Source organism: Zootoca vivipara, chromosome 1, assembly GCF_965207765.1.
Source record: "Zootoca vivipara chromosome 1, rZooViv2.hap1.1, whole genome shotgun sequence".
NCBI lineage: Eukaryota > Metazoa > Chordata > Lepidosauria > Squamata > Lacertidae > Zootoca > Zootoca vivipara.
Window position 1 is genome coordinate 117483827 of NC_142582.1, and position 72089 is coordinate 117555915.

The 72089-nt window shown below is 44.1% G+C and overlaps 1 long non-coding RNA gene across 2 annotated transcripts; it reads right to left on the reverse strand.

Annotated features, from left to right (window-relative positions):
- Positions 1-3616: 3616 nt before the first annotated feature.
- On the reverse strand, positions 3617-50790 carry LOC148687728 (uncharacterized). Of its 2 annotated transcripts, XR_015950787.1 has the most exons (4): positions 50726-50790; positions 50512-50618; positions 19871-20089; positions 3617-6202 (listed from the first exon to the last, which is right to left on the reverse strand). It is a non-coding gene; the product is annotated as an uncharacterized LOC148687728 (long non-coding RNA). The 2 variants fall into 2 exon arrangements; XR_015950784.1 differs by lacking the exons at positions 3617-6202; positions 19871-20089 and adding an exon at positions 11772-11949.
- Between the last annotated feature and the right edge of the window lie 21299 nt (positions 50791-72089).

Sequence of the window (72089 nt, forward strand, 5' to 3'; positions counted from 1 at the left end):
GTAGAATCCCACCTGGAATGGCAACAGTCTGGAAGTGCCTGCACATTTTGCATTGGAAAGAGGAAGAGCTCCACAGAGGGATGCTGTGTTTGGCACCATTCCCCTGTCGCTCAGAGAGTTCCACCTGGAGAGTCTCAGGTACATGATATTATTAAGCTGTCACTGTACATTTCGAGGACGAATGGTGTGAGCCGCGAGAGCAGCCGAAGAAAGCACACTGACTTAAAGAGAGTCTTTCCCCCCATTCCTCTCCTTTCCTTCTTTCTTTTTTTTTAAGCAAGAAAACATGGAGCTAATAGCAAAATGTTCTTCTCTCTGTCAGCACGGAGAAGTGGCCAGGTGGCTTTTATGCATAATGTATGAATTGTGGCAGGGCCAGGGTATTTGGTAACCACATGTATGATGGCTTGTCTGCGATCAGGTCACTCGCAAGCGCATGCCACATGAGTCTATGATCCTTTCTATATATCACTTGCCTTGTGAGTCCTGCCCACACAATGTTGCACACAGAGGATCAAAGCCAGCACAGAGTCAACCTCGACCTCTCCCATCTGTGTATGAATCTGATGGCAAAAGTATATAACCCCCTTTGTTATTTCTTTGCGTGTGCCTTCAGAGGCTGGGCCTGGAACAAATTGCTGTGAATACAGAAGGCTGCACACTTTCAGACTGCTGGCTACACTAGCGCAAAATTGCTTTAGCATATTACTCCTCATTCTGGGCCTTATGGTGGTTTGCCAATTAAATCTCACATCAGATATTAAATGGCAATGTTGACCTATAAAACAATACATCATCATATGAGACTTGTCTGTATTAGAGGCCTTCCAGTTAATTACCTCCCTAGTTGCACCCTGAGGTCCTTTTCTGTCAGATCCCCTGTTAACCCATTTTTGAACTGAAAGACTTTGCAGACCGTGCATTATGCTGCAATTCACCAGAATTGTTTGACTCTGACTGAACCGCTTATGCACTGAGAGGCTTAGGGATGAATCTCTAGGATGGGAGGAAAGAATTTCCCCATATAATTCAGCGAACTGCACGCGTGAGGTGAATGAGGGATAGAGAAAAGGGTTAGCCAAATCAGGGCAGTTCATTCTTGTAATTTACTCGTTTCTGCAATAATATGCCAGGCTCGACGTGGGCTGTTATTTGCATCTGTTTCATCACTGACTAAAGCCTTCATTTTATTGGCTTTCAACAACCTGGGTGTACTACAAAGATTAAAAACAACAGCCTGTTGGTAGGCCCTGCCCGTAGCATTAGAATTCAGGATGTCCTAAGGCCAATTCAGATGCAGAAACCTCCTCCGCCTCCCACAAGGCCAACCTTCCAGTTAGTTGCCTCCCCCATCTTTGGCAACAGGCTTGGAGGCCAAAGATGTACGTTGGTTGTTGAGCAGTGGCATGCACACACGAAGAAGATCTTTGAAAACATGCCAGTAAATTTATTTCTGTGCACCTGGAGGCAAACACACAGACTTTTTCCATTGCCACCCCATCCATACGTTAAAATGCTGCCAAGGATTTAAGAAGAAAGTCTGGACCAAGGCCCAATTGTCACATTTATTTTCCACACTGCAAGGTGACTTTTACCCACTCCTTTTGCCTGCTCAGCATTTCTTCTCAATACACCCCTGTGGAGTGAGATGTGAGATACACCACATCTTGGAGAAAGATCAAAAACTAAGAGCCAGTTCATAGTACGCTTTATGCAAATAGTGAAAGGAGAACTGCAACTGATTCCATTTCTTCTGTCTTTGATTCTACTGTAATGACCTGTGGTAAGATTTCTGAACCCGGCTCTCATGCTGCTATGTCTGTTGTTGTCATGGCAAATTGGAATGCTGATCAAGGGTTGCCTTTGCCTAGTGAACATGGCAGCTCTCTAAACATGTTATAGGAATGCAGAAAGCTGCCTTATCAGACCATTGGTCTGTGGGGCTCAGCGTTGCCTTCTGCACTGACTGGCAGTGACTCTCCAGGGTTTCAGACAGAAGTTTCCCCATGTCCTACCTGGAGATGCCAGGGGTGAAACCTAGGTCCTTGTGTATGCAAATTATATGTTCCATCACTGAGTTAGGACTCTTCCCCCAATATGACTCCCGTGATTCTATCCAATCCTTTATTGATTTTCTTGCCCCAAGAGCCTCTTGTCCAATTCTCCATTATATACTGTGATTCTTCTTCCTCTTCCTCTTCATTATCACCCCGGCCAGCTCCCAACAGGATATTAAAAACACGATAAAACATCAAACATTAAAAACTTCCCTGAACAGGGCTGCCTTAAAATATCTTCTAAAAGTCAGATAGTTCTTTATTTCCTTGACATCTGATGGGAGGGCGTTCCACAGGGCGGGCGCCACTACCAAGAAGGCCCTCTGCCTGGTTTAACATTTATCATACGAAAGAAAAAAAATCTCAAAGCGAGTTGAGAAGGTGGAACACAACAAATAAAAACAACTTCAAACTTTCAAAACTTGAATTTCTTAGCAAAACATTTGTGTTTCACTAAGAAATGGCAAAATTAAATTGTTTTAACTGCCATTTGTTTGGTGGTTTTGTTCCTACAATTTTGATTCAAATTTTCTTTCTTTCTTTCTTTCTTTCTTTCTTTCTTTCTTTCTTTCTTTCTTTCTGTCATTTCAATTCCATTGGTAGCATGGTGGACCTTGCATTCTGCACTTCCAAAAAATAGTAGCTTCATCCAAAAGACATCCGCTTCAGTTGCCGTTCCTCTTAAGCCTTAAACTAAGTAAACCTATGGCCAAGTAACTGCTCACCCAATACAAAAAGTGATATCTCTCTCTCTCTCTCTTTCTCTCTCTCTCTTTCTCTTTCTTCCTCTCTCTTTAAAAAGTTGCAATTCCAGTGGTGGCTTGTGCGGCTCATTATATAGTGTGAGATCACAAATAGAAATTTTCACACTTGCCCATCTGCCACCAGCTGACTCTAAAGAGCTGGTGAATCATATAATCAAAAGAGGGTGGGTTTGTGAATAATTTCCCCCCTTTTGTATTGCCATTGGAATGCTTCTCGAAACTGCATAGGAACACCAGCAGAAGCTGAATAACAGGCTTGTACTGGCTGCACCAGGCAGTATGTATAATGCTTCACATAAGGAGGTCATGAGGTCCGGGTCAGGGACCATGGTCTGCAGACGCAGAGAGCCAATTCCCACCCTCTGGTCCTTCCTGGGGTGTCTGGTGCGTCCTGAATGCGTCCTGAATGCCACTGATGAAAAGGCATTCAGATTCAGCACACAAATATATTGGGAAGATATATTAGCACTTAACAGGCCACGTATTCCTTTCGCCTTTTCTTTCCCTTCCCACCTTTTCTTTTATATGCATGTATATATAATATGCATATATATTTTACATGAGCTATTTGCAATTATGGCATCAGTGACGGTGTCATCTTTTTGTTCTGCTGCATATTAAAATGCTTTGGAAGAAGGATGCAGAAGGTCTTAGGTTTCCAGGAAGGAACATAATGAGGGTAATACATGGCAAGAACACTCTCTGCTGTCTGCAAAACAGGCATAAATAAAGAGCTACAGCATAACGGGGATCTTTGGCAAAGTGTGAGAAATTCACGACGTTCCGCCACTGGTGTTTTGTTTTCGTTTTTTAATTATATTTCAATCTGGATTTCAAAATGGGGTACAGCTGGAAAGAATCGGCGGTGGTGAACTTTTCATCTGTCAGGCTTAATAGATTCAAATTTCAAATCTTTCAGATTTGGTGATACATTTGCAGTTTTGGTCATTAGACAGTCTCTGGAATTTTTATTTTTTTATTTTTTAAAAAATTGGATTATTTCATTTAGGACTGTGCTCTGGTGCCCTCTTGGAATTATCCATCCTATTTGTGGCTGGACCATTTCACCACATTTCTCCAGGGAGTTTCTGTGACTTGGGACTCACCATTAGCAAAGACATAGTTTATTGCTTCCCCCCTAAGATGTGCATTTTTTTCCATTTTGCTTCTTGCTTGTTTATTTATTTGCTGTCACTGTAAGTGAGCAAATTGCCCAGCAGCTGGGCATTAAAGGGAATTCAGGGTGGCAGCTACCACAAGAAATATTCAGAGAAAATTCTGCGGAGCGGCTTCTTTTTTTTCTGGAAAAAGAATTCTGAAATCCTGGCTTGGGGTTGAGGTACGGATGTCAGAGAATTCCGACAAAAGGAGAAACAAGAGTGGAAATAGCTAATGCTTGCTTATTTGTCCCACTTCTGGAATGGAAATCAAGCTAGTGAATACAATCAGCATTTAGTGTTATTGTTGCTTTCTGTCTGCAAACAATCCTTTTTGTCTCCCCGATTCACATTGTGTTTCCTTTACATCGAAATGAATGGAGTGAAATAATGCAATGGCAATGTAATGTATCTAATTAATGTCATGAATTAAGCAAATTACCATCACACAATTTCACCACGCAGATAGCAAGACCAATAAAGCAGTTTTTGATGGAAGTCGAACGCGGTGGAATGGAAACAGTGCTGTGTGCATTTAATACAGTGCATAATGGAAAACCTAGCTTGCAGTGAATCTGCTTTGCCTATTGTATTTTCATTTTTGCTTTTGAATTCATGTATTTGTACTGAAATGGTTTTTATCCTTCCTTTTTGCAAGCCACTTGGATAACTTTATGTTAAGGGGCAGCACACAAATATTGCTAATAAGTAAAGTAAAACAAAATATGTTGGCCCGTTGAGAATGATCTTGGGCATCAACATATTTATTTAGGTTATGGCACTGTCTGCTCTTTCACCTCAGAGTCAGCAAGACATTAAACTACAGTTCACACCACAGAGCACTACAGCTAAGCGGACACTGAGGGGACAAAGAGAAACTATCATGCTAGAAGCCATTGTTGATACGCACTCTAAACAAAAGAGAATGAAGCGGGAGCATCTGACAGCAAAAAGCCATCAAAGTGTTCATCGACACCTCTTTTAAAGCCAGTTTCGGAAATATTTGTATCATTTGTCTTGCGGCTCAATGTGGTGCCTTCCATAGTTCTAGTTAACAGTTGACGACTGTTAACGACTGCCATTGGTCTTACAGGGGAAAGCAAGGGGTGAGATGGCTAAAAATAGCATGTATAATAAGATAAGAATCCAATCTTACAAGAATCTACAGTGATGCTTCTGAATACCAGCTGCTGGAAGCCACAGGAGGGGAGATAACTCTTGTGCCCAGGTATCTGCTTGTGGGTTTCCACAGCTAGATGTAGCATTGGCCTGATGTAGCAGGCTCTTCTTAATTAATCATGCCCAATTTCAGTGGGTCTACTCTGAGTACGACTAACACCAAATACAACCCCCAGAGCCCCAAGAAAATCGTTCTTACAAGACTGCAAGTGTTTGTTGAACAAATGACATCTGCTTATGGAGAGATGCAAGGAAAGGTGTGCAGGCCAAGTTCTACCCAATTATTCAGCAAGAAGTAATACCATTGAATAACTTGAAACTTATTAAATAGCCTTTATTCATGCTGTGGGTGTTCTGAAACGGCAACAGGACTGCACACTGTGTGATGACAACATGCCATGTGGTGCAGAGGCATCATGAAGCAGGGGTCGGAACACAGGTAAAGTAATGTCTAGCCCTACGCCCATTCCTGAATAAATAGTTCCATCAGACAGTATAATCCTATGCATGTTTGCTTGGGTGTGTTTCCCACTGTCTGCAATGGAGCCTACTCTCTGGTAAGTATATTTGGGACTGCAGCCTAAATGCCTCAAACCCAAGTCTCCCTGATCCTCTGTGAAGCCACATCATGCTCTTTTCCACTTCAAAAAGGGCAGAGATGGACTCTTGCCAAAAAAATAAAATAAAAATCACCCATATTTTGAAAAGCAAAGGGACTGACATTCGGTGGATGGGTTCATGTTGCTTTTGAAGATTTCCTCTCACTGACGCCACCCTGCTGGAAACATGTTTTATAAAAATCTTCACACTATGGATTCTTTAAAGCCATACACGTAAGCATGAGAAACTTATAAAAGCCACATTCCAACATTTTTTTTAAAAAAAGCACACGCAAGCTTTTCTGGGGCATGTGCAAGATGAGAAGGAAGGTCTGAAAAGGGCTTGTAAGGAGGCGTCGCTTTCCATTGTATTCATCACACACAGCACTGTCTCCAATCCGCTGCGGTTCATCTTCTGCCAAAAATGACATTCTTCATCGCACTGCCTGTTGGGGTGAAGTTAATGTAAATTATGCAATTTATTTTAAATTTAATTTTTTATTTAACAAAATTTATATGCCACGTGATTATAGTAAAACCTCCCTGTGGTTTACAAGAAAGATTAACATGATTAGCTTAAACAATTCAGCTTCCCTATGATTTGGCAGCCTGCCTTAATATGGTCCTCAGCTATGATATGGCTGGCAACTACCTTCAGCCAAATGGGCTTAAAAGCTCCCTTCCAAACTTTTAATCAAAGTCTAACTTTTCTTCAAAGTCCCAAAGTAGTGAGAACACAAGGCAGCTGCAGAGGCACGGGGGGGGTGGGGGGGTGGGGGTGTCACATCCATGTGCCTCCCCAGGTTATACCCTCACACATTCTTTTAAAGGCTTGATGACTTTTTGGTCCGCATCCTTATGTTTATGCCAGCAATGCTGGCATGAGAAAGGCAGGCTTTCAAATAGAATTTCTTCATGACCTAACCTTATAGGAGCATGTGGGTGCATGCGTGCATGCAATGTGAAATGAATGAAACAGTGGAAATGAAGAAGAGGAGGAGGAGGAGGAGCAGGAGGAGCCTAAGGAGTCTCAAAGCGGCTAACAATCTCCTTTCCCTTCCTCCCCCACAACAAACACTCTGTGAGATGAGTGAGGCTGAGACTTCAGAGAACTGTGACTAGCCCAAGGTCACCCAGCAGCTGCATGTGGAGGAGCGAGGAAGCGAACCCAGTTCACCAGATTATGAGTCTACCGCTCTTAAACACTACACCACCCTGGCTCTCTATAGATGAAGTTTATATCCATAAAGATGTTTAGCTTTAAAAAGGAGAAGCACCAGCCAATGAATATGGAGAGATTGAAAAGTTGGTAGAGATTGCCACCCCTCCCTTTTATTTGCCACATCCTCATATTCCAAAAGAAAAGGAGAGTTTGTTCAATGAGGGGGAGGAATGTGGGTTGCCATGCGGTGCTTGTTCCCCAATAGGGGACAGGAAGAAACCAGGCTATTTAAGTCTTCCCTCTTTTTCATTTAGCACCCTCCCTCCTGCCCTTTGCAGTGTGGGCTTTGCTAGTTGCTCTTTTTTTAGGGGAGTGAGTTGGAATTTGGGAGGGAACCCCTAATTCAGCGTTTCTCAACTGCTGTTCCGCGGCACACTAGTGTGCCGCGAGACGCTGGCTGGTGTGCCGCGACGTGCGGCGGCGAGAAGGGCGATTTGCATTGTCACATGCCTGGTGGCCGCCAATAGACAGCACTGACCTGCCGGAAAGGAAGCCGGCTGGGTCATGACGCGGGGCGAGCGCAGCTCTCAACAGCCACCACCACGGGAGGGTGGTTTTAGACAAACTTAAAGAAGCTGGCTGGATGAGCTCAACCTGAAACTTGCTGAGCAAAGGATTGTGCTGGCAGAGAAATCAGCGGCTTGTGAAGCCTTATTACAGGAGATTGCAACCAACACAGCAATTGGCAAGTGTTTCTTACAGTCATAATTATATAGTCAATATAGGGCGGCACAGAGTTAAATTTTTTAACTTTTTTAATGGTGGTGTGCCTCGTGATTTTTTTCATGGAACAAGTGTGCCTTGGCCCAAAAAAGGTTGAGAAACACTGCCCTAATTGGCTTTTGAGGCTCCTCTTTTTCACCTACTCCACTGATCTTCAACTGGTGATTTGGGACCCACTAGTGGGTCATGGCCTGATCCAAGGTGAGTCACAACAGGAGCACTACTGCCATGCAAATATATGTTAGAAGATTGAGAAATGGGTCCTCAAATGCATGTTCCAGTTAAAAGTGGTTCCTGTGTCTGTAAAGGTTGAAGACTACTGGCCTCTACTCCATACTCTTGGGTGCTCTCTGTGTGCCTGGAGTTTTGTTCTTTACTGTGGCCCAACTGGTATTCAGTCCAGGCAGGTGAGAGGATTTAAGGAATTCATAATTATGGGGTTGAGCTTGGCAGGCTCACTTGGGTGAACGTTGGCCAACTGGGCTACAATGTGCTTGTCAGTTTCAGACGCCCAAGTTTCACACAGCGGGGAGGGAGGATTCTTACCAATCGCTGCTGCTTTGTTACAGTGTGTGGCTGTACATGTGCCCAGCACATGGGTGGTGGGATAGAATCCACTTTCACCTGCCGGGACATATTGGATTTGCTTTGTTATATTTTAATCAGTATAACCTATGAGTCTCAGGTCTTTTTCCAGTGTGTTGGCAAAAGCACAATGTCAACAAAACGCACAGGAAGCTAGATTTGAGTTAGCCTTGATCGTGTCACTGCAAATGACTGGGGGGAAAAGATGCATATGTTCCCCAGTAGAGAAATATGAAGATGAAGCCGTGCAAGTTTAAAAATCACAAAGACATTAGCATATTGCAGTTCCGATGAAACAGAGTAGAACAAATCTGATTGGACGCTGGTCAGTTTATGGCTGATGCCTAATCGAAAGCTTTTTTATTATTATTATTTTTTTGCACTAGTCCCTGGGGCACTGTTTTATCTTCAAAGCTTGAGCCAAGAAAATTCACATCTTAAGTTGTCTTCAGGCTGTTTCCTGCTCTCCCACCCCCTTTAGTTTTCCATCCTAGCTCACTTGAACAATCCTGTTAATCCCCAGTCAAGTGCATACATGCTAAACCCCGATGAAAGGAGGCAAATGTAAAATGAAAGGAGCAGAGCTTCGACACCAACAGTGCTGTTTTCCAACTAGCCTCGTCTGTGTCCTTGGCAGCAATTTGTTCAACCAGAAAGTACAATACTTTGTCAGGGTAGCAAACGACCCAGTGCTGGCCTTGGCGTATGGCTGTAGTAAAAGTTGTCCTCCACATAACTTTGGGGTAGCAAGTTCTTAATGGTTACTAGCTGCTACAGCTCTTAGAGAAGAGTTGCTTGAGCATGTGGGAGGACACAGTCACTATCAAGATGCCTTCCTTAACACTGAAGTTTGCTCTGCCCTTGAAGATGCACAATAACTTGCAGATCATAGAGGTGGTGGTTTGAGAGTGGGAATGCCAGAGGTGCAGGGTCACAGCAGGCCAAAGACCCCTTACTATTTCTATAGTAGATCCCTGTCTCGGGTCTCTTAGAGCTGTCCAATCAGCATGAACAGGGAGCTTTTTAGCCATTGAGATGAAGTCTTCTCAGGCTTTGTGCTGATTAGAGCCAATCAGAGAGGAGATGAGTCACAACCAAAGATTGGCTCCTAGGGTAACTCTGGAAAAGGAGTTGTTTTGTATGCTTCAAGCCTAAGCATTTAGGAATACTGAAAACACAAGGTTTCAAGAGACTGGTGTGCAAGTTCTATTAACATGCATCAGAACTTTGAGGAAAGCACACTCCAAAATAAGATATTTGAGCACTCTAAGTGATTTGCCCATGCACGTGCACATAAAAATAGCTGACAAGAAACACATGGAGATCTGCATTGATCGTTGCAACCCTCCTCCTCCTCCTCCTCCTCCTCCTCCTCCTCCTCCCTTCTTCTTCTTCTTCTTCTTCTTCTTCTTCTTCTTCTTCTTCTTCTTCTTCTTCTTCTTCTTCTTCTTCTTCAAAAAAGGATTATTGTATAATCTTAGAAGGTTGTATAACCTTAGAAGGGAGCATCACTCCAAGGGGACAAGACTGTGAATACAATGGAACCTCTACTCACGACCACATCTGTTCTGGAGGCCTGTCCTTATGGTGAAATGGGTCACTGGGAGAGGCGCCGTTGTGTGCAGGCGCAGGCATCGATTGCCCACTTCTGCACATGTGCGAACGGCGGTTGCTGCTCCTGCGCAGGCGTGAACAGTGGTTACTTCCGGGTTGGCCGCGGTTGCAACTTGGAACGTCCGCGAGTGGAGGTGGTTGTAAGTAGAGGTTCTACTGTATAATGACCCTCAACTTCTGAATTTGCCACTATGCTACTGGAGAAAACTAAAACAATATGCATTCTGTGGTACGGCACACACACATAGAGATAGGATCCGTGCTGGTACTCACCATGAAGTTATTATAGTACATGCCACACTTTTAACCAGTGCTTTTATATTAAAAAAAGGTGCCAGTTTTGTGTACCATTGAGTACCCTCAGGAAAAAAAGCACTGGGATTATGTCATTACTGCATTACCCATGTAGCTTCTGGGTTCAGGACCCCACTGTGAGTGGATGGGGAGGATGGGGCTCATAGCTGCCAAGTTCTCCCTTTTTTTAAGGGAAATTCCCTTCTGCTGAATAGGCTTCCTCGCGAGAAAATGGGAAAACTTGGCAGCTATGATGGGGCTCTGGCAGCAGGAAGGAGAAGGAGCAGAGGAAGCCTGGACTTGTTATCACCAAGCTTTCTAAAGAGAAAAGGACAATCTTCTGTCCCCATAACATTTAATATTCTTTTCTCTAATATACCTGGTTCCTTCAGCCTTTCTTCATATAATTTGACCTTCTAAGCCTCATGATCATGGTACATTTGACACATGGGTTTTGGATTGTATGGGGCTGTTTTTAACCCCACTTATAACACAATCCGATGCATGCCTACTCAGACATAAGTCCCACTGAACACATAGTCCTTGGTAAGTGTGCAGAGTTTCAGTGGAATGCATGTTGGTGTAAAGCACCAGATCTCATCATTTCAGGACTGCACCACCTTGGTTTACCAATAACTTAACTCTCAGGCAGCTGTATCTTAATGGGATCTAGTAGGAGAGGTCAAGGTGATTCAGTTTCCATGCTCATTCATTCTGGATGAATTTAAATAAATGTTGGCAGATGTGCTGATGTTGATTATTACCACCATCCACTTGGGAAGGAATCAATGATCACCTAATGCCTGTGCTAGGTTGCTTTTTTTTTTTAGACCCAGACAACTGAGAAGTCAAAGCTATTAATCAAGGCCTGCTGTGATCTCCACTAGGCAGAGTCCATCATTTCAGTAAGGAATGCATGTCTCCTCTTGTTCAGCCATGTGTGCTTTACATTCATGTTACATCTTGTGTGTATTTGCTTGTCTGCAAGAAGACCCTTCCAAAATGTTGCTTTGTGATAACCACAGTTGCTTGCTTCAAGCTGAACTTTCGGCAAAAGATTTGCTCCTCTTATTTGGCTCACGTGCTTTACATTCTACAAAGATATTGTGCAAACTTCACAGTTGTGGGTAAGAAGGCAGGGTGTCATCCTTTTAAATATCACTTTGTGCTATTTGAACACCTGAGAAGGTACTTCCTCTCCCCTCTGTGCATGGTGACCTTGCAATCAATCTCAAAAAATAGCCTTTGATTGTTTCATCCCCGCACAATGTTTGGATCCCAAGGACCCCAAGGGACATTCTTTGTAGTGCTCTAACAATACTGGGATACCTTTTCCTTGGCAAATCAACAAAGCATAGGCCTAAGCATTTTCAAGAAATGTTAGAAGATGTTGATTCTGGCCTTGCTGTCGCTGAAGCAGGGCTTCAATGGCTGACTCAGGTCTAGAAATCTGGATTAACCACTACAAATATGCATGACCCAGGCATAGCTGCCAAGTCTCCCGTTTTTTTGCGGGAAACCCCCCGGATTTTAATCCGTTTCCCGCTGTTATCCCGAATAGAAAAAAACCCCCAGGGAGGCTCCATTTCGGGTGCCGCTCTGCCCATGCCTGGGCACCGGAAATCGGGCGGTGCCAGAAGTTGCTTCTATGCATGTCCAGACATGCGTGGAAGTGACTTCCGGTGCCGCGCCGCTGCTGATCCCGCATTTTTCAGTGGGAGACTTGGCAGCTATGGACCCAGGCTGGTCGGAAAGCTGCAAGCAGAAGGAAACAATTAAGTCACCTTTACCCACCCAACCCTTCTGGATTCAGCAACAACTGTTTTTCCTAAAATGGGGTTTGCATCCAGACATCTAATTCAGTCATTGTTGTCCAGGGCCTTTATGATTCTGGTGACTTAATGCATATTTTAATCTACTCTAATTTTGGAGTGTTATGATTTAAAACAGGCATCCCCAAACTTGAGCCCTCCAGATGTTTTGGACTACAGTTCCCATCTTCCCCGACCACTGGTCCTGTTAGCTAGGGATCATGGGAGTTGTGGGCCAAAAATCTGGAGGGCCGCAGTTTGGGGATGCTTGATTTAAAAGAATTACCCAGCATCTTAAGCTCAAGTAATTGGGCCATCTAGAAATTAAATAGAGGAACTAAATAAACAGTGTTCATACTGAACAGGTTTTGGCCATTTTGGGGCAGTGGGGGTTAATTGTGCTATAGCAGAGCTTCGGAAACACTTGCTCTGCTCTTTCCCTGTGTTGGAAGGTTTTAGATTTCCAACTGTTTGGAAACATAATTATATTCTGCTTCGGTTACTGCTATGTAATACTTGATGGTGCCAATATAGTGAAGTGGTTAGGATTTTGGACAGGGTGGAGAGATTGTAGTTCAGATTCTGCTTAGCAATGAAGTTCACTTGATGACCTTCGGCAAATCATTATTTCAAGTTGCCGCTAAGTCGACTCATGCAAGAAGACGTCTCAAGGCAACTTACACACACACACTTACACACGTAAAAAGCAACCATCAAGTTTAACAATAAAACAATGCCCTCTCTACCACCTGCCCCAAAAGATAAACAATGCACACACAGAAACAGCAGTAAGCACACCTGAGAAAAGAGTTAAACATTAACCTGGCACAAACAGCTAATGCAGGTATCAGGTGGACCTTTCTGGGGAGAGAGTTCCATAGATGGAGGCCACAGCTGAAAAGACCCTTTCTGTTTTCACTGCATTATTATTTTATATTTATTATTTATTATATTTGCACACTGCCCTTCATCCAAAGATCACAACATAAAAATGCAAAATATATAATAAAGCAAAAACAAAAGCAACCAAATAATACCCTTCCAAAAGACACATTCAAAAGGCCATAAAAAATGTTCAATCAGCCAAATGCCTGTTTGAAGAGAAATGTTTTTGCCTGGCACCTAAATATATGTAATGAATGGGTCAGGTGAGCCTTTTAGGGGAGAGCATTCCACAAACAGGGAGCCACCACAGAAAAGGCCTGTTCCTGCATTGCCACCCTCTGGACCTCTCATGGAGGAGGCACCCGAAGAAGGGCCTGAGATGATGATTGTAAGGACTGTGTAGGTTCATATGTCGTACTGTGGTCATGTGCCATTTGAAGTCAAAACCAGGACTTTGAATTGGGCCCGGAAGCTCATTAGCAGCCAGTGCAGTCAGGCCAGGACCGGTATAATATACTCAGACCGTCTTGCCCCACTGGGTAGCCTGGCTATCAAATTCTGCAGCAGCTGGAATTTCTGAACCATCTTCAGAGGCAGCCCTATGTATAATGTGTTGCAGTAATCTAACCTAGAGGGACCCCCCCTTAAAATAAACACACATTTGACTCAGATTTTAGTTTTGGTTTTTGGCAGAATTTAGGCCACAACTTAATTGATTACAGAAAAGTGAGTGGTTGCATAGGCTCTGGTTCAACTAGCTCCCTGCACCCTTGCAGGTAGCTCTGAACAAGAGCTCTATCATAGGTCAGCCAAGGGTGAACACCTCAGGTAGGTGAAAAGCCCGGGAACAGACTCTGTTCACTCCCCAGATGCTCTTCTGGACTCAGGCACGGGCACAAGTCCCTCTTTGGGGGTTGACCAAACCAAGTGGAGTCCCTGGATTCCTTTAACAGAATACCCTTCACATAAGGATGGCGAGAGTGTTCCCCCATCCCTATCACCTGAACCAGTGCCTATCCGCAACCTTACAAGTTGTGACGATTTGCTACGTGGCAGGCGAAACCCAAATGGCAACAGCCAATCAGCCAAGTGGGGGAAATTGCTACCGTGCCCCTGTCCCAATGACAGATGACACACGGCAGCATAGCAAGGTCAAGCGCAACAAAGCCCTAAAAGTAGGGAGAGGTGGGCGGGTGTTCCGAAAGCACGTGCCGAAAGAGGAAGCTCTGGGACATGTGCATAGGTATTTGTAGGTGCCTCGATCTGTTTAATAATAATAATAATAATAATAAATTTTTATTTATACCCCGCCCTCCCCAGTCAAAAACCGGGCTCAGGGCGGCTGACACCAACAGAACCACAATAAAACATAAAAACAATTAATTAAAATACAGATTAAAATACAGTATTAAAATTTAAAGTGCAGCCTCACTTCAAGTAGGCCATAAATCCAAGCCATGAGGGAGAAAAACACAGGGGTCAGGCTGAGTCTAACCCAAAGGCCAGGCGGAACAGCTCTGTCTTGCAGGCCCTGCGGAAAGATGACAAATCCCGCAGGGCCCTGGTCTCCTGGGAAAGAGCGTTCCACCAGGTTGGGGCCAGTACTGAAAAGGCCCTGGCTCTAGTAGAGGCCAATCTAGCCAACTTATGACTCGGGATCTCCAGAATATTATTATTTGTGGATCTTAGGGTCCTCCGTGAGGCATACCAGGAGAGGCGGTCCCGTAGATACGAGGGTCCCAAGTCGCATAGGGCTTTAAAAGTCAAAACCAGCACCTTAAACCTGATCCTGTACTCCACCGGGAGCCAGTGCAGCTGGTAAAGCACTGGATGAATGTGATCCCGCGGCCGGGACCCTGTAAGGAGCCTCGCCGCGGCATTCTGCACCCGCTGGAGTTTCTGGGTCAGCTTTAAGGGCAACCCTGCGTAGAGCGAGTTACAATAGTCAAGCCTGGAGGTGATCGTCGCATGGATCACTGTGGCCAGATCGGGGCGAGAGAGGTAAGGGACCAACTGCTTGATGCGGCGGAGATGGGAAAATGCCACCTTTGCTGTGGATGCAACCTGCGCCTCCATGGAAAGGGAGGCGTCAAAGGTTACACCCAAACTCTTGACAGAAGGCGCTGGTACCAATTGAGCCCCTGCAAAAGATGGGAGTTGGCCCCCCAACCCCATGTCGCCCCGACCTAGCCAGAGGACCTCTGTCTTCGAAGGATTTAACTTCAGTCGGCTCCCACATAGCCATCCAGCAACAGCTTCCAAGCACCTGGTGAGTGTGTCCGGGGCCGAGGCAGGGCAGCCGTCCATCAACAGATAGATCTGGGTGTCATCAGCATATTGATGACAACCCAGCCCAAAATTCCGGACAATCTGGGCAAGGGGGCGCATAAAGATATTAAAAAGCATTGGGGAAAGGATTGCGCCTTGCGGGACTCCACACACCAAGGGGTGCCGCGGTGACAACTCCCTCCCTAGCGCCACTCTCTGTCCCCGACCTGAGATGAAGGAACGCAGCCATTGTTGGACTGTGCCCTGAATCCCCACGTCGGCAAGGCGGTGGTCTAAGAGTTTATGATCGACCATATCGAAGGCTGCTGACAGGTCTAAAAGAATCAGCAGTCCCGACCCACCTCGATCCAGCTGTCTACGGAGATCATCTGTTAAGGCGACCAGAGCTGTCTCGGTCCCATGACCAGGGCGAAAGCCGGACTGAAATGGATCTAGAGCCGCACCCCATTGGCCAGATTAAACCCAGCAACGAGGGACCTACCAGTTGGGTGTTGTGGCTATCCAATATACCCACCCACAACCAGGAGGTCAGTCTCCAGGTCTCACCACAACACGTGCCCTCTTTTAGGGAGGACACAATCTATCATTGTATCTCCCACCCATGTCTAGAAGATGGGTATCATGTCAATTTTCTTATCACTCCAGCTCTTGATAGGCCAATGACATGAATGTCAAAGGTGAAACTGAACAAGTACAGATTTCAAATCACACTGCAGTGATATTTCCCAAGTAAATTTTCTAGGTGTCATTGCCTTGCAAGCTTATCAATAAACGCCCTCATCCATAAAAAGGAATGTAGGCAGGAGTGGTTCAGTGCTCACAGCTTTGGTTTAGTGGCTTTTGCCAAAGCCTTGAGCCAAAGTCCTCAGGAGGAGTGCCCAGAAATATTTGGCTCCAGGATCAAGATTCAGATCCGAAAGAGCCAAGCCTACAGAAGCCTCTTGGAGTCTGTGAGTCCAACACCCATGGAAAATGAAATTTGCTCTGAATAGAGCCCTTTTAGATCAAACCTTCTAAGTAGACTAAACATCTTTGACAACGAGTATAAGATTTCATGGCAAAGCAATTTTGCTCAGTAATTTGTTCAGTTCTAAATACTGTTGGTTCTTCTAAGTTCATTTCTCACTCAATTATTTTCTCGGGACACTTCGTTTGAACACAGTAAAGTACCCAAGCCTCGGTTCTAACAGACCTTTGCAATACCAGTGAATGTGTTATAATACCTTATTTTCTGTTGGGGAGATTTAATCTAATTCACTAAGATGACTTGACTGTAATAAGAATTTTCAATAATGTATGTTAAAAGGGTCTTTATGTAATAACTTAGAACCGGAGGATAAAAAGGCTGAGCGTGGGTTTCAAAAAGCACTGTTCTATGAAGGATTAACTAACCTAGCAGGAAACTTCCCATAGGTTTTCACTAGCCAAGTACCTAAAAGCCATTATAGTCCTGTTCAGTTTTTCAGATGAATTTTCCAGTTCAGGCTATTGTACATTATGCAGAAATGCTTTATGTCACCCCATTCCCTTAACAGCAACAGAAAACAACTATTGATCACAATTGAGGTTTTCTTTTCAGAAGTTTACAATGCTGTTTTGGATACGTTTTTGGTGCTGGTTGAATATTATACAGTGGAACCTCGGTTTATGAACACCTCGGTTTATGAATTTTCGGTTTACGAACGCTGCGGACCCGTCTGGAACAGATTAATCCACTTTCCATTACTTTCAATGGGAAAGTTCGCTTCAGTTTATGAACGCTTCAGTTTATGAACAGACTTCCGGAACCAATTGTGTTCATAAACCGAGGTACCACTGTACAAGTTTAAACTTAACCAAGATGCTGGACCATAAAGCTGGACCATAAAGAAGGCTGATCGCCGAAGAATTGATGCTTTTGAATTATGGTGCTGGAGGAGACTCTTGAGAGTCCTATGGACTGCAAGAAGATCAAACCTATCCATTCTGAAGGAAATCAGCCCTGGGTGCTCACTGGAAGGACAGATCCTGAAGCTGAGGCTCCAATACTTTGGCCACCTCATGAGGAGAGAAGAATCCCTGGAAAAGACCCTGATGTTGGGAAAGATTGAGGGCACAAGGAGAAGGGGACGACAGAGGATGAGATAGTTGGACAGTGTTCTCGAGGCCACCAACATGAGTCTGTCCAAACTGTGGGAGGCAGTGGAAGACAGGAGTGCCTGGCGTGCTCTGGTCGATGGGGTCACAAAGAGTGAACACGACTAAACGACTAAACAACAACAAAGATGTATAGTGAATTTTTTATTTAGTCGATCTCCCCAGCACCCCACCCAGTTCATTTAAATCATCAGTTGGAGTCTTGTTTGAACTCCCTTCTTTATCTGAGGTTGAGTCTTTTCAGTGGAGGCACCCTTACTCCCCTTTTCCCCAAAGGCTTGTAATCTCTTTTATGACTATTATGTCAATTTATGGATTGCACATGTGTTTTAATAATTGATTTACTTTAGGCAAATGTTAGAAAGGTAGGATATAAATAAACGAACAGGACATAACTCAATTTTAAGAAAAATGGTGTGTGTGTTTTTTAACACACACACACACATATAATGGGTGGTATTCAACAAAATTTCACTCAACGTAGATTCATTGAAACTTAGTCATTTTAATTAATTGTAATGCGTCTACTCTGATTAAATAGAATTAGCTTTATAGCACCCTACTCCAGTAGGCCTTGGAGATTCCGAGTAGCTTTTCAAATGAAAAGGGCAATTGTTGATTTTAGCGAGTGGTTTTGAATACCCAAATAGGGCTATAAAATAATAAGCATCCGATGTGCTAAAGGTACAGTCCTTCAAAAAGAGTATTTTGAATCAAAAGTTCACATTTTTTTTAATCCATTGCCTTTGCTTTAAGCATGTTGCCAAAACCTTCCTCCCCCACCCACCTCTGCATCTCCTCCCATATTAATGTACACAACACTCTTGATCCTGCCTTTTGTCTCTTCATCTGTCTAAAATATTAAAGTCAGACTAGGTAATGAGTCACTTTTTCTCTCTCCAAAGGGAAGCAATGCAAGATGACACTCTTTTTCAAAGATCTAACTAAGAAACACAGAGGATAGGTGAAGGGTTTGGATTTCACTCAAAACCACCTGGTGCATCGTATTTTCCTCTATCTTACAAAGCTAAGTAGATGCAGACAAAAGTCGCACCACAACATAATTAGAATATTGTACAATTGGATTAGACAATGTGGTTCCCTTGCACGCGTGTACACACACACACACACACCTGGATATTGTTGGATGCATGTTCTGTTTGAATTTTGGACACGTGTTCTGTTTACACTGTTATCCCTGTGACTCCCCCCACCCTGTCCTGACCCATGAGCTATCCCATCCCCTCCTCCCCCCACCCCCGGCTCATCCCTGTGGTTGTCCTCACCCTGTCCCGACCCATGACCTATCCTGCCCCTCCTCCCCCACCCCCCACCCAGGCAAGCCCCCACCTCCACTCGGCCCAGTCTGGAAAGCCGAGCCGAGATGCTGTGGAGAGGGAAGCTTTCCTAGCTGCAGTACCAGTGTAGCCATCGCTAGAGGGCGCTGTTTTGCAACATCTCCTGTGCTCCCAGCATGCACTTGAGGGTGATTTGTGAGTTCTGGAACACGGGGTTTGGGTTTTTTTACATGTGATATCTGTCTACGCAACCTGTATATGGTCACTCTCATATTCGCTTTGGACGTTGTGTCAAAATGTGAACGTAATCGGTCAAGCGGTTTCGGAGAAAAGTGGACACCCACCCACATGCCCAGTTTACAGAGAGAGAGAGAGAGAGAGAGAGAGAGAGAGAGAGAGAGAGAGAGAGAGAGAGAGAGAGACTTGGGCAAAGCTGGGTTTAAACAAAGAGAACTGCCATATGTAACTTGAGTCCAAACTCTGTTTTAGCAAAAATAAATGACGAATACATACTATGAAGGTATGCAGTTTTTTTGGATTCATGAAGTGGTCTCCTAGGTGTTTGTGTGTGTGTGTGTAGGAAGAGGGAGAGAATAGACAAGAGAGGTAATACCAGGTGTCTCTCATTCCTATATGGAGCTCAAGTGAATGCAAAATCCAACCAGAGTGGGTGTGAGTGGCTCCTAGTGACAGAATTAGCATAGCGATATAGATAGCATCAACACCTAAAATGAGCCAATTACTTTCCGTAGTAAGCTTGCCACTCTTGGTCTCTGCCAAGTCCAAGTTCCATAGTATGAAATTAACACATAATTAAGAATGGGTCACACCCACTCTGACGGAATGTATTATTTTGCCTTGCTTAACCTTTTGACCACTATTACTTTACTTTGCACCCATGTGAATTGCACCCTAGATACCTATCTAGGATACTTTCCATGTAATCTAAAAAATTACACAACAAACCCAAATAGGTTTGTTGGCAAGGCTGACCCAAGACATTTTGCTGCCAGAGTTTCTTCCCACCTCCACCAACACAGAGACATACTCCCAGAGTCAAGGTACATAAGACTCAAGGCTGGCCTTTTGACACCTGAGGCAGAAAATATCATATGTGCCCTAGAAGGAAAGACAAAAACCAATAATAAATTCAATAACTGCATTCTCATAATCCCCAATATTAAACTTTTGCCTCACCTGCCTAATAATTGGGCTTAATTATTTAAGATTCCAATGGGAGTTTGTCCTTTTACTTACAGAGTAGACTGATATATTGTTTCGGACTGCAGAGTTCCTATAGGTTCCTCACACACACAGGATCGTGAGCTGTTTGAGGGGCCCTAGATTATGATTATGAAGGCAGGCAGTGGAAGACAGGAGTGCCTGGTGTGCTCTGGTCCATGGGGTCATGAAGAGTCGGACACGACTAAACAACAACAAGATTATGATACCCTTCCACCATGCCACCTTGAGACCCTGTCAGGGGGGAAAGGTGGGGTATAAATAAATAAATATATAATAGTGCTTTTAAAAAGCTGCATTTGCACCATTCCAACATCACTGCAACGTGTGGAAACATTGTATAAGAACCCCTTTAGGCAACTCTGCACCAAAGCTATTACGTAATATCTGCAAGCATGATGCCATCATGCAATAGGAAAGAATGTTCCCCAGAATCTAGTCGTGGCTACACTCTGCCTCCACAGTTGAAGACGCCAATGCTTCTCTGAATACCAGGTGCTCTCTCTTATGCCCATCTCCTGCTTCTGGGTTTCCTACAGGCATCAGGTTGGCAACTGTGAAAACAGGGTGCTGGACTAGGTGGGCCATTGGCCTGATCCAGCAGGCTCTTCTTAAGTTCTTATCCACCTGGTGTGGCTCACAGAAGGTTGACCACTTTTTGATCCAGCCAGATGGACAAAAGTAGCTCCCTACCCTCGTTCTACAATAGATGCCACAGTAGTCTGTTTGATGCTGGAGCTCTTTTCCATCACTGGGCCTTGGGGGGGGGGGATGGAAGCATACACAGAACCGGGCAGAAACAAACAGGTTTTTCACCCATAGTGGAGGGAACAAACATGGATAAGATTGCAGAAGCCTTGCACACAGAAGGAACAGGCAGGATGTAAGTCCCAGGCACTGGATTCTGCAGAAAAGACACCATAAGCTGGAAAATCCTCCCGCTATGGGATTTTTGATGTGCAAATAGAAATTGCATCCATAATTGCTTGTGCCAGAGGAACAGACAAAAGCAGCTGCTTGGTATTGTCTCATTAGATCTGACCTTTTTACACAGCAGCCAGAGAAACACAGGGAGAGTCTTGGCAGAAGACAGTGGATGCTTGGCACCAGAGCAGAAGGATTCTCCTGGCTTACACCGTGGCCAACCCCAGGCACAGAGAAGAGATGCGGAGGAGGCAGAGGCCTGCAGGAAACTGAATCTGACCATATCTCTGTGGCTGGCTTTTCAGGTTGCTGATTAGCTTCCGCGTTACACTAGGGAAACTAGTCTGGAAAAATCAGGGGTGAGTTTTGTTTCTTTTCCCCCGGACGCTTTGCAAACCATGTAAAGACAGAGGTATACCCAAGAACAACTGGGTTCTTCTGGTCATATTTAACATGAATGCCATTTCAACCTGCATACTTCTCTCAGTTCTGTACAGTGGCTTATAGAGCCAAGTCCTGCCATTAGAGAACACAATACCGTAGACACATCGTGCCTACGAATCCATCCTCACATTTGGCTTGGCAGCTGCAATCTCATGAAATATCCACTGTGCAACTATATAGTACAGAGAAGAAAGAGCCAGGAATTTATTTATAAAAGTATTTCTATACTGCCATGTCATAAAATATCAGGGTGGTGTAGAATGCTGAAACATAAAACAACATTAAAGGGACGTGAAACCATTTAAACGGCTGCAAAAGCCTGCTGGCATTTATTTTATTTTTTTAAAAAAGGTCTTCAAAAGACACCTGTAAATCAAAAGTGAGGATGCCTGCCGAACCTCTGCTGGAAGAGTGTCCCACAGCATGGGACCAGCAATGCTAAATGCCAGACTCCTAGTGGATGCCCAACAGGCTCCTGTAACATGAGACCATCAAGTACCATTCCTATATCTCCAATGAAAAACAGAAGTCCTTGTGTCACCTTCCAAGCAACCCAGACCCCCTGAAATGCCCAGATGTATGTAGATGCCTACCAAGCACAACTGCTTTGGTAAATCAGAAAAAAGTGGACTGTGACCCACACAAGCTTTTTGCCCCAGGACTTTTGCTTGTTTTAAAGGTGGCACAGGACTCTTCCATCATTAAAGACAAGCAAGACAGGCTGAGGCCAATGTGGTATGGTCACAGAGTCCAGACACCTCAAACTCTTCTGAGCCAATTCAGTGACTGCACAGGAGGTGGCATACCATTGGGTCACCCGTGGGCACATATGCGCCCGCAGAGGTCTTCCCTGGCATCCAGGGTCTTCTCCTCCTCCACCACTGAAATTTGGCTCAAAAGAAGCATCCTGTTGTAGCTAGTGGAATAGCTGACTGCTATCCTGGTTGCGGTGTGCATGCGATGCCCGTAACCGTTTCTCCAACTTTGCAAATGTGCCCACAGGCCCTAAAAAGTTGGCAGCACCTGATCTTGCACACACTCATCAGAGGCCAGAATTCACTGGTTCCAGCGGCCATTACGTGCGCAAGCCGGATGCAAGCACAGCTGACCTAGACTTCCTGCAATGAGCTCCATTACGGGTGCAAAAGGGAAAAAAAGAGTGGGATGAAGGCCCTTCACACAGAAGGAAAGTGGGGGTGGGGTGGGGTGGAGGCTCCATGTTAGAGGACGTACAGGCAGCGAATTCGCGTTGAGGGTGCTGTAACGCAACCCTTCTCGGCTGCTCTTCCCTTTTCCTGGCATCAGAGTGGATGCAATTCCTCTCATGCATTATTGAAAGGCCCCAAAGCCTGCCAAGCTCGCCTGCGTTCTTTCTCTCTCTTTCCTTTTTGTGTGTGTGTGTGACAGACAAAGGAGGGTACATGGGTGGCACCTCTCACTGCTTGGGGCTCTGCTTTCATTAAGAACGTTTTCTGCCTGGTCTCTGAGGGCACCCTCTGTCAGAGGCTGAGCCACGCATCACACACGTGCACAGTGTGTGTGTGTGTGTGTGTGTGTGTGTGTGTGTGTGTGTGTGTGTGTGTGTGTGTGTCCAGTAGAACAGGAACTGAGGGAATTAAGTGTCCGGGTGCCTGTGGAACCCGATTAGAAAGGGCCAGGGCGTTTGGTTTCCTTCACGCCTCCCCATGTGTGTTTTTTTTGCCTCCGCAGAATCTGGAGACCTCATTTTTAGGCTCAGTGACTCGCTTTCAACCTCCAACCCCCCCCTCCCCTGCCACTTCCCTCCTCTCCCTTTATTTCCTAATGCTTGCAGGTCCTCCAGGAAGACACAAGCACTTACAGTTGTTGAGTGATTAAATATTTATAATCAGGGCAATGAGTGAGGTGTTGAATAATAAATGCTAAGGTTGAGGCGGCCTTAGATAATTTCTGCAGATTTCTTCATCCACCGCCTCTTTGATTCTAAGGCAGAGGGAGAGTGAGGGAAGGGGGGGGGAGAGAGAGAGAAATCCTTTTAATTAACAAAAACTTTATTTTTATTTTTTCTTACAGCTCTGACAGTTGTTAGTCCTTTATCGCTGTTTTCTTTGCGAACTTTGACCTTGTCACATCATTAGAGCCGTCATTATCATCTTAGACAGACATGCGTAATGTTGACGGGCTGTTTTTCTCTTTCTTTTTAATTTCCGCAACACCACCACCCCCACCACCCCCCGCCATCACCACCACCTTTGGGTATTTTCCTCGGTTTTCTTTCCCATAGGACAGGTCCCTATTTCTTTCGGAAAGCTCGGCTCTCTATAGGTCCGGCCAAATGAATTCTCGATTCCTGGGAAGGTCGGCTGAAAAGAGGCAAAAAGGTGAATAAAAAATGGTGCTGCTATAGGCCTTAAAAGGCTTGTGAAGGCTAGTTAGATGGATTGGAAAGGAAGCATGCCATTTAACAAAAATGGAGAGATTTAGCCCATATCCACAGCATGAAGATGCTACTTTAAACAGTCATGGCTTCCCCCAAAGGATTCTGGGAAGCGTAGTTTGTTAAGGGTGCTGAGAGTGGTTAGGAGACCCATATTCCCCTCCCAGAACTACAACGCCCAGAGTTCCCTGTTAAGAGGGATTGATTGTTAAATCACTCTGGGAATTGTAGCTTTTTTCTGCAAGAGCCCTGCGTGTTTGTAATGCATTACCGTTCAGGATTTACTGGGTCCCATCACCAGAAGCTCTTAGGATACCCTAAATAGGTATCTTTGCTTTTTCTTAAGTCAAAGTTTTGAGAAATTGATTGGACTGCTGGTGGTTTTATAAACTGCATTTTTGCATTGGATATTAATATTCTTAGCTTCTTTATTGTGATGAATTGCTTTTATTTTTTATTTTTGAAAAACATTTGCGTTTGATTTTTATAAGTTTTTGAACCCAAAGGTGTAAACAGCAAAACATAAAAAACCAAAAAAGAAACATCCCATATTCCTTGCCCTCCCAGCTTCCTAGCCCTCAGTGGTACAGCTAGATTACCAGTCAGTTAAGAATGATTAGGCTTAGTGGTTTTGTTTCATTGTGCAACTTGGAGTAATTGTGAGTAATTGGAAGGAGTCTGGGCGGAGTTTCGTTTATCCATTGTAGTGGAGATAAAGAAGGAGATCATCAACCTTTCACAGTCATGTTCATATACTGATGTTATGATAGCCATATCTGTCATTGAATGGATGATAATTTGTCTGTCTCATGATTGTCATTGGCTACTGTGAATTAATTGTGGTGGCAGTTGTTGAGTGGATGAGCCTTTTTTTTTTTGCATAATTTTGATTCCTGTCATCATATTTTCAAAAGTCGAGCAAACATAGCAGTGCCAAAGACTTTCCTGACCTGGGAAAGGTTTTGGTCTAGCACGGGCAGACTGATCCAACTTCCTTTGCTCAGCAGGGAAGAGATATTTCTTTCCATCCAAGCTGAGCTGCTGTGACTTTTCCATACAGGGACATGCCCTTATTCTCATACCAAGGGTGACCTTGAGAGTCCCGCTCCATCTAATATTACAGTCTTGAGTTGACTGAAAGCTTTATATATACTTTGTCAGCCTTCCCATCCACCGATTTAAAAACCATGTAGGGGGGGGGGGAATAACAATATGTTATCAACAGATTATCAAGATTTAATCCAGTATCTACAGTGTATTCAATGGCAGGTTGTGCACTAAATTATTCTTCAGACTTCTGTCCTTCTCACACTTACCTGAGAGTAAGGCCCACTGAAAATAAGGGAGTCCAAATAATCTCCCCACTTATTTAAAAAAAAAAATGTGAGGGGGTGGTTGTGGGCTTGTCTCAGTGCCTTCCACCAAGATGCCTTGCAGCCTAGCATTTGGCACCGAACAGGAGAGGCTGTTTGCACATATTGACTTATGCCTCTTCATACAAGTGGGGGCAGGGGTCTGGATTAGAACAGGGACTCTCCTCACATGAAGGAGCTATGGGTGGACAGCGATAGCCTATAATGCAAACATAATAAAAAGCATAATAATACACAGAATAACAATAAAATAATCCTAACAACACACACGAACCAGCATTAACAGACCATAGATTACTTAATGATTAAAGGCTTGGGTAAAGACCAGGGGTCGGCAAGATTTACCTCGCCTGGGCCGGTTCACTCCAGCGGAGATCCCTCAGTGGGCTGGATTGTGCATGTGGCCGCAATTTCTGGCATCTGCATCTGCACAGATTCGATTTCTTGCATTGGCATTGGCGCAGATGCAATTTTCGGCATCTGAGATGTGATTCCCGGCACCGCAGAAGCAAGTCCCCGTGCTGCGCTGCACCAGTTTAGCGCAGCATGTGGGGATTTGTCGAGCGGGCCGTTTGGTTCGGGGGCCGCTCGGGGGGGCAGCTTAAATGACCCCCGTGGGCCGCTTGTGGCCCATGGCCTTAGGTTGCCTACCCCTGGTAAAGATGAATGTTTTGGCCTGGCAACTAAAGACGTGTAATGATGGCACCAGACAAGCTTCTCTGGGGGAGCCACTACAGAAAAGGCTCGTTCTCTTGTATCCACCCTCCAAAGCTCTCAGGGAGAGGGGACATAGAGATGGGCCTCAGACGTCAAGCACAGGGTCTGGGTTGGTTTATATGGGGATGTCATGTATGGGGTGTAGTGTGAGGGGGGGTGCAGCTTCTGCAAAATGGCCCCACAGGCCAAGTGGGTGGGCAAGTTGGCCCACAGTCCAGGGATGCCCTATCGCTGTGCATAGACTATGGAGGGGGAATGCCTGCCCAGTGCATCAGTAGTTGTGACTTAACTAGCCTATGAGGTCTTCATGGGTTCATTGGAAATCACCTTCAGCTTTAATGCCCAGGCATCTGCTTCAGAGACAGAAAGTTAACTTCTGGAGATCCAAAGGAGGAAGCTGAATGAAAGCACTAGCAAATCACATGAAACAATTTAGAAATTGGGACAAGATAAGGACAGCAATTCACAGAGGCCCATGAACAGAGGCAGTTGGCGCATCTGCTTCCCTGCCTCCCAAGTCAGCAATGGTTGCTGGGAATTGGGGTATGCCCATCAAAACTGACAGGCTTCAGCTAGTTGGAAAATAATTGTCTCCTACTGCAGCGTGATTTGCGAAGTTCATAAAGAGGTTGTACCTTCCCACTTGTCCGATATTCAAGAAATGCTTAGTTGATTGAAATAACACCTTTAGGATGTAATGCAAAGATTATGATAAAAATCAGAAATGCTAGAGGCACTGTAAATACCTAAAGGAATCATCACTCATTCCCCTGCTTATTATCAAGTCCTGATTCCTTAACCTAGCAAACCATATAATTCCTTCAGTTTATCTACCCAGATAAACTGTTTGCAATGAAAATTAAGGCCTTCTGCTTTATCACTCTATCTTGGTAAAAGTAGGCGATGCCAAAACCATGCATATTGACTGTGGAGTTTAACTACATTTCTGCAGAGAGCCTTTTGGTTGTAATAATGTTAAAATTACATATTTTATATCCTTGTTTTCCCAGGGTCCCACTTGTCTTTGTTAAGCCCTCACCACAACTAACAGCAATGTACTTTTGCTCAGTGGTAAAAGGTTACTTAGAATTTCTTCCTAATTTTGTTTCCTTTCCCCACCAAGGGGGTAATTGCTAAACCACCAGCTGCTAAATAGATTTATCACCAGTTGCCAAACCTGCTGATAAGTTGCAAGCATACCTTTCCCAGTAGGGGCCACTACAGAGCATTAAATAGGGAGTCTGGGAAGAGAAAATGAGGACACAATGACAGAAGGAACCAGGTAAATATGAAAAATGCTCTACTGGAGGATTAATCCATCCTTTAGTCCACCGTTAAAGTAATAAAAGGTTTATGATTCATTTCGTATGTTATAATGGAGGAGGCAATTAGTAATTACTGGATTTATAGTATTTGTTATGTTAACTCAGCCAATAAAATGTGTGTGTGGGGGGGGAGATATTATTTTTCTCCCTCAACCCAAGCACATTCATTGCAATGTTCTTGATGCATTAAAAATGCAATGCAATGCTAAACGAGAAGAAAGAAATGGCTCTGGAGCAACGATGGGGCTGGTTTTAGATCTGGCAGAAACATTTCTTTCTCCCCAGGTAAAAACCACACATTCTTTGTGGATGTAGTATAAACTCTTTCTTTACTTTTTGTCATTTTCTCCTTCCCACAGCTCCCCCCCCCCCATTAGAAGGCAACCAGTTCCTCATAAAGCAAGCTAACCGTAAGAATAAGACTGAAGTCTTGGTATTTTGGGTTGCTCTGCAGGCAAAGTACAAGTTAGGAATGGTAGGTGTTGGGGTTCCAAAATGTTGACCCATCCTCCTGCCCTTTTCCCTGCTGTCTTCCAGATATGCTAGGTGGTCCAAGAGCAGAGATGAGCGAGGCAATACAAGTCATGCTTGCCAAGTCAAACAGAGCCCAACATCAATGTTCTGCAGCCCACCAGTTTGTTTGTTTTTTAAACTTCATAGAATTTGCTGCCTGTCTGGAAGCACAAACAATAAAAATAAAAGGGGTGGGGTTTGCCGTGCACCTGGCAAGTCACAGTCAATCACAGGCTCTGTTTCTCAATCACAGAGCAATGAGCTGTGTGGGACCAGCTTGAGGGAAGCATGTGTGGCTAGTTCTGGGAAGACAAAGTGTGCAGACAAAATTATGGGGGACTGGGCAAAAAGAAGAAATAAATAAATAAAAGGCAACATGTTGCAGCTGAGGCTCTGCCCAGCCTAGAATATCATCTGAGGCCAGAAGTTCAGGAACCCTTTCCCATAGAAGCTGGAATCCTGTAGGAGAATGAGCCGACCACACCCTGTAATCACCTGTTTCTTAATTTCGTCTTTCTTTCCTCATTTGCCAACTGTCTTTCTCAGCCCTTCATCCCTGGGAGCTAGGGTAACCGGTTTTGACATGCATGTCCCCAGGGCCGTCTGTTCCAGGGTCTCACAGGCTGGGAGAAGATAAAGATGACACAAAAAGGAATTTGCTCACAGTTGTTTTAATGTACATTGGGGCATAATGATAATTGCATCAGTGCACTGCAAAGGCTGCCAGTCTGGTGTGCCACTCTAGGTCATTGTAATGGCACAAGTGAGTGAGATAAATAAAGAAGTCTACAATGGACTTCATGAGGTTCAATTTTCAATCTGAAATTTTGAGGGATATGAGCTCCACGAAATGATCCTAACTTGGTGGTCCTTTTCAAGTTCACAGCCTCAATATGCTGCTCCTTGAGTGCCATTTTTAAGGCTTTGTCCATGACACGGCACGATTCCCAGTCAATCAGGGACCACAGCATGGATATGGTGATGTCATAGTTATATACTTCCAGTGTGACAATTTCACCATCTTCCTCCCCTAGAAATGGAGAGGCGGCACATTTCCATTGGGGAATGCCCAACTAACTTGCTGCATCAGCATGATGAGTGTTCTGCTTGCACAACATAGCTTCCCCCCTCTCCTCCTGAATTCCCCACCCCCTAAATCTGCTCTGGGGTTTCCCCCAACCCTCTGAACCAGACCTGGGTAGGGTGCAGGGCATGCCCAAGGAAGAGAGAAGGCGGAAGGTTCCATCACATGTACTGTACTGTTCCAGCTTACCACTAACACAAAAGCACTAACATACAGCAACACTCTCGTCCAATGAGTCTTATTCCCTCACAGATTATGCCGTCATTAGTTTTCTCAATGCACTCCCCCCTTTGTGCTCATCATAGAGCTTCAACAGACCTCTTTAAGATTACACTGCAAGAATGCAAGTTGTTCAAGACCAATTATGGGAAGACAATTTCCCTATTAATAGCGCCTTTTATACATGAATACTATTTTTCATTTTATTTTTTTAAAAAACGCTGCAAAAGACTTAATTAAATTAAAACAGTCCTGCCTGGTTGAAGCTTCCACTTGTCTTATCTGTCCTTAGAAATATTTTTGTCTCTGGATTTTTCCCCTCCAACAACTGTAGTGTAGTGAAAATATTTACTCTGAATCCACGTTCCTGCTGTGGTTCAAAATTCCAGCTTGACATGCTGTTTGACAGTCCTTGGTAATGTTACAAATTGCATTCTATATTAAAATATTAACAACACCACACACAAAAAAAGGATCAGAAAGTTGACCTGCCCTGAACCTAAGCAAAGCACCTTTAGATAACTTCAGTCCACACACAGAGATGCTTCTGAGATTCTACAATATCAATTTGCGCATTTACATTTACATCCCTGATGCTGAATTGCCTGTTTTCTATCTGGGGATGCAATAGAGGGCAGCTAAGAAGTGGGAGGAATCTACAGCCACAAGGAAACCGGGGAAACAGATTGAACAAGGTTCCATGACTACAAATGGGACACAGAAGCGCAGGCAGTGGCCATTCTCAAGAGGAAAAGCATGAGATGCTGAGAGAAGGGGAAAGATTCAGGGTAGACCTTTCCACTGTTGCAGTGGAAGTGTCTTAAGTCAAAGAAACTTAAACAGCTGCTCTATAGCTGGTCCCCTACATATGAGCTTTTATGAAACCTTTTAATGAGGGTGAAAGGGGAGAGCGCAAAATATGGTCTGAAGCTCAACATCAAAAAAACCAAGATCATGGCCACTGGTCCCATCACCTCCTGGTAAATAGAAGGGGAAGAAATGGAGGCAGTGAGAGATTTTACTTTCTTGGGCTCCTTGATCACTGCAGATGGTGACAGCAGTCACGAAATTAAAAGACGCCTGCTTCTTGGGAGAAAAGCAATGGCAAACCTAGACAGCATCTTAAAAAGCAGAGACATCACCTTGCCAACAAAGGTCCGTATAGTTAAAGCTATGGTTTTCCCAGTCGTGATGTATGGAAGTGAGAGCTGGACCATCAAGAAGGCTGATCGCTGAAGAATTGATGCTTTTGAATTATGGTGCTGGAGGAGACTCTTGAGAGTCCCATGGACTGCAAGAAGATCAAACCTATCCATTCTGAAGGAAATCAGCCCTGAGTGCTCACTGGAAGGACAGATCGTGAAGCCGAGGCTCCAATACTTTGGCCACCTCATGAGAAGAGAAGACTCCCTGGAACAGACCATGATGTTGGGACAGATTGAGGGCACTAGGAGAAGGGGGCGACAGAGGATGAGATGGTTGGACAGTGTTCTCGAAGCTACGAACATGAGTTTGACCAAACTGCGGGAGGCAGTGGAAGACAGGAGTGCCTGGCATGCTCTGGTCCATGGGGTCATGAAGAGTCGGACACGACTAAACGAGTAAATGACTAAACAACAACATATTCTGCCATTCTTAACCAACACTTAAGTGTGTTTTCATCTTCTCTCACATCCCTCCTGGTGTGACTGTGCGGGAGGGAATGGGCTTCTGAAGGAGAAGTGAGTACTTGAAGTCGGGGAAGGGAAGGAAGGAAGCAGGATGCTATCATTTCAAATGAGGACCAGCTTCTGGTCCATTCATCACCTTTTATAATCTTGTGTGCTAACACGCTTGAATTAAGAACATAAAAGGAGCCTTTCTGGGTCAGGACAAAGGCCCATTTCGTCTATAACTCGGTTCTCACAGTGGCAAAACTGATGGCCATGGGAAGACCACAAGCAGAACCTTCACATGTTCACATTTTGAAATATTTACTGTTGCACATTTTCCATCATATATACACATTTTTGGATGAACTGTTGCCTAACGTACACATTTTTGCAGAGCGACATACCTAGCATAATGCATTTTTTGCATGCTATTTTCGCCAATATGTGCATTTTTGCATATGTTACTTTGTCGAAGAACAGCACTGCAAAATTCAGAAAGCAGCATGGTGCTCCTAGGCAGAAATCTATCACGTAACTGCCAAAGAGCACACCGCCAGTGATACTCTCTGCATTCATTGCGCTCCCAAGAAGATATGTGCCTTTGTAGAACTGTGATCAGGACATGTCCGTTCAAATCTGTGGGGCCACACAGAAATAACGTTGCAGGAAATAGTATTTATTGTACGGCTTACAAGTAGATAGATCTGCAGGTTTTCCATTCTCTAAGCCCTGGTTGTCTGTCTGTGGCGGCCTTTCTTGCAATCTTACTCCTGTCCCCTGCTGATGCTTAGGGCAGTGTGTTTGTGCCTCTTCCTGTAGAGAACTCTTCTTAAATATGTTCCGATGAAGAAACTGAGGCAAGACTTGCCTGCTGTGAGGCATTTCTGCCAGGGGTTCTTCAAGTTAGCATTAGCAATCCAACTTCTGGTTTGGAATAGGTGGTCTATCTTGCTTCTCTGTCTGCCTCTTTGTCCACCAATTTGAAGCCAGTCTCGAACCACCATTGGCTACTGGCTTTGCTCCCTACATTCTTTCTTCTGGGACTTCCACTTCCTCCAGGTTAGCTAACATCCTGCAGGCTTTCACCCAGCTGCAACGTTTGCTGGTCATCCCTTTACCTGGATGAGCCCTTTAAGTGAGCACAGTCATAGCGTGGTCAGGTAGGTAAAGGTAAAAAGGTCTCTGGGGTTGCGGCGCTCATCTTGCTCTTTAGGCCGAGGGAGCCAGTGTTTGTCCATAGACAGCTTCCAGGTCATGTGTCCAGCATGACAAAGCTGCTTCTGGTGAACCAGAGCAGCACACGGAAACGCCGTTTACCTTCCCGCTGGAGCGGTACCTATTTATCTACTTGCACTTTGATGTGCTTTCGAACTGCTAGGTGGGCAGGAGCTGGGACCGAGCAATGGGAGCTCACCCCATTGCAGGGATTCGAACTGCCAACCTTCTGATCAGCAAGCCCTAGACTCTGTGGTTAAACCCACAGCACCACCTGGGTCCCTAGCATGGTCAGGTAAGATGCTCAAATCCTGGCCACAGGGAGGCAATAGCTTTTCATCTCTGAAGCCTCAGCAAGATTCAACGAAGCAGGAGATACAGAAATGTTGGTTTGCTATTTTTAAGTGGTTAAAAAAAATATACAGGGGAATGTAATGTTTCTAATATCCTGAAGTTTAAATGTAACTGCGCGAGGAGAAAATATAATCATCTCTGAGTTGAGAAGCTGTGTGTCAGGGTAGAAGTCCATGCAAAATTAAACGCAATGAGGTCTCCACCCACTAACTTTAGCACTGCTGCCAGGAACTGTAATAATTAATTGAGTCTTGATATTTCAACAGCCTTTGATTATGGAATGGAGCTGAGTGGAACATTTCACACATAAAAGGGAGTGAAATGAAGTAGCAACCAGGTTGGGGGGGGGCAAGGCGGAGAGAGAGAGAGACACTTTGCATCTTTCTCAGTTCTATGAAGATATCCTGAGAAAGAAAGAAAAGAATCCAGAGGTTTTAAAAGGAAGGGGGTCTAAGGGTTTTAATTCCCCCCCTTTCCTTACTTGCCAATTATCAGTTGATTTTTCAGCTATATAGACTTTTCCAAAAACATTGCACCACCGTCACTGCAAGTACAGGACAGCTGAGGGAACAGATGGTCAAATGACATATTGTCCTCCAAACGATGACCATATTATTGAGTTAGCACATGATAAAAGTAGGCCAAGATTTTGCTTGGTCTTCTCTCTCACCAGTTTTTGAGACAAAGAGGATGGATAGAGGCCAAGTGACTGTTCTTTAAAAAATAAGGACCCCTCTCCACCTAATTCTGAATCCCAACATATGGCAAAAGAACCGATGAAGGTTGCCTCACAAGAAATCTGCATCTGAAATAAAGTTGGTTGAATTCTGGTGACACTTGTAATGATGCTGAATCTGTTCCACACATTCTGATGGCCCTACCAAAACAAAACAAAAAACGACCAAGCGTTCAGTCTGTGCACATTTATCCCGTTTCAGTAATTTTCACACTTAACTTCAATGAGCTTTAAATAATTGTTGTGATGTACAAGATGCCCTCGGGATGCGGGTGGCGCTGTGGTCTAAACCACTGAGCCCAGGGCTTGCCGATCAGAAGGTTGGCGGTTCGAATCCCCGCGACAGGGTGAGCTCCCGTTGCTTGGTCCCAGCTCCTGCCAACCTAGCAGTTCAAAAGCATGCACTGCAAGTAGATAAATAGGTACCGCTCTGGCAGGAAGGTAAACGGCGTTTCTGTGCGCTGCTCTGGTTCGCCAGAAGCGGCTTAGTCATGTTGGCCACATGACCTGGAAAAACTGTCTGCGGACAAACGTCAGCTTCCTCGGCCAGTAAAACAAGATGAGCGCCGCAACCCCAGAGTCGTCCACGACTGGACCTAACGGTCAGGTGTCCCTTTACCTTTACAAGATGCCCTAATGCAACAGCATTTCCTAAGATTTGCCATCCAGGTCCACCAGACTCGGGAGCAGAGAAAGGAACCCACCTGGGGCAAAACTGGTCACTCACTCAGGAGTCTTTGGGTCTGCTGGGGTTGTGACTCAGGAATGCATCCTTCACCACTCAAATTTGATGTCTCTGAATTCAGGGCTGAGCTCACTCTCATTTCACCAGGGGGAAATGGCACCACTTCCTGCATTAACAAATGCCCACATAGTTTGATCCATTGCAGGGGAAAGTGCTATGGCTCAATTGTAGTGCAATGCAAAATGTTTCCAGCAGGTAGGGAAAAGAACCTTGTCTGAAACCCTGGAGAGAAGATGCCAGTAAATTGAGGAGATGGGGGGATAGCTCAGTTGAGTCGTGGGTTCGAGTCCCACATTGGGCAAAAGATCCCTGCACTGCAGGGGGTTGGACTAGATGACTCTCGGAATCCCTTCCCACACTACAGTTCTACGATTCTAATAAATAATAATAATAAATAATTTTATTATTATTTAAACCCTGCCTATGGTGTGACTCTGTATAAGGCAGCTCCCTATATTACTATCTCATTTTGTTGTAAAGTTGTGTCCCTAGTTAAAGCAATACTGTATCAAGTTTCTCACTTTTATACGAGGGTGGGCACATTCACGGTGATGATAGGAAAAATAGAAACACAGAAGTTGTGAAATCCTAGTGTATACATGTATCTTAGTTTTTAAAATGCTTCTCACAATAAATTAATCTGCAGTACTTGGATTTAAAGAGTAGCAGAGCCCAGGTCATATGGAAGCTAATTGGTTAACTTGGATTCAGTCCTCTTGAAGACAGAAAGATGGGCACCCCAGTTCACATCTCAACTCTGGTGCAAGAAATGTCCAGCCATGTCAACAGATATATCAATCAAGCTCTATGGAGTGCAGGTGAGTACTGCAACATCCCCACCTGCACTCGTAGCAGCAGCCTCAGGTTTTGAGCCTGTGAACTGGAGATTATTCAACTGGACCACAGTGATGAGAAGAAAAGGATAGACAGGGCCCTTACAGCATCATGTTGTCCATCCAAGGGTCCTCTCTGGGTATCTGGTAGCTGAGTTGAGATTCTAGACTACTCCAGTAGGTTTCCCCAAAGTTTTGTGTACCTTTAAGATACCTTTGCTGGAATCCTTACCCAGAAACAATGAGACACTGGCCAGCTTGCCTTTTTCTTCCAGAGTTAGGCTCCCTAGACACAGGGCCATCCACCTTTTTGCTTACAAAATTCTTCAACGAACCTAATATAGTGATGGCAATGCATGTATGCATTCATAGGTGCCAACCCTGGGTGCCCAAGCAACTACAAAAATCCCAATGAAGGGGCCCACAAATTTTGGTGCCAGGACCATGCGCACTGCATGGCACCCACGGCCGCTGGGTCAAGCTGGCGCTCTTGTATGCATGTTTCTGTGGCTAGATAGGTAAATATACAGACGAGTTTATGCAGGGATGATTGTGCTATAACAACAAAAACCTCCCCAGAATATATTTCCATGGGCATTAAGTATATATACTCAGGAGATGCTTCCTGCAAGAATAAACGCTTTTCCCTCTCGTCAATCAGTGACAACAATAGGAGCGACCTTAGACCCAGTGAGGCTGGATCTGTCTTAATCAAAGGACTTCAGCTTAACTGGATTGCTGTGAGTTCCGCTGAAATCCATTCACCTGCAACTTAATATCATAAAAGGGAGCTTTGTTTTATTTTCTTAGGAGCGGCTTGAGGATGAAGGGAGGGAAATCCCAGGATTTGCGAGATGCAGGAGGAGAATTGCAAAGAAAGGTTCCATACCTGACAAAGGTTCAGGAAGAGCAGCCTCTAATAAGGATAAGTAGGAAAGCAATGATCTCGAGACATCAAGCTTCCCATTTGCAGAAGTGCAAGAAAATGAGGGCAGATAAGGACTGTTGTTAGGTCTCCATTCGCTGCTGGCACCTTGAGCAAGATGGTTGCCTGTTTCTTGGCTGAAATCCAGCTTGGGCAATTACGCTTCTGCCTACATAACATTTTAGCATGTTGTTTCATGGGGACACCCAATGTGCGGCACAATCTAAGCCTGTCTACTCAGAAGTAAGCCCCACTGAGTTCAATGGGATTGATTCCCCAGCAGTTAGGAGTGCAGCCCTTATTTTGTGCCCATGGTGCTTTGCAGTGTTGCTCTCCAGACCTCGGAGCAGAAGGGGCTGCATTTAAGCAATAGGCAAAACGAGTCTTTTATTGGCAGCTCAGAAAGTGTTTTGAAACTTTCTGCTAATTCGAGAGCTTAACGACATCAGTAACTAGCAGTAGGTTCAAGTCAAACAAAAGCATTTCTCCATGTGGTGCACATGCTAACTTATGGATTTTATTGGTGCAAGATGTGATGAGGGCTACTTCAGTGATCGTTTCCAGGGACCTGAAACACCTTCTGTCACTGAAAGGTTGTGGCACACTGTTAGTATCAGTCCTGGCATCTGGTATATAGATGGATGGAGGATTGGGGGGGGGGGGGAGAGTCAACCTAAAGGCAGAGTGAAATACAAAAAAAGTATGCTGGGGGATCTGAGATGAGAAGCCTATCTGAACAAGGCCTGGAACAAGGATGAACAAGCAAAATTGAAAACTAATAGACTGGGAAGGCACAGGCAAGCTGACTGGCAGAGAAACCAGAAGAAAGCCACATAAAAGACCAGGGACTCAGTTATACAGCTGCAAATAGAACGTTTTAAGTGTGTTGTAAAGTGCAATATAAAATGTGACACTAGATGGGGACAGTGAGCTATGGCAAATCCAATATATTTTTCAAACTGTTTTTAAAGCATTTTCACAGCAATTTTTATATGTGTGCAGATTCCACCCAGAAATGGGCCACTGCTAAAGCAAAGAGAAAATAATAACTTCCCAGGGGCTGGCCCACAGTTGGAATAGCCCACATTTATAGGTCACCGTTTTCTCAACAGCAACTAATTGCTAGAAGCTTGTATCTTGATACTGGGTGGTGGTTCTCTCCTGAGTTTAAACCATCAAACCTTAGGGGAAGAGGTGACCAACCCACCTCTCAGAGGATAAGAGGGCAAGTGTGTGTTTGGGGGGGGGAGAGAGAGAGAGAGAGAAGCTTTTGAACAAATGAATAGGGTGGGGCAGAAAAAGAGAGGTGTCCCTGGAATGAATGGGAGGCTAAAGGAACTGACAAGTTGAAGGCCTCTCTCATTTTGCAACATGGGAAGAGCATCTGAAAGCCTACACAAACCAATTTGATTAGACAGTGTTTATTGTAAATGGGGGAAGGGATACTCTTTCCCAGCATATAAATTCCTTGCAAAGCTGAATTATTTTCTGGAGAAATGAACCAGCACTGTTGTCTTTGTTTCCTTGCCAAGTCCCAGATTTTGAAATGAGGGTTTGGCCTTCCACCTGCCACAGTACATTGAGAAATCAAGGCTTCCTTTGGGAGATCTGCTAAGAGATGTGTGTAGATTTCTTGCATTCTAAGAGTGCCTGCTGTTTGCCTCCACTTATGTTTTACTTCTGTATTTGCAAATAGAGCAAATATAGTCTCCAGTGTTCTCCCCTCCAATAACTTCTGATTGCTATACTGTTGACCATTCATTAAAAAAAAGAGGTAGTAAAAATACAGATCACAAAAACATGAGTCTTTCTTTCCCTCTTTCTCCATCTTTACTTTTGACCCACAGATTTCCCCCTTTGATGGCTTTCTTGAGCCCATATAGTTTTCCAGAACTCCAAGATCTCACTACAGAAGAAATGTCAGAGTTTCACTTCCCTTTCTAGTGCAGAAGTAGGGGGGGGTGGATATTCAGAAGTCATTTGCTGATTCTCTTTTGTCATTTCTTTGTAACACGTGAAGTAGGTGTGTGGCCAAAAGCAAGGTCTGGACAGACTTTTGTGTCCATATCTAGCTTCTCCCATATCGGATACAGAGAAAGAAAAGTGTTGGAAATCAACTGAAGTCCACAGATAAAGTTATGGGCAGATAACAAGCAATTAGATAGACAGAAGGATAGAAAGGCAAGCAGATGGATTGAAAACCAAAATAGCAATGTAGACAAATGGACCATCGAGTCAAGGATGCCAAAAACCGGTTTCACACCAAGAGGAAGAAAGAGCAATGGAGGCGGTGCTGTTGCTTCCTGTACAATTTATGTACTGATTGATCATCTTTTATTGGTGCTGTCTTTGGAATATGTCTAGGCAATACAAGCAAAGAGAGGTTATTGGCGTTTTATCGGTAACTAACAAAAAGTTTTTTTTAAAAAAAAACACACACAGATGTACATGATAGACGGTTTAGTGCTGAGTGAATAAATTCAAGAATATTGTATCTACGCAACTATTTTCAGGGCCTCTCGTTCTCTTAAAGAGACTCTTTATGTACAGAACAACATGTGAGCTTCCCCAAACAGAGCTAACACCCTGTTCAACAATAAACTCATTTAAAATTAATGAATTAATTAATTAAAACATGGCAAAACCCACCATCCTGTTACTTGTATCTTGTTAGCGAAGATCATTTCAGAAGAAATTCAGACCTGGCCACCATGGAGAGAAATCTCAGATCTGTCACATCCTGAAGATTTTCTAGGTCTTGGCCAATTACAGAATGTTACCAGGTGGTTGGAGCATATTCAAGGGAAGGAGGGTGGGGAGGAAGAAAGGGTGGCAAAATATCACATGGTGGTGGCTTTCCTGTGTCAAAAATGAGTGGAGGAATTGGGCTGAAGACAGAATGGAGAAGGCTCCAAGGGAAGTTACTCTTCTAGACAAACTCTTCTAGACAAGAGTTACTCTTCTAGACAAGAGCACAAGGAGAGCCCTGCTGGATTAAACCGAAGGCACGTTGGGTTCAGCATCCTGTTCTCATAGATGCCCATGGGAATACCCGCAACAGCACCCTTCCCCACCTCCGAATCCCAGCGACTGGCAGGCAGAGAATCACCACCACACAATACACACACAATCCCCCAGTTTACCAGATTGTAATAGGAGCCACTGAGAACACAGCTACATGTTCTGGGGTCACGTGACTGCCACCAATCTCCGTCCACTTTCTCCCCAGCAATGGCTAGTAGAAACAATACATGTCATGATGTGGCCACCTCCCAGCCTTTTGCCCCTACTCCAGTTCATTTGCTGCTGCTGGAAGGAGCAAGAAAGGATTGGATTCAATGTCAGTACATCATGTTGGGGAGGGGGCGGGATGCAGGTCAGCTGCAGACTCCTGAAACATGTAGTTAAGCCCTCAAATATGGTGTGTGTGTGGTTTTGAACATTCTTCTATATAATCCCAAGAACCATAGCACAGTGGAGGCAGAAGGTCCCAGGATCTCCCTGGCATCTCCAGGCAGGACTGAGAGAGACCCTGCCTAAAACCTCAGAATGCCTGTCAGTGTGGACAATATTGAGTTAGGGATTGGGCACACCCATGGAACAGAGAAAGATCATCGTCTGAAACCCTAGCAGTTGGTATAGACCAGCCTTTCTCAACCTTGAGTCCCCAGAAGTTGTTGGACTACAACTCCCATCCCTAGCTGGCAGGGCCAGTGGGATGATGGGAGTTGGAGTCCAACAACATCTGGGGACCCAAGGTTGAGAAAGGCTGCTGCAGACTATACTGAGTAAGGTGAAGTTATGCTCCAAGTAAGAGGTGGTGAACTTGGGGCCCTCCAGAAGCTATTGGACTTCAGCTCCTGTCCGCCTCAGCAAACATGGACATTGTACAGAATGCTGGGAGCTGGAGTCTCCACCCCCATCATTCAGCCCGGACACTGAGGTCCAGCTCCGAGGGTTTTCTGGCGGTTCCCTCATTGTGAGAAGCGAAATTATAGGGAACCAGGCAGAGGGCCTTCTCAGTAGTGGCACCCTCCCTATGGAACGCCCTCCCATCAGATGTCAAGGAAATAAACAACTATCTGACTTTTAGAAGACATCTGAAGGCAGCCCCGTTTAGGGAAGTTTTAAATGTTTGATGTTTTATTGTGTTTTTAATATCCTGTTGGAAGCCACCCAGAGATGGGTGGGGTAATAATAATAATAATAATAATAATAATAATAATAATAATAAACTTCCAGAAGGTACCACATTAGTTACCCCTGGCCTGGCTCTGCATAAGGTAGCTTCCTAAGAAATACTAAGTGTTTGTATAAAAGGGGAATGGTCCTGTTAATGTGGTTAAAACTTTAAAGCACCCCCACCACACACACACACACACACAAGAATGGCATCTAGTGAAATAACATACCCAATGGAAGTAGAGGAAGTTGTGCCAACATCCATGGTAAGTTTCCATTCTGCTGACTGCATTATAAGCTAATACGGAACTTCTTGGATCAATTAAAACAGAAGCAAAAGGGTGTGAGGGTGAGAATGCCTCTCCTAACAACCCTTTTCTACTCCCACCTCACGAAGCATTGTTCTTTTGGTTATGTTATCAAAAGCTTTAAAAGAAAAAGATTTAAAGTTGGGAACAGTGCTGACAATTGTAACATCTGCCAGAGCTAAAATAACTTCATAAATGTGATCTCATGTAAATATTTCTTTTTTGAGAGAGAGGGAATTCAAGCTAGCTTGGATTAAACATTGAAAGGCGAGTGCAGATTTTCTAAATTATTATTTTCGCAGATCAAATTGCATTCTTAAAATTACAGAATCCCATTATTAGAAAATCTCATGGCAGCCCTAAAGACAAGCCTTAATTCTTTATTGTGGGCTCTCCTAATACATCTCACCATTAAGCTAAACCTTTATAGTTTCTTTTTAATGCCTAAAATGTTTGGATCTCTGTCACGTCTTTTACAATGGTCCATCACGGTATATCAAGACACTTGCTTTTGATTCGGTGCCTTATATTTTGTCAACCAGCAATCTTGTGAGATTTAGTTCAGCAAACTTTTAAGTCTCTGCTTCACAGAGGTTAATTAAATTAAATCAGCTGAGTGAAGAGGCAGTCACACAAGTCCACAATAAAATAAGGACAGTCCCTGAGGGATGGAGAAGGACAGTGCTGTAACATGCAAAGTCTTATTTCCCCTGGTTGCTTTGTGCAAAATGTCCAAAACAACATGCAGAGAGAGAGAGAGAGAGAGAGAGAGAGAGAGAGAGAGAGAGAGAGAGAGAGAGAGAGAGAGAGAGAGAGAGAGAGAGAGAGAGAGATGCTACCCACAGTTGGCATTTTACTCTAAAAGCTACAGGCAGAAGAAAATCGGGCTATACTCAATTTATGGAAATTCAAAGTAACAGTGCATTTTCTTACATTGCTTTTCAGGTCTGAATTAATTCTCACAATCCACCTTTCTATTTTAAAAAAATCAAGAGGACCAAAATCCAATTGCAAAGATACAGTATTAGTAAAAAAAAAAAAAAAAGGTCATCTTGAAGGCTAAAATCTTCTGAGGCCTTATCCAAGACATGTTGGAATGATCTTCTAGTAATCATTGTGAGGACACAGCATGGAATTTTGCAATGCACACAGTTAATACGCAATACCTTATGAGCTGCTGTGTAGTGTATAATGCAGTCTTCCCAACCTGGTGTCCTCCAGACATTTTGGATTACAATTCCCATTGTACTTTGCTTCTCACCTGGCATATTTTTTATTTCCCAAGCCCCCCTTCACCTAGGGACAACCTCAGTAGCCAATGCTAACCAATCATCCAGGAACAGTGCATCAACTTCAGTTACTATGGCCAGTCAGTGGTCATGGATGATGAGAGCTGCAGTCTGGCAACATCTGGAGGGCTGCGGGTTCCTCAACCATTTTATGGCATCATGATCTTTCCCATGCCTGACCTGTTCACAGAACCAAGTTCAAGTGACTGTCAAAGTAGAGATAAAGGAGGCATTTCACACCGTCTGTCTTCTTCCACTCTGTGAGGCCATCTCAGTCACAACCAATTGAATGTCTGCTGCCTACTTAGCTAAACTCAGACGCAGCCTACAGGGCCAGCAGGAAGTTCATTGCTGGTGCAGACAAATCTGGATTAGTCAACTAAAGGACCAGAGTGGATGATGTGGTTTAGCCTAGGCTTGCAATAAGGTTACAAGCAGTTAGGGAGACAGGGCTGGGCTAAGCAAGACAAATCTGCTCAACAGTTTCCCGCAATGAGAAGAGATGCACATGGAGTTGTGAACTTGGATATCAGACCTTTATAAAACTGGTGGGTCAGGATTGGCCTGTAGGATCAGCTGACAGTATTCAGGCTTTTTGAAGCCCAGAGGAGGCCCTTGACCAGGCATCCCTAACTGCGGCCCTCCAGATGTTTTGGCCTACAACTCCCATCATCCCTAGCTAAGAGGACCAGTGGTCAGGGATGATGGGAATTGTAGTCCAAAACATCTGGAGGGCCGAAGTTTGGGGATGCCTGCCCTTGACCATACAGCTTTTTCTGCCTGCTTTGCTGAGTAACAAGATCACTGAGTGGTGGCACCTGGAGACCCCAGGCCAAGACCCCTTTGCCTTCTCCAATACCTCCCTGTTACATTAAGAGTAGTCATGCAACACACAAGATAATTAAGTCTTCTTCTTACTTAGCAAACATTGCTAAAACAAATAACAATAAAAATTGACAGGTGGCATTAATAGATTTTGCTGGGACTCAGCCATACTCTCATGTCTTCAAGTCTTCATGACAATTTACAGAGATGGAAACCACAAGCATATAATTGCGTCTGGAGGCCTTTGCTGCAAGCTAAGCAACTATCCTAGCCACACACTGGTTTGTCCCTTGAAGAAGAAAGCCCCATTTTGCTCTCATTCCTCAATAGGAGGGAGTGCTCTAAATAGCATTTTCTACCACCAGAAGGTAACAGACATTTGAGAACACAAAAAGTCAAATCCTCCAACACTTGGATCCCTGCAAATAGGGATCACCAGCCTATCTTGGACTGGTGTGCCTTAAAATCTGCTCAGCTGCATTGTAGATTCCATTTGCTCAAAAGGTAATCAAGTAAAAGCTTCCCATTAACAGCCTCGCCGGCTATAATAGTTCCATGCACACCGCACATTCCCACTGGTAGCACTTCTCCAGGACTACAGACAGGAATTTTCCCTAGCCATACCTAGAAACCCCATAGATTGAACCTGGAAACTTCTGCACACAAAATGTGCACTCTTGCCACTGAGCCATAGCCCTTCCCCATGCAATGCCCATTTTTGCCCCAACTAGGAGCTCATCCGTTGAAGAAGGGCTGTAGCTCAGCGGTAGTGTACATATTTTGCATTCAAAATGTCTCAGATTCAATCCCTGGCCCCATGCAAAATCCAGGAGGTGCTGCTGCCAGTCAGCATAGATTATACATAGCAAACAATGGTCTGACTTGGTGGAATGCGGCTTTCATTAGAATCCGTGATTGTGTTCTTCAACAGAGCTATGCTTCATAATTATCAGTCTTGTAATAGTATTGATGCTCCATGTTTAGATCTTTAGAGCATTTCGTGTCCAAGAGCCTAAGCAGGCAATGGGCCAGTTTTCCAACAATGAAGCTGGATCAGGCATTTGGAGCCTGTTCTATAAATGTGGGTCCAGCAGTCTGTTCTGAGTATAGTTCTCGTGATTCTTGCCGTCTGCGGGCAGCATTGCCAAATAATGATATAATCAATAAGCTGCCAGCTCTTGGATCAAGACTGCATCCAAGATATTTTGGGCTTATCCAATTACTGAATAATTGTGTTTACAATAAACCGTGCTTGTTCAGTGCTTTTGGTTAAGAGACAAAGACCATTCCTGTTGATTATCCCATAGCACTACAGGCTGCAGCACTTACTGACATTATATATATCTCAGTTGCATTATCAATATCTATTGCGATCAAGTACTTTCTGAAATGGCACACCTAGTGAAAAGGGTGGGTTGTCTTTAGTATTTCAACAAATGTGGAATTTATTATCCAGCATAGAATGCAGAATCGTTTCTAGCCATCATGATTGCAGACACAGTTTTAAAACTATGGAAGCAGCCTCTAGAAAACTTCTGTTTTTTGGAGCTGCTTTCATGGCTACCTGTTCTTCCTCCAAACCTCAAGAGCATTCAGCTACTCAACACATACCTTACCACCATTATTTTTTCCTGCATTTTTTAATTACAAAAATCAAATACGAGTTGGTATAAGTGAAATATATATTCCGGCATATATTCCGGCATATAAGACGACTGGGCGTATAAGACGGCCCCCAACTTTTCCAGTTAAAATATAGATTTTGGTATATACTCGCCATATAAGAAATACAACCTGGTGTATAAGACGACCCCCAACTTTTGAGAAGATTTTCCTGGGTTAAAAAGTAGTCTTATACACAGGAATATACAGTAATAATATTTGAAAAAGCTGTATTGATTTGTGTTACGCATTCTGAGCTGAACCTCTCAGTGGACGCTTGGACATTGTGAGTTTTACATGATTTTTAAAATTATCAGAATTTCCCAGCATAGTATCCCGTTTAAGTAGCAATGGGAAAACTCTTGACTTGAAGCAAAATTCAGCTTGGCAGATGGAGCTATTCCCCCACACTCCAATCAGAAAATAACGTATTTCTTTCTACACTGATTCCACAGTCAAACCCTGTTGCTGTCTTATGATAATGATATTACTGACATTCAAATGTCTTTATCCATCTCCTGCAAGCCCTCCCAGCCCCTGCTGGTCCCTAAACCTGCCTCACAGACCACTTTCTTACTGCAAATTTACCTGGCAATGTCACTGGAGTGTTAAAGCCTCCTTCTTATCCAGCAATACGGTGAGAGCACAACCACCCTAATGCCCCTCCTACCCAGTGACAACATTAGGGAACAATTTACCCCAGGGATCCATGCAGGGCTGGGGCAGAAATTCCATTTAGTTCACATTTAAAGGCAAACCTACCAAAGCCGCACTTTCTGAAACAATATGCAAACTGAAACACAGACACAATTCAAAATCCACACTTCTCTGAATTTTGCTATGCAAACATGGGTACAAATTTTGCTAGCCAAGTAATGAGTACAAATATACATATGCTAGGGTAAAATGTGAATAAAAATGCACATGTTGGTAAAAATAAAAAAAAATAGCACACACAAATGTATTATAAGGGGAGACTGATTTGCAAAAATGCAAATGCTAGGCAAAATTGTAAAAAAAGAGATGTGTTTATTAGGAGAAAATTGCATGAAAACGCTGGCGAATTTTCATGAGGCTTCTGTATTGTTATTATTATTTTAAAATGAACCTGCAAATTGCTGCAGAAATGTGGAGAACCAAACTTAAGGGTGTAAAAAATGAGAAAACGAGAGAACCCAACCCTGCAGATCCTTGCATCCTTATTCATCAGGGACATCAGCAGCCAATGCTAACCAATAATCCAGCAACCGTACATCATACAAAGGGAAGGGGTAAAAGGCTGTCATGTATCACGAGGCCTGAAGGAATGGTCTATTCCTGGAAGGAATGGTTCAGTCAAGGGACTGTGGGCAGACATGAGCAACCACCAGAAGAGCTACTAACTAAGCAGAAAAAGATCTCTACTTCAGGAGCAGGCAGAAGAGAGTGTGGGAACTTTGGCAGATCCCTTGACGATCCACCATATTACTATTACCAATCATTATTACTAGCATAGCTGCCAAGTTATCCCTTTTTTTAAAAAGGGATTTTCCCTTATGCTGAATAGGCTTCCTCGCGAGAAAAGGGAAAACTTGGCAGCTATGATTACTAGTACTTAACTGTCCTTGTTGCCTTTCTCACAAAAGCATTCCCAAGGCAACTTACAGAAATATAGACTGTGTAAACTATACCGAATCTAAAAACCAAACAACGAAACAGCGATAAATCCATATAATATAAAAAGCAGACACCCAATAAGCAGTAACGAAATTAACAGTAGATCAAGTTTCTGACTCCCAACTATTTAGCAATGGCAGCAGTAGAAGTGCTTCCCACCCGCACAGATAGGCTGACAGAATCCTTGATTTGCAGTAACTTGAGATATATATATATATATATATATATATATATATATATATATATATATATATAATGTAGGTCAGCCAAATATATGATTTGTGGGACAAAGTAACAGGCTCCTTACTTGCCCACCATCTTGCACTTTGCTTCAGTTGGTGGACTTCACTGTTCTAATGAAAACAAAGAAAATATTGGTCCACTAAAGACACACTCATGGCACACATTTTAAAGCACTATTGTACCACCTTAAACAGACCTTAGCTGCCAAGTATCCCGTTTTTCGTGGGAAACCCCCGGATTTTAATCCGTTTCCCGCTGTTCTCCCAAATGGAGAAAAATCCAGGAAATCCCCGGATTTCCTACCTGCCAGGGAGCCTCCATTTTGGGTGCTGCTCTTCCCATGTGTGGGCACCGGAAATCGGGCAGAGCGGCACCGGAAGTCGCTTCTACGCATGCCCGGTGGCCATCTTGGGGGTGGCCACATGGCAGCAACCGTCACCAAGATGGCCACCGCCATGCGGCCACCACCAAGATGGCCGCCGGACATGCGTAGCAGCGACTTCCGGTGCTGCTCTGCCTGATTTCCGGCGCCCACACATGGGAAGAGCGGCCCCGGAAGTTGCTTCTACGCAACTTCCGGTGCCGCGCCACTGCTGATCCCGCATTTTTCAGCAGGAGACTTGGCAGGTATGAAACAGACCCAGCACCCCCTCCCAAGAATTCTGGAAACTGCAGTTTGCTAAGGGTTCTGAGACTTGTTAGGAGACCCCTATTCCCCTCCCAGAGCTACAGTTCTCACAGTGGTTTAACCGCCACAGGGAACTCTGGGAATCATACATCTGGGAGGGAACTACAGTTCCCAGAATTCCAAGGGAGAAGCCACAAGCGTTTAAAGTGGTACCATAGTGCTTTAAATGTGTACGCATTTTCAGGGCCGCAATTTTGCATGGCACCCCCAAACACGTGGTTTTTTTGAGGGGAAATCACAGCACAAAACCAGGCGAGATCATGACGACCAAAATGGCCACCATTCTCTCATAAGGAAAAACAGGAAGATGGCATCCCGGAAGATGGTGTCCTGGTTTTTGCCTTCGATGTGTTGGAGGGTATGGAACACCCATGCCTTCGTTGCGTTGGTGGGCATCTTGCTAATATTATATTACACCATTGTCACAATAAAGTAACCTGAAGTCGACTGATTTTTTTTCCCCTGCTCATGAACAAAGCCTGACTATGATGGTAGAAATTAAGTTTGTCCTGTTTTCTTTGAGCCACCCCTCCCACTGCCCAACCTCGTTCTATTCAGTGGAAGACCTTGGGGAATGTGGATTCAAATTAATTACCACCCTTCCTTTTGTCTGGGTTATTAATGTTTGGGGGATATTGAGAGATGCTTGTCAAATGTAAACGAACTTCTGGCAGTGGACCCTCCACTTATCTCGATGGTTCATCTGTTCCTCTGAAGTGTTAACCAAGTCTGGCTATGTCAAGACTTTGAATCTTGTGTCGGAAATTAACTGGGAGAATCCTATTTACCTGACATCAACATATTAATTGAATTTTAGCTCCTGAGGAAATTAATTTTACTAACTACTTGAGCATGGGAATGAGGTCACCATTGGCCCAGGAAACCAGAGGATTTATGAGGTCAACCACCTCCCCTCCCAAACCTTCGCTGCTTTTTTAAAAAAGACTATGATGAGACCAGACAGGAGGATTCTGGGAAATTAGTGCTTGTACTTGAGAGGCTGGCATTTTGGGCTCATCTTCTCTCCTCCCCCACCCCCTCTTTTTTGGCTTCAAGTTGTAGAATTTGTATTCCTGCATAACAATACTGCTACTTAGTGACCTAAAACCTGGAACTGTAGAATTTGCAACTTCTGGTAGCTATTCCTTCCAGCAAATCTGCCAGACAAACAATAAGAAGATCTGCATGCACCTTCTTTTTAGCCTGCTTTTGTTAATTATTAAGTTCCTATAAATCTGTGCCGTGCTCTTTATTTATTTTTATTATTTAAATTCTCTCTATCTCTCTCTCTCTCTCAAAGCACACATTGAAAACCTGCTGCTTGCTTACATCGTCTCCTTTTCAGTGGGTTTGGTTTTACTCTGCCTCTCTAAGTACGGTGGCCATGTGTCCTACTTTACAGTAAGCAGTCCTCTATTCGAAGGGAGTCCTCTGGCTACCTGGGCCAAATGTAATTAAAAGATAAAGAAGCTTGGCTGGAAACATCTCTTAATGCGCAGGTGAGTATCATGATGACAAAGCCTTTCTCTATCCACTTTCTCCGCACCACGCATCATTGTATGCAGCTCTGTCATGCCTCATCTTACTTTCCTTTTCTCTAAACCAGGGTTTCCCAAACTTGGGCCGCCAAGTTGTTGTTGCACTACAACTCCCATCATCCCTAGCTAGCAGGACCAGTGGTCAAGGATGATGGGAACTGTAGTCCAAAAACAGCTAGAGGCCCAAGTTTGGGAATCCCTGCTCTAAGCTAACAGCCCCAAATGTTATAATCTTTCCTCATGAAGGAGTAGCTCCATCATTTTTTGATCATTTTTGGTTGCCCTTTTCTCATCCTTTTCTGGCTCTACAATATCTTTTTTTGAGGTGAGGCAACCTGAACTGTGTTCCAAATGTGTTTGCGCCAAAGATTTTCATAATGGCTTTATGATATCGTTAGTTTTATTTTTAGTCCCTTTCCTAATAAACCCTAACATGGAATCCACCCTTTTTCAAAGCTGCCACACATGCTGGGTCGACCTCTTTATCAAGCTACCCAATATGATCCCAAGATCTCATTCCAAGTCAGTCCTCCTCAGGTCAGATCCTATTAGTATATATGTGAAATTCAGACTCATTTGCCCCAAAGTGTACACTAGCTTACATTCAATTGCATTTGCCAATGTACTGCTCATCCACCCACTTCAGAGAGATCGTTTTGGAGCTCCTCACACAATCCTTTCCTCCTTCTTTTTAAACAACCTAAAATAATTCTATCCCCTCAGCAACACTACTTCGCTGCGCATACCTAATCTAGATGATTTATGAATAAGTTTGAAAGCACAAGTCCCAATAGTGATCTTCGAGGGAGGACACTTTCTAGAACATTCCACTGGGACAATTATCCATTTATTCCTAGTCCCTGCTTGCTATTCCTTAACCAGTAACTGATCCATAAGAGAACCTGCCCTCTCTATTCCATGCCAAGCTTATTCAGGAGTCTTTCATGAGGTACTTTATCGAAAGCTTTTTGTAGGTCAACTTGATCATCTTTATCTATATGCTTGGTGACATGCGAAGAGACTGCAACAAACCATATCCAGATTCTGCCAGATTTTCATTTTCTGACTTTCCTTCTTCACCTTTTCAAAATAGCTAGCTTTGGGGAGCCCTTTCCACATCAACCCATCTGCTGTGAAACTCTTTTAAGTTCTGCAGCAGATTCTGGGGATTGTTCTAGAGCAGGCATCCCCAAACTTTGGCCCTCCAGATGTTTTGGCCTACAATTCCCATCATCCCTGACTATTGGTCCTGTTAGCTAGGGATCATGGGAGTTGTAGGCCAAAACATCTGGAGGGCCACAGTTTGGGGATGCCTGCTCTAGAGGTTTTAAACACTGTTCTCAGAGGGCCTCAACCCACCAGGCCTCAGCACAGCACGGATTTAAGAAAGTGTGTGGCCTAAGCATTCTCAACACTTCCCTGCAGCTGTGCATGGTAGGAAAAGATCAGTGGTTGAGCAAAGCTTTTTTTCAAGGAGGTTCGTCCGTGGTGACCAATCTTGTAACTGGAGAACCCCTGATAAGCGCCAGAGAAATCCCAGGGTTCCCTGTGAAACAATCTGAAAAACCACTGCTTCAGAAGATATGCCAAGGATCAATGTCACGACTTTAGGTATGCAACTCATGTGTGAAATGGCTACACGACCCGGTTTGCCAGCACTGATGTGCACCCAGTTTACCACAGTACAGTGGTACCTCGGGTTAAGAACTTAATTCATTCTGGAGGTCCGTTCTTAACCTGAAACTGTTCTTAAACTGAGGTACCACTTTAGCTAATGGGGCCTCCTGCTGCTGCTGCACCGCCGGAGCACGATTTCTGTTCTCATCCTGAAGCAAAGTTCTTAACCCGAGGTACTATTTCTGGGTTAGCGGAGTCTGTAACCTGAAGCGTCTGTAACCTGAGGTACCACTGTACTTCACTGGTCCTAAATGACCAGCTTTCTAAGGGAGAGGGGGGGGGAGTCACGGCATTGTGAAAAGTAAAGCAAGCAAAAAACACCGAGGTTTTTAAAAATCGAGTCAGTTTTGAGAGAGAGAGAGAGAGAGAGAGAGAGAGAGAGAGAGAGAGAGAGAGAGAAGAATCAGTAACGCCATTTTTTAAAAAAACAAAAACAAAACCCTGACAGCTCTTAAAAATAACTGTGACGCCACATAAAAGTGCAGTGTGCAGGATTTAAATAAACAGTAATGGCTTGCTAACAAAACAGTGTGCATGTGTCTAATTATTTAAAAACCTGGTTGCACAACAGCAAATACTGCATTTCGCCTTGATTCTAGCGGAGGAGAGAATTCTGTGGTCTTGGTTTGTTGTTGTTTTTTAAAAAAAGAAGAAGACGACAACGAAGAAGAAGAAGAAGCAATCCAAATCCACGCCAGGCATGGGCTAGCCTGGCCACCCAGGATTCTCTTTTCATATATCTGATAGATGTGTTTTGACAAGTTATATTAAGTACAAAGCAGGCCACCAGAGCAGCATGTGGAGTTGATATAGACAGAGACAGAGAGGCAAATAGCAGTATGGGGCATGCTTTTGAAGGCGCTGTTTGCCATAACGAAATAAGCCCTTCTCCCATCCTTCTCCCCCCCCCTTTCCTCCACTTTCCGTCATATTACCACATTTCTGCAAATATAATAAAGCAAAATAGGTCCTGACAGCTTTCGAAAGGATCAGTTTTAGCCAGGATTTACAGCTTCTGTAGACCTTCTCTCTCCTTAAACAATAAAGCAAGAACCCCCCCCCCCCCAAACAAGCCAGGGTGCGTTATTTCTGCAGTTGCCCATCTTAACTTACCTTTAAAAAAAAACACAGACTGATGGATTGGTGTAACGCCTGCCCGCCACAGACACACACGCGCACACACACCATATCAAGGTGGATTTCCTATCGCCTGTTCCTATCTGCAGGGAAATAATAATAATACTAAAACTTCATAAGTTGGGGGGGGGAGTGGAGGAAAGGCAGGGCGAAAAATACAATCTGGCACGTAACACCTGAGCTGATTTACCCTTCTCTTTCCCAGCCAACGCGAGGAGCAGGTCCCCGCCATCCTCCAGAGCACTTCTAAACAAGTTTTGGCAACGGTAGAAAACAAACATTCCTTTTACAACATCTTTGGAAGCACTTCCAAGATGCAAAAAAACCAATTAATCAGGAGTCTCCAGGAGACTCTGCTCGAAATGTGGGCCGCTTCTCTGACACCGATCTCCGCTTTGATGTGGATAGAGGAAGAATGTGAGCAAAAACCCTGAAAATGAGGGAGGGGTGGGGAGAGGAAAAAATAGTCATGGGTTTCAATAATTTATTTGTTTGGAAGACGGAGGGAGTGGAAGGTTAGCAGTAAGTACATCACTAATCGCGCTCCATCCCCTCGCAACAGTGAGCCCATTTACCTCCCTGCTTCCCTTTGCTCTTTCTGTGCAGAAGCCAATATTAGGGTTTCTCTCTCTCTCTCTCTCTCTCTCTCTCTCTCTCTCTCTCTCTGTTTTTGAGGCTGTCATCTTGCCAAGTCCCCTTTGCAAAGTGGAAGAGGGTTAAAGGACGTCAAGCTTTGCATAAGGCAGTTATTTTTAATAATTTACTGCAAACATCAGTTCGTGGTTCGGCGTATAGGCCCTGCCTCAACTGTCATTGTTTTATTTTACCTCCTCTCTCTCTCTCTCTCTCTCTCTCTCTCTCTCTCTCTCTCTCTCTCTCTCTCTCTCTCTCTCTCTGTGTGTGTGTGTGTGTGTGTGATTCTGCTTCATGTCAAGAGGGTATATTTGAAGCGTTAGCTAATCATTACCATTGCGTTCTCAAGACGTGATATGATCACCCTAATAACTGATTAGAGGGAAGCTAAGTTTGCTTGTGGCCTGGGCAATTCATTCCCAACCACAAACTTCATCCTTTTGCCAGATTGTTATGTGCAGGGAAACATCTTGATAGTGTAATCTATCTTCCTTGCAAATTTACATCAAAGGGCAACATGTTGTATGTTGCTCCTTAAAAACAGGCTACACTGGAGACGCCGTATAAGCATCTGCTTTGTCTGAAAAGGCGTATTGTTAAATATGAAGCTAGACTGTTTGGAGGAAGAAGACAAAAGAGCAACCACCTTCCTTAAACAGACAGAGAACAAAACAAAACAAAGGGGGGTATATCTTTGGAAACGAGGCATTGTGTGTGGAGACCTTTTAACCAGTCCCCGAAATAAATTTAGACAAGACTCAAATTTTAGGTTTGGTTTTTGGCAGAATTTAGGCCACAACTTTATTGATTACAATCAAGTGAGTGGTTGCATAGGCTCTGGTTCAGCTAGCTCCCTGCACCCTTGCAGGTAGCTCTGACCCTGGGCACCAACCATAGGTCAACCTCGGGTGAACACCTGGGACAGATGGCAAGCAGGGGGGGGGGTCCCACTGCAACATGTGCCCTCTTGTTAGGGAGGACCCGATTTATAAATAAAACTATAAAAAGTCCCATGTATCTGCAGTGGAAGACAGGAGTGCCTGGCGTGCTCTGATCCATGGAGTCATGAAGAGTCGGGCACGATTAAACGACTAAACAACAAATCTTTCTTTAAAAAAAAAAAAAGAAGAAGAATGACTAAACTGTAAGAGGCTGAGCTGGTGAGGTGGGCTGGTGACAGGAATATTTTTTCTGCCCAGTTGAAGGCCTCTTCAAAGATCAATAAACTGAAGCAAGGAGAACAGGAGCCTTGAGACTAATTTGCTTCTAAAATAATTTGCAAACCTCTTGCCCCCCCAAAATATCCAAGCTGTAAACAAAATATATAACAAACACATTACAAGCATAATTTAAAAAAAAAAAAACCATCCTGGGACATTGTATATAAAATTCCTTCCATATATACAGTATCAGCTACTGGCAAAACTAGGAGCAACTGGGTTAACAAAAGCCTGAGGATAAAGAAAGGTCTTCTGTAAGCATTTACCTTACTCTGGTGAGATGTACTTCTCTTCATAGCAATTATTTCCCTATCCGTATCTATGCATATAAATTAGTAGATGCAAATTTTATGGAAATCTGTGTTTGCTATTATCCCTTCTTTTCTGAGTGATGCATAAGTGACCATCCTAGCTATAACCAGTGTTAGGTATAGTGGTCAGAGTATCAGACCAGGACATGGGGAACCAAGGTTTGCAATCCCTACTCGGCCATGAAGGTCATTGGGTGACCTTGGGCCAACAACTGAGGTCAAACCCTTTTTTCTTTTTCTTTTTTGAAAAGCAAGCAAATCCCTGTTTCTGTTGTTAAGGAAATAGTTGTTTACACACACACACACACACACACACACACACACACACACAATCCCAGTTAAATATATTTGGTAAGTGACTGTCTAACATAATCATCCCTGGGCCCTTTTTCTTTTTTGTGACGGTATTTTGTGGCGAGACTGGAAATAATGATCATGTGTTTCTTCCTGTGAGTAGATCTATTTTGGCAAGGCTCCTTAGTTGACAGGTATGTCAATGCACTTGCCTCATGGCTTTGCAACCAGGCCTACTGAAGTCTGTGGGAATAATTCAACTCTCGTAAGTGTGTCAGGTGATAAGTGTACTGGACTTGATTTGCCCTAGTCAGACAGAAAACCAGTCTCACACTCAGTGACTCTGCTCCATCTGACCATCGGTTCTTAAGGCACGTTGGGCGAGGGATTAAGGACAGTGGCACAGATCTAGCCTTCCAAACAGATTCATATCTTTCCCAAGAAGACATTGATGTGCCCAGAAGCTCTTTGCATTGCTTTGGAAAGCTTTGCCCACCCATGGAACTCCAGTTCCTCAAACGCACAGTAAGGACACTGTACTAATTGTCAACAATTAACAGCCCAAAGCACCATTTCTATCAAGTTGACACTGACACAGATGTGAACTTGTCCAGCTCCAGTTCCTCTTAAAATGCTCCTGGACACTGCTAAGCTGGGAAATGTTCTTTTCATTGCCCTGCAAAGAGTGTCAAACACTGGCATCCGACTCCTGCATGTCAGTTGGGAAAAGACAACGTGGACATTTGGCTGAAGCCTTCCCAGAGTTGCCTTCCACAATCCCTTTTGTGTATTCAGTGGTTGAGTGAAAGCATCGACAAATCTGGTCCATTGCCAAGTTGTGTCACTTCTTCGCTACAACATTACATACAAAACACACACAGGGCCCTTCCTCGCTTTCCCATCAACAAAAACTATCGTCCATGCCCTGGTCGTAAATATCACACCTGGACCACTACAGTCTTTTCCCCTTAAATGTTATGTTGTCCAACCACTCACACACCAATCCAGCACTCTGCTGCCAAAACCTTTCACTTCTCTCGGGGCCCTAATCACGGGGCTCCCCTCCTTAGAATCACAGAATCTTAGAGTTGGAAGGGACCCAAGGGTCATCTAGTCCAACCCCCTTAAATCTCTTCTCTCACTTCCTACCCACTCGCAGATCCTGCACAAGCTTCGTGACCTCATCTCCTGTCAGGGACTGGGCAGATGGGAGGAGTGGTGGAGACCTCCACCTCAAGAGATGTCCGAGCAGGAGGAAGATCATGATAGTTTGAACCCAGATTCAAGGTGGTAGCAAAGAAGGACACACCCCAGAAGAAGAAAAGGAAAGAGCCGGGAAATAATGGAGGATGAGGAACAGGAGCAAGCTAGCAGATGCTCTAGAGACTCAAAAACTGCACCACCTGCACTATTCATTTAAGGCAGTGTTGTACCACTTTAAGAGCCATGGCTTCCAACAAAAATCCTGTGTAATTTTTAAAAGGGTGCTTAGAGTTGTTAGGAAACCCCCATTCTCTTCACAGAGTTACCACTCTTAGAGTGGTTAAATAGCCTATCTCTTTTCCCAGGGAACTATGGAAATGGTTCCCCTTAACAAACAACAGTTCCCATGATTCCTTGATTGAGGTTGAATCCTGACAAGACAGAAGTACTGTTTTGGGGGGACAGGAGGTGGGCAGGTGTGGAGGACTCCCTGGCTCTCAATGGGGTAACTGTACCCCTGAAGTACCAGGTGCGCAGCCTGTGAGTCATTTTGGACTCACAGCTGTCCATGGAGGTGCAGGTCAGTTCTGTCTCCAGGGCAGCTGTCTATCAGCTCCATCTGGTACGCAAGCTGAGACCCTACCTGCCTGCAGACTGTCTCGCCAGAGTGGTGCATGCTCCGGTTATCTCTCACTTGGACTACTGCAATGCGCTTTATGTGGGGCTACCTTTAAAGGTGACTCGGAAACTACAACTAATCCAGAATGCGGCAGCTAGACTGGTGACTGGGAGCGGCCACCGAGATGACATAACACCAGTCTTGAAAGACCTACATTGTCTACCAGTACGTTTCCAAGTACAATTCAAAGTGTTGGTGCTGACCTTTAAAGCCCTAAATGGCCTCGGTCCAGTATACCTGAAGGAGTGTCTCCACCCCCATCATTCTACCTGGACACTGAGGTCCAGTGCCAATGTCCTTCTGGCAGTTCTCTCACTGCGAGAAGTTAAGTTACAGGGAACCAGGCAGAGGGCCTTCTCAGTAGTGGCACCCACCCTGTGGAATGCCCTCTCACCAGATGTCAAAGAGAAAAACAACTACCAGACTTTTAGAAGGCAGCCCTGTTTAGGGACTTTTAATGTTTAATAGATTATGTATTTTAATGTTCTGTTGGAAGCTGCCCAGAGTGGCTGGGGAAACCCAGCCAGATGGGTGGGGTATAAATATATTATTATTATTATTATTATTATTATTATTAGGGAAGCTGCGGACGTTTAAAGTGGTATTTTTATTCTGTGAACCACCCTGATATTTTATGATGAAGGGCGGTATATAAATTTAATAAATAATAAAAATGAATGAATGAATGATGCTTTAAATATATAGTGCAGATGGGGACTTGGGGCCACACAAAGCCTCACAGGAATGGGTACCTTGGGAATCAGGATCCCATCCCTATGAGGCAAGGAATAAAAGTTGATTTCAGCTGAGGATCACTCACCTGTGCTCTAGGTTTTTGCTTCAGACCTCTGCTTGACTTCTTTGCCACGCCTGAAAAAAAGGAGAGATGCATGAGCTCTGTGTGTGAACAGCAATATTAAAACACACACACACCGCACCACACTATTACAAAACATTAACCTTATGAAACGAATTACTTGACCAATGAGGCAAGATGTATACCAGAGTATGGGGGGGGGTGGATAACAAAGTTTTAATGCATTTTTTTTATTAACAGGAATTCTTATTTATGTATTAAAACTTCTTAAAACTTTTTTAAAAGTAAGAAACATATAGGTGTCAATTAGCTGATTTTCAGTTACAAATATAGTATTAGCAACAAGGGCCCTGTCACTTACCATCTGACCTAGATCTTTATTATTATTATTATTATTACTATCTTATCATTAAACTCTCAGCTGTGATTCGGATTTTTTCCCCTACCAATGACATGAACATCAGCGTATTTAATTGCATCTCTTAAAAGTAAATTAAAACTTTTTTTTTAAAAAAAGCTGAACTACATATATTACTGACCTTGACAAATGAAGGAAAGCAATAATAATAAAAAACTGCTGATGACCTTCTGCTTAGAAACAGAGAAAGAGAGTTCAGGAAATGCATAAGTTAATTGGTAATTACTGTAATGTGATCCAGAAATAAAACACAGCCTGGCCATCTTCTACAAAAAGTTCCTCTAAAAAGCCACCGAATTGTGCAGGTTAAATTGCTGGTACATTGTGCCCTGTGGCAGCAGACACTAACCTCTACCAAATTGAAAAGTTGTTCTATACATTTCAGACAATAACATGGTAAAAGACTGAAGTGCACCACTTCAGACTTTAGAGAGGTGTGTGTGTGTGTGTGTGTGTGTGTGTGTGTGTGTCTGTCTGTCTGTCTGTCTGTGTGTGTTTCTGCATATTTCTCAAGGGTGTGGAGGGGACCCCTTGTTGTTGTTTAGTCATTTAGTCGTGTCTGACTCTTCATGACCCCCATGGACCAGAGCATGCCAGGCACGCCTGTCTTTCACTGCCTCCCGCAGTTTGGTCAGACTGATGTTGGTAGCTTCGAGAACACTGTCCAACCATCTCGTCCTCTGTCATCCCCTTCTCCTTGTGCCCTCCATCTTTCCCAGCATCAGGGTCTTTTCCAGGGAGTCTTCTCTTCTCATGAGGTGGGTGCAAATGCCTTTTACCAACTGCAGGTGCTTTGACAGCTATGGCCATTCCTGGACCAGGGCAACCTTGCTACCATTGTTCATGCATTGACTACTTCAAGACAAGATTACTGCAATGTGTCTTACGTGCCGCTTCCTTTGTGCTTGATCTGGAAGCTGCAATTACTGCAGAATGCCGCAGCACAATTGCTAACAGGAGTGAGGCCTTGTCAGCATATAACACCTGGGCTCAGAGATCCACACTGGTTGCCGACTTGCTACTGGGCCAAGTGTTACTACCAGCATATATCAAACCCTTAAGAACTTGGGACCAGTTTGCCTATGAGGTTGCCTTACTCCACACGTGCTCCCTTGACTGCTTCAGTTGGTGGAATTGACACTGCCACATAATGCCTGTTCGGCATTAGCATTAAAAGCACATCTTCAAACGAATTTGCCGATAACAGCCATCAACTGATGGGCTGTTGCAGCTACCTCTGTTAAACTTTGACAGGTGCCAATTAGCTGATGGCAGGTTGGGTACAGCTTGGGCCACCTCAAAGGCCTTTCTTCACATGTTCCCATCAGGTGAGGTATGGTTGCCGAGCATGGGAGCATTCATTGGTGGCACCACATTCCTGGAACGTTCTCTTTGGGGATGCTGCCAGAATCCTTTTTTAATGTCATGCTGGCAATTGGTGTAGACTTTCCTGCCCCCTGAGCCTTTTAATTGGTTTTAGCTTCATAAGAACTTTTTTAAAAAAACAAGAAAGGCCCATTTTGTCTAGCATCTTGTTCTCCCAGATGCCTTTGGGAAGGCCACAAGCGGGACCTGAGTATGATGCCACCCCCCAAATCTGACTCCAGTGCGCATTCCATGCTGCAGCTATGTATTTTGTTGCAATGCAAAGTCATTGTTTTAGTATGTTAACAGTTTCTGTATTCCTTGACTAGGAAAGCTGCCCAGGTAGTCTGTCGAAAGCTGAGATCTAAATATCCAGATAAATAAATAACATGCAGCGGTTATCTGAAATTAGCAAGGGAGGGGGGATGCAGACGGAAAACCTTGGGTTCATTGTGCTCTGGAATAAATATGGCCATGTAGTGGCTGAACTTAGGGATACCAACTTGAATAAAATATTGGGGGGGTCAGGTAAGCCCCACCCCACATAACCGATCACAAGACATGGTGCACGCACACCATTTGAATGGCAATGTCCATTAACTTGGGGGTGCTCTCTCAAATATTTTTTTGGGGGGGCAAAAAGACCTCAGCCTCTAGGAGTTGGCTCCTATGGCTGAACCCTAGTATGAAACATCTGACAAAAGGCACCCAAAAATTGTCCTTACTTCTCTATGCCTCTCCCGCTCTGCAAAATAATTTATATCGATGAAAGGATATGGAGGGAAAGTTACGATACAATGGAGGGAAAGCTCTTTGCATGTTCAGAAAATGCTTCTGATCAGAAGGGTCTGTCTTAGTCATCCTTAGAAAGCCTAGTATAGGGAACCTCTGGAGCCGACCATGCAGTCTGAATGGCAGCAAGCAGCACAATGTGTTATGAAGTTATAATCAGGTTGGATCGTGCTAATCTGGGTTATGGCTTGACTTATGCAAGGCCTTTTGAATAAAATCATTTCTTTATTAATGAGATTCAGCCAAATCTGCCAGATAAAAAACACACACACACACTTTAAAAGATGTCCCTTTGCTGCTATTCAAATGAATGGGGGGAAACAGTGGGTGTTTAAAAAGCTGTCTTCCTGGCTATATCAAGATAGATCTCATTAGTGAAGGGAATGATTTTACTGGGAGAAGAAAGCTTCTACAATAAGAAAACATAACCTGCTGTAGATGAGCAAAATCCAAGTCAATTAGTGTAAGAGGGGGAAAGAAAGCAGCCCCTTCAAATATATTGCCTCTTTATGCCCATTCATTTGAATAACACCCAAAAGGGGAACATAGTTTTTCATAATATTCCTTCCTTTTTAAAGTTGAATTGGACTTGATCTCATTAATATAGGGATGCTTTTACTTGAAAGAACTTTCAGTGTTGATCCTAGATTAACCAAATCAAACACGATTTGGGTGGGAAGAAAGAGAGGCAGCATGTACTGTAGCATTATACCCATCTCGAAAGCATTACACCTGACTTTAGAAGAAAAGTGCGCATGAGATTGTAGAATAGTTGCTGCCACATCTTTTATTGAAGGATTTGCCTTTCTTGATAAAAGTTTGGAAAGCCCCTCAGATGTGACCCCCTGTGAACAACTGATAGGACACCAATGTAAGTTGCCAGGGGATGGGGTGGAAGGAAAGGGAGAAGGTTTCATTAGCATTCTGGAAATGCGCTAACGCTTTATATTTAAAAAAAAAAGTGCTCAGTCCTTACACTGCTTCTGTGTTAGAAAGTTCAAAACAAACTTTGGGGAAAGGGGAATTTCTCACTGACCTTGCCACAATTGTTACATTGCACGTGAAAATCTGCAACTCAGGACCTGAATTTTAGTTGGGTTTTCCAGTACATAAGTTCTGGTTTGTGGCTTTTCAGTTTCGGTGGTGGATTCAGCTCTTAGGTTTTCATTAAAAGGAAAAACAATGGGAATTTTGCATGTTTCTGCCCTGTTCATGGAGGATAAAACTATCAATGGCTATCAATTCTGATGGCTGCATTCCACCTCCATAGTTGGAGGTGGTATATTTCTGAATACAAGTTGCTGGGTGATAATAATAATAATAATAATAATAATAATAATAATAATAATAATAATGTAAACCTCTGATTTAAAACCTCCAGTGAAGGAAAGTCCACCACCTTTGGAGGGACTCTGTTCCACTGTCAAACAGCTCTTAACATCAGAAAGTTCTTCCTGATATTTAGTTGGGATCTGCTTTCTTGTAACTTGAATCCATTGGTTTGGGTCAGCCTCCAGAGAAGGAGAAAACACGCTTGCTTCGTCTTCCATGTGACAGCCCTTTAGATAGTTGAAGATGGCTATCATATTTCCTCTCAGTCTCTTCTTATCCAAGTTAAACATACCCAACTCCCTCAACCATTCCTCATACGGCTTGGTTGCCAGACCCTTGATCGTCTTGGTCACCCTCCTCTGCACAAGTTCCAGCTTATCAATATCCTTCTTAAACTGTGGCACCCAGAACTGGACACAGTACTCCAGGTGTGGTCAGACCAAGGCAAAATAGAGTGGTACCATGACTTTCCTTGATGATGCAGCCTAGAATAGCATTGCCTATTTTTGCTGCTGCATAACACTGTTGACTCGTGTTAAGCTTGTGGTCCACCAAGATTCCTAGATCCTTTTCACATGTACCACTAGTACGCCAGGTGTCCCCCATCTTCTATTTGAGCATCTGGTTATTCCTGCCTAAGTGCAGAACCTTACATTTGTCCCTATTTAAATTCATTTTGTTACTTTGGGCCACGTTCTCCAATCTGTTAAGGATGCTATCGCTGCATCCTAAATTACAGATCCTGCATTGATTAGGAGGTTGGTAAGTGACCTCCAAAGTCCATTCCTATCCTACCCTGTGATTCTTTGCATGCAGAAAGTCCCAGGTTCAATATCCAACATGTGCAGTCAAAAATAATATTAGGTTGCAAGGCTGGGAAGGACTGCTGCCTGAAATCATGGGAAGCCACTTGGGTTGTCAGACTCAACAGAGGACAGGACTTCTGTGCCTTTAATTGCCCTGCTCTCTTTTGAGTCTGGAAACCTTAAAGAGAAACCAGCAGACCCTTTGCTTGGAAATTAAACAAAGGGTCTGCTGGTTTCTCTTTAAGGTTTCCAGACTCAAAAGAGAGCAGGGCAATTAAAGGCACAGAAGTCCTGTCCTCTGTTGAGTCTGGCAACCCTAGAAGCCACATCTACCTGGAGTAGTTTCCTCAATCTACTTGGGTACTGTATATAAAGGGTTCCCAGTGACCAATATTGCTTCCAAATCCTGCAGAATATAGGAACGGTAGGACCCCAACTCCAGCCAGAGCAGCTATTTTGGTTTAATATGAGACATATTTTTCCCAGAGTTTGAGCTCTTTTCTTCTTCGTTTTTATTTTTTCCTCCCTTTTAAAAGAGAAGGCCCATTAGGCAGAAGCATTATAGTCAGCTGCAGGTACTTATCCATGTTGCAAACGCAAATCTGGATGGGAATGGAAATTGTGATTTAAATAGCTCCACATTAATTTAAATCTCAGTATGACTACACACACCTGTGCACAATGACAACTTTCACAAAGTCTTAACCCTCTCAGGGGTCACAAGGATCTTTCCAGTTATTGCAGACTCTTAGCTATGGGAAACAAGTCATCGATCACACAGTCTGCAGGTCAGCCTTTGGGGTAATAAAATAAAATAAAATATATAGGGATGGGGCTTTGGGGGGAACAGCAACCTTTCCTGGAAAACAATGCCGCTCCCCTCCTTTCTTCACACGCTTAAAATAATTGCTGTTCAGTAGATGACTGAATGCAATTTAAATTTAGTAGGAGCTAATTTCATACGAAGAAAAGCATTTTTCCAGCAGGTAATTCCCCCCCCCCCCTTCAGATTAGAGAAGAATGTCAAATCTTTTGGCAGATCCAGAATTCCGATATAGTTGCAGGCATATTTTCCACTAATTGCAATGTTTAGAAATATATTTATTGAAGCTTCTTTCTTTAAACACACAATAGAGTGTAATGGGTATGATATCAACTCTCTTTCGGCATTTATATATACCTTAACAAGAGGTCAGGAGTAAATCGAATGTGTTTAAGCTGTAGACACGTGGATTCTGGTTGAACGTTAGGAGAAGACATGGCTCCTGTGGCACGAATACTGTTATATGGTGTTTTAGGACTCCAGACATAGACCAGATGGAAAAACTTCAGGCAGCACAGTTTCAAAGTTCTAAGAACACACTGCAATACAGCACGTACATTTCCAAATAGCTAGAGTGACAGGATTGCCAGTGCCTCACGACCATTCCCAAGGCTTAAGGAAAGCCTTGCTGGGTCAGGCAAGAGGCCCACGGAGTCCAGTATCCTATTCTCACAGTGGCCAAACGAATGCCTACGGGAAGCCTGCAAGCAAGATCTGAATGCAATGTTGCTCTCCATGCTTGCAACTGCCTGCAACTGATATTCAGAGGCATGCTGCCTCTGACGGTGGAGGGGGAAGAGATCAGTTGGGCAGTGGCACTTCCCTGTTGTGTCACCCACATTGCTGTGTCGCACCAGGAAGGTAAGGTGGCAGCGAGGTCAGTGTTTTTCCATGAGCACATATTGCAGAAGATTCCACCTAAACATTAGGAAGAACTTCCTGACAGTAAGAGCTGTTCGGCAGTGGAATTTGCTACCAAGGAGTGTGGTGGAGTCTCCTTCTTTGGAGGTCTTTAAGCAGAGGCTTGACAGGCATATGTCAGGAATGCTTTGATGGTGTTTCTTGCTTGGCAGGGAGTTGGACTGGATGGCCCTTGTGGTCTCTTCCAACTCTACGATTCTATGATTCTATGACCCCAGTACTCTTACTCTCCAGGGATTTGCCCATGTAAAAAGGCTCCTTCAAGAATTTCTTCCAACCTGGGAAGCATGGAAACAGTATGCATGAAGCTTGTGTGAAACTATTCTCTCTATTAACTATTAGATAAGGACCAACTCCATATTGTTCGTATCTGTGCTGAATGGTTGACTAGCAGGGCGGGGGAATTATTCACAATGAAATCTCCAATTTATGCCGGTGGGGCAGCATCTTCCTAACACGGAAAGATGCTTTGAGGACTGATTGCAGCTTTGCCAGATGTAAATGCAGTAGGTGTGTCCCATTTTAAATGCTCAGCTCACAGCTAGCAGTTAAATATGTCACATTGCTACATGCATAATAATATGATGAGCTGCAATGACAAAATGTCATTTTCCCACCAAACATTAAAGCAACAGACACTATTTTCAACCAGGGAGAACAGCTGTTGACTTCAGATCTAACACCCTACCCCATGTGAAATAATGCGGCAGGAAGACAAAACTGGACCATCAATCTTTGGGGTGCTGCATGCAGAATTGAAGCAGGTTGTCTTTTTAGAAATAGTGGAAAATAAGCACCAAAAGTTCTTCATTTTAAAATCTGATTTTATTGCATGCTCATATAACTAAGTCCTCTGGGCAGTTGTTAGAGAAATTAAAGTATACAACATAGAAATTCTGAGTTGTATCCAGCTATGATCTATTCAGAACACATTTCTTGAAATGAATAGACTCTAAGCAGGGGTGTCCTACCCATAGAGGCTAGTGGTGCAGGGCGCCAGGGCGCCACGTTCTGGAGAGTGCCAGGGAAGAGGCGGAGGCTGGGTGCAGTGCCTCCTGGCATCAGCTCATCACCCTCGCCCACCTCCGCCATGCCACGCTGAAGCAGTGCCGCACACTCTGCCTGCCATGGCCGCCACAGCACAAAGCGGCCAGCTAAGCTGGGAGGTACCACGTCCAGCCTCCGCCTCTTCCCCGCCAGAGGAGCCACCCTCCAGCCACGGCCCGCCTCCTCCAGCCCCACCGGCAGCATTGCCCTCCCTTTAAAAACTCTGGAAAATGGGGGGGGGTCGCCGGAGGGAGCTTTGCACCACGGCACTGGATATGCTTAAGACGGCCCTGACTCTAAGTTAGGGTGTATTCAGATGTGTGAACAACTGCATTAATTTTCCTTACGGTAATTTCTGTCCTGTTTTCTAATGTCCCTGCAGTACCTATTGTCTTGTGGAACTGTGGCTTTTTGACCACACATCATACTGAATTCCATTCCTACCAGTAGGCATGGTGTGACACAACAAACATCACTGGACAACGGCGCTACTCCCTGCTCCCATTCCACACACGAATGCTTCAGTTTCCCCATGATTCCTCCCTGAAAACAACTGGAAATAACATTATGCCAGTGTACTCACCCAAATTTCATCACTTTACTCCCGCAATTTTCCAGGGTTAAGGGGTTTGCAATCAGATTTTCTTCCTGCAATCAAATAACATGGAGATGAGCATGGAGACTAACAAATGAGCAAATATATCAATTTCAGTTTCAATCCATTTCTCATTTTTCACATTTTTATGTGAAATTCTAATATGCACATTTTTGCCAAATACTGTATACATTTTATGTATACATTTTGGTGAATCAATTTTCTGCAATATAGTTTGTCTTTACATCTTATTTTCACTGATGCCATCATTTATATGCCCGCTATATGCATCTTTGCACACTTCGTTTGCATCGGAAACAGTGTTGCAAAATTTGAAGAAATGTGGTTTTCAAGGATGGCTATGTTTCAATTTGTGTCTTTCGTTTTGGGAAGTACGAATTGACTAAGTTGAACTTTATATGCAAAGTGAATTGATTTCTCCCCAAACCCTACTTCTGAGTAGACATAGCTGGATTTTCCTCCTGTCCGTGGCTGAAATTATGTCTCCAGCCCAGGCTTGGGTTATGTCTACACCTGCTTCGGGTTCAGCAATGCTACAGGTTAAAGAGCTGCTCTTCAGGCACAGCAGTTTGCAACCAGCTCACTGCTGTGTGTGAAATTTTGTTAGATCAGGGCCAATACATTTTAATCTTTCCACGAAATCTCTGGAGCACTAGCAGGTCACAATTTGGCACCCTGAAGGAGTAAGAGAGAAGAGTGTGATTAAAAAATAAATAAATCTGAAGCCTCAGCATTCATCCCTTCCATCGAGGATGACTATTTTAAGACCCTTTTTTTGCACTTACGTGTAAGACCTAACAAAGTTCCTAAAGCTAGAAGAAGATACTCCTTAATTAGGTTAATATTTTATTTATGTTACATTCTCCCCCTGGTCATGTCTAACACAGAAGTTCTATTTACAGTCTTGCCAAATACCAAAGTACCAATCAACAGAACATAAATTTGCTTTTGCAAAAAAGAAAAAAAGTTCAACAAAATTTACACTTGAAAGTCAACTCTTACATTTGTGTTCTTTCCCCTTTCTATAAAATCTCCTCGTTTGAGGGCAGGGAGAATGCTTTTAAAAGTCTCTTGAAAAAACTAACCCTTTAAATTTTCTTCTGAGAGTTGTGCTCTCTCAGTTAATTTTTTGTTCATAACTAACAGAGAAATCCGCAGCACACTTAGAAGTATGCCCCTCAGTTTTCAACAGCAGGCCCTGCATAAGTTTGTTGAGGATTGCTACCCAAATGATGTTATCTTTGGCTGCCAGTTTAAAATTCAAAATTGTGGCTTTCTCTCTAGCTGCCCCTAAATTGTGGGCTCTCCCCCACAGAGCTACATCTTCATTATCGTTATTTATTTAGAGTTATTTATTTATATGTAAAAATAATAAAACTTATATAACCACTAAAGTGGTTTACCAAGAAACAAACCTAAAACCATACAATGAAAGCAATTGTGGAAAGATGTGTTCTAAATTGCCTTCATGAGCCTGACAGATATAAAAAATTTCAGCAGGCATTTAAAAGTTGGAACAGAAGGCACCTGCTGAATCTCTGTTGCCAGACTATTCCACAACACTGAGATGATGGACACCAAATCCTCGGTTTCTTGTTGTCAAATGAGCCTTGCCAGTTTGGGGAATGACCAACAGCGTTCCTGCAGATGGTCTCAGTGATTGAGATGGGATACAAGGGTTCTGGCTGTTGCTGAGGTACCCTGGACTTTGTAAACTTTGTTCAGGGCTTTGTAAACTAATGCAAGGACCTTAAACCTGACCCGGTAGTAGATGGGCAGCCATAGCAGATGCTTTAATATGGGTGTCACATGTTGTAGGCTAGAAGCATGGGAACCAGACAAAGCTGGTAAAAGGCATTCTTAACAACAGGAGACACTAAAACCTCTAGCGATAAAGATTATAATTTTTCCATCAAACACACCTCTCTGCTCTAACTCTTGGCAGTTAAGGGATTATTTTTATTTTTTGGAGGGGGGGCCCTTCTTTGTTTTGGATAAGCTATATTGTGCTGTTTTTCCCTGGTTAGAATAGAATAGAACTGTTAGAATACTAACAGTTTTACTAATTTTATCTTTTGAATGGGAGGGCTGCTTGCTCCACTGCCTTCGTCCCTCTTGTTGACATGGCCCTTAGCTGTCAAGTATCCCGTTTTTCACAGGAAACCTCCAGATTTTAATCCATTTCCCGCTGTTCTCCCGAATGGAGAAAAATCCCGGAAATCCCCTGGATTTCCTACCTGTCAGGGAGCCTTCATTTTGGGTGCTGCTCTTCCCATGTGTGGGCACCGGAAATCGGGCAGAGCAGCACCAGAAGTCGCTTCTACGCATGCCCAGCGGCCATCTTGGTGGTGGCTGCATGGCGGCGGCCATCACCAAGATGGCCGCTGGGCATGCGTAGAAGCGACTTCCAGTGCTGCTCTGCCCGATTTCCGGTGCCCACACATGGGAAGAGCGGCCCCAGAAGTTGCTTCTACGCAACCTCCGGTGCCGCGCCGCTGCTGATCCCGCAATTTTCAGCGGGAGACTTGGCAGGTATGACATGGCCCCTTCTGATTCCCCTGTGGTTGTGCCCTGGTTTAGACATAAGAATATAAGAACTGGTTCTCTGAACCGCCCTGAGACCTCCAGATATAGGGTGATATATAAATTTAATAAATAAATAATAATAATAATAATTGTTGTTGTTGTTTAGTCGTTTAGTCGTGTCCGACTCTTTGTGACCCCATGGACCATAGCACGCCAGGCACTCCTGTCTTGCACTGCCTCCCGCAGTTTGGTCAAACTCATGTTCGTAGCTTCGAGAGCACTGTCCAACCATCTCGTCCTCTGTCGTCCCCTTCTCCTAGTGCCCTCAATCTTTCCCAACATCAGGGTCTTTTCTAGGGAGTCGAGTCTTCTCATGAGGTGGCCAAAGTATTGGAGCCTCAGCTTCAGGATCTGTCCTTCCAGGGAGCACTCAGGGCTGATTACCTTCAGAATGGATAGGTTTGATCTTCTTACAGTCCATGGGACTCTCAAGAGTTTCCTCCAGCACCATAATTCAAAAGCATTAATTCTTCGGCGATCAGCCTTCTTTATGGTCCAGTTCTCACTTCCATACATCACTACTGGGAAAACCAGAGCTTTAACTATACGGACCTTTGTAGGCAAGGTGATGTCTCTGCTTTTTAAGATGCTGTCTAGGTTTGTCATTGCTTTTCTCCCAAGAAGCAGGCGTCTTTTAATTTCGTGACTGCTGTCACCATCTGCAGTGATCAAGGAGCCCAAGAAAGTAAAATCTCTCAGATTATAATAATAATCTGCTGAATCAGACTAAAGGGCAGTCTACTCCAGCACCTTAGTCTCACCGGTGGCAACCAGCTGTCACAAGCAGGACCTGAACACATGACCATTATCCATAGCTGCCAAGTTTTCCCTTTTCTCGCGAGGAAGCCTATTCAGCATAAGGGAAAATCCCTTAAAAAAAGGGATAACTTGGCAGCTATGCCATTATCCCCTCCTGTGGTTTCTGGCAACTGGTATTCAGAAGCACAATGTCTCCACAGTGGAGGTAAATCATAGCTGTGAGACTTACTGCTAAACTAGTTTATTCTTTGAGCAAAATACTTTGGAGGAGTGCACCCAATATTGCCAAGTTGTCTGTGGGAACATGAAGTCTGATATGCAGCATCAAAATCCGTAGATGTGGGGTGTCTGAGTGTGATGGGGAGAGCCCTGTTCTATGTGTAAAGTAACTGGAAGGATGCTGTCATGTCAAGTCTTGAAGACATGTGTCACTCATTTCCAGCCTCTTTTGATAACTGACAGTAGGGACTTGCTTGGAGCGTCAAGAGAATAAAGGATGACACAGCTCACTGAGCCAAAACCTCCACAATATTTTCCCTCCTACTCACATATGGGTTCATCCTTGGCCCCAAAACATGTTCAAATTGGTGCTATCAGTGCAGAGTTTGTATAGAAGAAAAGCGTTTTGCATAGACTGGTGCTGGTTGTTGCAATGTGTGGTGTTCTTCCAAGCAAAGCCTTTGCCTTGGAAAGACTGCACCACTTGACTGAGAGAAGCAGTAAATCATTAAGAGTGCAATCGGATGTGTGGCTACTCAGAAATAAGTATCACTGAGTTCAATTGGGCCTAGGTAAAGGTAAAGGGGCCCCAGACCATCAGGTCCAGTGGTGTCCGACTCTGGGGTAAGCGGCGCTCATCTCGCTCTATAGGCCGAGGGAGCTAGCGTTTGTCCGCAGACAGCTTCCGGGTCATGTGGCCAACATGACAAAACTGCTTCTGGCGAACCAGAGCAGCGCACAGAACGCCGTTTACCTTCCCGCTGGAGCGGTCCCTATTTATCTACTTGCACTTTGACATGCTTTCGAACTGCTAGGTGGGCAGGAGCTGGGACTAAGCAACAGGAGCTCACCCCATTGCAGGGATTTGAACCGCCGACCTTCTGATCAGCAAGCCCTAGACTCTGTGGTTTAACCCACAGTGCCACCTGGGTCTCTTTCTCAATTGGACCTACTCCCAGGTAAACATGCCTTGGACTGCAGCCTAAGAAGGTATTAACCAAGACACTGGGCAGGCTATCCAACCATGAATATTTTAGACATGCAGATCCCTTGATGTGCATTACAGTTTCAAGTAGGTCGCAGTATGGATATAAAAGGTAAAGGTAAAGGACCCCTGACAGTTAAGTCCAATTGCAAACGACTCTGGGCTTGTGGCGCTCATCTTGCTTTACTGGCCGAGGGAACCGACGTTTGTTCGCAGACAGTTTTTCTGGGTCATGTGGCCAGCATGACTAAACCACTTCTGGCAAAACCAAAGCAGCGCACGGAAACGCCGTTTACCTTCCTGCCGGAGCGGTACCTATTTATCTACTTGCACTTTGACATGCTTTTGAACTGCTAGGTTGGCAGGAGCTGGGACAGAGCAACAGGAGCTAACCCTGTCGCGGGGATTCGAACCACCGATCTTCCGATCGGCAAGCCCTAGGCTCAGTGGTTTAGACCACAGCACCACCCACGTCCCCTAGTATGGATGTATATGGATATAAAAAACCAGTTATTGGCATTCCATTAGAACTGCAGATTGAATCCTACACAGAAATAGGGGAGTTTAACATGACCCTAAGAAATGGCTCCACTTTTATCAAAATGGCATTGGCTTTCCTTGATGTTTCACCATAGGAGAAACCTCCACATTTGCTTTCAGTTTCACTTTAGGTGAAATTTCAGTGGCATCCTGTTGCAGACTGGTAGTGACTGGAAAGTCAACAACAGTAAGTTTTTATTCCTCCCATATGGAATATTTGCATAGGCTGGGTTCTTGGTGCACTTCAGATACCCTAAGTTTACAACAACTGCCTTGGGTATCTTAGTTTGAGGACCTTAGTGCTTTAAATCTTCCCCTCTGTTTCCTTCTGATGTTCAGGTATAAGTGCCAAGTATAACCGGAACAACCTGCATACAGGAGGGAAATATCAGGTCAGGGAAACCACAGGGTTTGCAAAAGTATAAAAGAAAATCTTTAGGGAATTGAAGCTAGGTGTGGCTGGGGGGTGGGCGCATGTGAGAAATAAAACAACCAATCAGGATTTAGCATGCTCAGTTTTGCATGGAAAATTGACAGACAGTTGTGGGAGGAAATGGAAAGTGGAGGAGAGGAGGAAGAGTGTGGTGCAGCTGGCATGGTGATCAGGAAGTTCTCCACATTGCATTAGTAGTAGTAGTAGTAGTAGTAGTAGTATCTGCCCATCTGACTGGGTTGCACCGACCACTCTGGGAAGCTCCCAACAGAGTATCAAAAACACAATAAAACATCAAATGTTAAAAACTTCCCTATGCAGGGCTGCTTTCAGATGTCTTCTAAAAGTTGTATAGTTCTTGATCTCCTTGACATCGGATGGGAGAGCCGTTCCACAGGGAGGGCGCTACTACTGAGAAGGCCCTCTGCCTGGTTCCCTGTAACTTTACTTCTTGAAGTGTGAGAACTGCCAGAAGGCCCTCGGAGCTGGACCTCAATGATGTGGGTGGAGACACTCCTTCAGGTATACAGGGGCAAAGCCATTTAGGGCTTTAAAGGTCAGCACCAGCACTTTGAATTGTGCTCAGAAACGTCCTACGAATTGCAGATTCCATTCTGGAGCTCATTCTGTTAGAAATTAATACCGTAATGGATTCCTGTTTTCGTCTTGGAAACCATGGAAGCCTCTACCGCCACACGACAAGATAAGAACTAAACTTCGGCCTTATAAATTCTAAGCTGTGCTCCCCAGCCCCCATCTCCTTCTTATTTTAAATCGGCAGGATGAAGCAATGCACTTATATAGGCTTAAAATAACTTGGATAATCCTCAACTTCGAATAGCCTGTGGTGGTTGCAAAGTACCCCTAGCAGTGAAGGTGTTAATCAGCATATACTGTCTCATCTGCATCTAAGAAACCCTGCAATTAAAATTAGTACTCTTTTGCATGGTCCCCAGCTTGCTGCTATTCAAAAGCTCCTCTCAGCATATACTGGGGATGCAGAAGTCCTTTTGAAAGTAAATAATTGAAAAAAAAATTAGAGGGATTTTCAAAGATTGTTGAGCTTTCCTTTAGGACCAGTGCAAAAGCCCTCTCCTTCTGTCAGAGTACAAATTACCCCCATATGGTGATGTCCATTCTCTCAACTATAATTTATTCATTATGCAAAGTGCTGAATGCTGAATGGTGAACTCTCAGCAGCAGAACAATAAAGACTTTTGGAAGCTAATAAGTGTCTAATGAATGAGAACCTAATCTACTATAATATGCATTGCTTTATAAGCCGTTCAGATGTATAGATAATAATTGTGTATAGCATATAGGGGGTATGCGAGTACAGATTTTAAAATGTATACTTTGCTTTCTTGCCGGTATCGGTCGATACTCTGACTGCCTCTCACATACACACATCAATATCAATTTTCTTCTTCTGTTTCACTTCACACATAATGGAAATAATTATTCAAAAAGCATAACAAAAGGAAAAGAAATAAGGAAAAATGCCAGTCATTATGCTTATATAGTCATACCTCGGGTTACGGCTGCTTCAGGTTGCGCGTTTTCAGGTTGCGTACCGCGCCGAACCCGGAAGTCCTGGAACAGGTTACTTCCGGGTTTCAGCACTCACGCATGTGCAGAAGCATTAAATCGTGTTTTGCGCATGCGCAGAAGCACCGTTTCACAACCCGCGTGTGCGCAGATGCGGCGCTGTGGGTTTGTGAACACTGCGATTTGCGAACGTGCTTCCCGCATGGATCACCTTCGCAACCCGTGCATCCACTGTACATCTGTATGAATGCATATATTTGATTAGCCATGATAGGTGTCAGGCTTGACGGGCTTCCTCTCTTCACACAATCATCATGAGAGTCTCCTGACGTTTTTATAGCCTTTATTTACAGCATTTACAACCAGTCATTAGCACATAATGATCATTCGTCAGAGTCACTCAGTTCAGAACTCTGCTGAGGTCTGTGTTTACCCTTCCAGCAAGCCAGAAAATGGCGAATTCTCCAACTCCGTCTTTCGCCCCTCCTCTTCTCTACACGCCTCGTGAGAACTGGCTTAAACCTCTCCCCCCCCCCCAATTCTGAACTGGAACTTAACTCTTGTTGCTCCTGTGAACTCCCTGGCTCTATATCCCTCCCTGTCTGTTCTTCTAGACTGACTTCAATAACTCTCTCCTCCTTCTCCCCCTCGGGCACATCTCCTCCTTCCTCCAACCCCAAGTCTCTCCCTCCCTCTGGGAAACTTGAAACCTCTGGCTCATCCTTGACAAGAGGTGCCTAATTTGGAGAGTATTTACACTTATTGGAAAACAGAACTTCTTTTTGAACACTGATATCTGCTTTCTCTAGGGGCACCTCTCCTTTCCCCGAAGCCCCCTGTGATTTTTGTTTAAAAATCCATGGGGGAAAACAATAGGAACTGTTTCCTCTTCCATTCCCCAGAACAGTCAATGCTTCTTGTTCTTTTTAATTGGTACTGTTTCTGTATGAACATAGACTATATCCTTTTTAAATTCTTAAATCAATTCAAAGTGTTGGTGCTATCTCAAGTCCTTGGCTCCTTCTGCACCATACATTCACATACCATTTTAAAGCTTACCTTCCAAGTCTCGGACTGCAGAATCCGGGACCGGCAGCCATGTGACACCAGAAGTTGCGTCAACATAACTTCCGGTGTCGCTTTGCCCTTCTGTGGGCAGCAAAAATGGCTGCCGCTGGCTTCGAAAGTCGCTTGTACACATGTCATG